At 41.4% G+C, this 72,089-nt stretch overlaps 1 protein-coding gene across 1 annotated transcript; it reads right to left on the bottom strand.

Annotated features, from left to right (window-relative positions):
- Nucleotides 1-20,781: 20,781 nt before the first annotated feature.
- Nucleotides 20,782-67,800, bottom strand: ATP6V0D2 (ATPase H+ transporting V0 subunit d2). The gene is made up of 8 exons (XM_082258853.1): nucleotides 67,549-67,800; nucleotides 54,563-54,734; nucleotides 46,193-46,371; nucleotides 43,241-43,320; nucleotides 40,631-40,708; nucleotides 32,996-33,172; nucleotides 30,196-30,273; nucleotides 20,782-20,997 (listed from the first exon to the last, which is right to left on the bottom strand). The coding sequence occupies exons 1-8, from the start codon at nucleotides 67,673-67,675 to the stop codon at nucleotides 20,836-20,838; spliced, it is 1,053 nt and encodes a 350-aa protein (XP_082114979.1). The 5' UTR covers nucleotides 67,676-67,800; the 3' UTR covers nucleotides 20,782-20,835.
- Between the last annotated feature and the right edge of the window lie 4,289 nt (nucleotides 67,801-72,089).

Here is a 72,089-nt window from a genome sequence, read left to right as displayed (position 1 = left end):
TGACCTGTTTCTCTTGCAGGTCCCTCGTCGGCTACCACGCATTGATTTTATATATTCTGACACAAACAGCGTTTGCGCTCAGCATATATGGATACCTTTGCTGATAGCAGCTGTGGTGATTTTCTGATTTCAGCACTGCAGTTAAAATCCTATTTTGGTATACGTGGATAGCGCCGTGTATACCCATCATTAAATTCAGTGGGTGGTTGTTTGGGCGGTTAATGATGAAAATCCAAAAACTGTTGTTGTCAGTCATTTTATATGTCCTTCTACTCCTTCCTACTATACTTTTTTTCAATGTCCTTTGTTTGTTTTTTCATTCTTTTGTGACCTGTTTCTCTTGCAGGTCCCTCGTCGGCTACCACGCATTGATTTTATATATTCTGACACAAACAGCGTTTGCGCTCAGCATATATGGATACCTTTGCTGATAGCAGCTGTGGTGATTTTCTGATTTCAGCACTGCAGTTAAAATCCTATTTTGGTATACGTGGATAGCGCCGTGTATACCCATCATTAAATTCAGTGGGTGGTTGTTTGGGCGGTTAATGATGAAAATCCAAAAACTGTTGTTGTCAGTCATTTTATATGTCCTTCTACTCCTTCCTACTATACTTTTTTTCAATGTCCTTTGTTTGTTTTTTCATTCTTTTGTGACCTGTTTCTCTTGCAGGTCCCTCGTCGGCTACCACGCATTGATTTTATATATTCTGACACAAACAGCGTTTGCGCTCAGCATATATGGATACCTTTGCTGATAGCAGCTGTGGTGATTTTCTGATTTCAGCACTGCAGTTAAAATCCTATTTTGGTATACGTGGATAGTGTCGTGTATACCCATCATTAAATTCAGTGGGTGGTTGTTTGGGCGGTTAATGATGAGTAATACTACGCATTATTCCTGTGCTGATTTCTGATAGGTTCTCTTTTTTTCCGTTCAGCCCACAGGCTGCATGAAAAAAAAAAAAACCTATATGCCAAACAAGGACCAGCAATGTACTGGTACGTTGCTGGACTTTGAGTGGTTATACCAGGATGATGCCTGCAGATTTAGGCATCATCTTGGTATCGTTTTTTACAGCCAGCGGTCGGCTTACATGTAAAAGCAATTCTAGCAGGTAATTGGCCGCTAGACTGCTTTTACATGCAGTGGGAGGGGCCTCCCCCCCCCCCCACCGCCGCCTTCCGCAGCCTTCCATGGTTTTTCTCTGGCTCTCCTGTCCCACCGGTTAACCCGAGAGTGCAGCCGGTGGTTCAATTATCTAACCATAGAGCTAATTGGAGATGAGAATGGCTCCAATCATCTCTATGGCCTAAGATGCCGGAGGCTACGAGCATTTTATGACTTCTGTTTCGCCAGAAATAAACAGGGCCATTGGGAAATTGGGAAAGTATTTTATCACACCAATTTTGGTGTGGTCAGATGCGTTAAGGTCAGTGGAGAGATCTAGAGTCTAAAAGACCCCAATTTTTTTTAAAAAGAGTACCTGTCACTACAGATTGCTATCATAGGGGATATTTAAATTCACTATGATAACAATAAAAATGATTTAAAAAACAAAAAAATTAAAGGAAAGGTGTCAAAATAACATAAAAAAGCAAAAGAAAAAAAAAAAAAAAAAAAAAAAAATTGAGCCCCCCCCCTTACCCCCGGTGCTTGCGCGCAATGGCGCACGCAAGCGGTGGTCTAGTGTCATATGTAAACCACAATTGCAGCATGCATGTGAGGTATCGCCGCGATCGCCAGATCGAGTGCAGTAATTCTTGCAGTAGACCTCCTCTGTAAGTCTAAAGTGGTAACCTGTAGAGACTTTTAAAGGTTTTCAAAAATGTACATACGTTTTTGTCGCTGCGCAGGCATGCGCAATTTTTAAAGCATGTCATGTTAGGTGTCTATGAACTCGGCATAAGATCATCTTTTAAATTTTACCAAAAAAATTGGAATTATATAGTGTATTTGTGCAATAAATTAAAAAAAAATGTATTTTTTTCGCAAAAATTGCGTTTGGAAAATCTGTGCGCAAATACCGTGTGACAAAAAAATTTGCAACATCCACCATTTTATTCTATAGGGCCTCTGCTTTAAAAAAATATATAATGTTTGGGGGTTCAAAGTAATTTTCTAGTAAAAAAAAAATATTTTTTCATGTAAACAAAAAGGCACAGAAAAGGCTTGGTTTTCAAGTGGTTAGAAGAGTGGGTGATGTGTGGATAAGATTGAGTATAAAATGCCGGAACTGTTCAAACACCCCCCTAATGACCCCTTTTTGAAAAGTAGACACCCAAAGCTTTTTTCTGAGAGGCATGGTGAGTCCATGGAGTATTTTATATTTTGCCACAAGTTTCGGGAAAATTATTATTTTTTTTTTTTTTGTTGTTTTTTTACAGAAAGTTGTCACTAAATGATATATTGCTCATGCATGCCATGGGAATATGTGAAATGACACCCCAAAATACATTCTTTTGCTTCTCCTGAGTACAGGGATACCACATGTGTGAGACTTTTTGGGAGCCTAGCTGTGTACGCGCCCCCGAAAACCAATCCACATCTTCAGGTTTTCTAATGGCGTAAATTGCTGATTTTACCCCTGACTACCTGTCACAGTTTCAGAGGCCCTGAAATTTCAAGATGGCACAAAACCCCCCCAAATGACCCCATTTTGCAAAGTAGACACTCCAAGCTACTGGCTGAGAAGTATGGTGAGTCCATGGAATAGTTTATATTTTGCCACAAGTTTCGAGGAAAAAAATTTTTTTTATTTTTTTTTATTTTTTTACACAAAGTTGTCAGTAAATGATATATTGCTCACACAGGCCATGGGTATATGTGAAATGACACCCCAAAATACATTCTGCTGCTTCTCCTGAGTACAATGATACCCCATGTGTGAGACTTTTTGCCAGTCTAGCCGCGTACAGGACCCGGAAAACCAATGCGCACCTTTAGGCTTTCTAAGGGCGTAAATTGTTGATCTCACTCCTTACTACCTATCACAGTTTTGAAGTCCATAAAAAGCCAAGATTGCACAAACCCCCCCCAAATGACCCCATTTTGCAAAGTAGACACTCCAATCTATTTGCTGAGAGGCATGGTGAGTATTTTGCAGCTCTAATTTTTTTTGGAAAATGAAGAAAAAACAGGAAAATGCATTTTTTTTCCTCTTTTTTCAATTTCCAAAACTTTGTGACAAAAAGTGAGATCTGCAAAACACTCAACATGCCTCTCTGCAAATAGCTCAGGGTGTCTACTTTCCGAAAAGGGGTCATTTGGGGGGGGGTTGTGCTGTCTTGGCATTTCATGGCCTCCAAAACTGTGATAGGTAGTCAGGAGTGAAATCAACAATTTACGCCCTTGGAAAGCCTGAAGGCGATGATTGGTTTTCGGGGTCCTGTACTCGGCTAGACTGCAAAAAAGTCTCACACATGGGGTATCCCTATACTCAGGAGAAGCAGCAGAATGTATTTTGGGGTGTCAGTTCACATATACCCATGGCATGTGTGAGCAATATATCATTTACTGACAACTTTGTGTAAAAAAAAAAAAAAAATATATATATATATATATTTCCCGGAACTTGTGGCAAAATATAAAATATTCCATGGACTCACCATGCCTCTCAGCAAATAGCTTGGGGTGTCTACTTTCCAAAATGGGGTCATTTGGGGGGGTTTTGTGCTATCTTGGAATTTTAGGGCCTCCGAAACTGTGATAGGTAGTCAGGAGTGAAATCAACAATTTACGCCCTTGGAAAGCCTGAAAGTGGGGACTGGTTTTCGGGGACCTGTACTCGGCTAGACTGCAAAAAAGTCTCACACATGGGGTATCCCTGTACTCAGGAGAAGCAGCAGAATGTATTTTGGGGTGTCATTTCACATATACCCATGGCATGTGTGAGCAATATTTCATTTACTGACAACTTTGTGAAAAAAAAAAAAAAAAATATATATATATATGTATTTCCCGGAACTTGTGGCAGAATATAAAATATTCCATGGACTCACCATGCCTCTCAGCAAATAGCTTGGGGTGTCTACTTTCCAAAATGGGGTCATTTGGGGGGGGTTTGTGCTATCTTGGAATTTTAGGGCCTCCGAAACTGTGACAGGTAGTGCAGAGGTGACATGCACAATTTACGCCATTAGAAAACCTGGGAGTGTTGATTGGTTTTCGCGGTCCTGTACACAGCTAGGCTCCCAAAAAGTCTCACACATGGGGCATCCCCATACTCAGGAGAAGTGGCAGAATGTATTTTGGGGTGTAATTCCACATATACCCATGTCATGTGTGAGAATTTTATCTTTTAGTGACAACGTTGTGTAAAAAAAAAAAATAAAAAAAAAAAATAGTAATATTCCCAAAACTTGTGGTAAAATATAAAATATTCCATGGACTCACCATGCCTCTTAGCAAACAGCTTGGGGTGTCTACTTTCCAAAATGGGGTCATTTGGGGGGGTTTTGTGGTATCTTGACATTTCAGGGCCTCCTAAACCGTTAGAGGTAGTGAGAAAATGCAATGAAAAATGTACGCCCTTTGAAATTCTGATGGTGGGGATTTGTTTTTGTGGTCCCGTACACAGCTAGGCTCCCAAAAAGTCCCACATATGTGGTATCCCTGTACTCAGGAGAAGCAGCAGAATATATTTTGGGGTGTAATTACACATATACCCATGGCATGTGTGAGCAATATATCATTTCAATGACAACTTTGTGTAAAAAAAAAAAAAAAAAAAATTTTTAGTCATTTTTCAAACACCTGTGACAAAAAAATGAAATATTCAATGAGCTCAACATGCCTCTCAGAACATTCCTTAGGATGTCTACTTTCCAAAAAGTGGTAGTTTGGGGGGGTTTTGTACTGCCCTGCCATTTTAGCACTTCATGAAATGAGATAGGCAGTCAAAAATTAAAGCTGCGTAAATTTCTGTATTTACACCATAGTTTGTAGACGCTATAACTTTTGCGCAAACCAATAAAAATACGCTCATTGAATTTTTTTTTGTCAAAGACATGTAGCTAAATATATTTTGGCCAAAAAAAAATACATAAATTGAGTATATTGGATATTTTTTAAAAGACAAAGTTGAAAATGTCATTTTTTTGCAAAATTTTCGCTCTTTTTTTATTAATATCGCAAAAAATAAAAAGCGCAGAGGTGATCAAATACCACCAAAAGAAAGCTCTGTTTGTGGGAAAAAAAGGACGTAAATTTCGTTTGGGTACCACATTGCATGACCGCACAATTGTCAGTTAAAGTCACGCAGTGCCGAGTCGTAAAATACCCCCTGGTCGGAATGGGGGTAAAATCTTCCGGGGCTTAAGTGGTTAAAAAGCCAGAAGGGGTTTGCTGTAGGTGGTACCGATGAGCAAATAATGATAACCAGGTGCGCCACTGAGGAAACAATGAGTGCTGACAATTAACCGACAGCTGAGCATTTCTACCGGCAGTAGAAATGATCTAACCCAGAAATTTAACCTCTTCACAATGGAACTCGCACTTCTCCAACTTACAATACAGGTTATTATCTCTCAACCTCTGTAGCACACGGGAGACATCTGGGTGGTGGCTCTCTAGAGATTTTGAATATATGAGAATATTGTCGAGATAAACTACCACACATAGCTGCAACATATCTCGGAAGACATTGTTGATGAATTCCTGAAAAACTGCAGGAGCGTTGCAGAGACCAAACGGCATTACGACATATTCGTAATGTCTGGTCCTGGTAATAAATTCAATTTTTCCATTCGCCCTCCTTGATCCTCATGAGATTGTATGCCCCTCTTAAATCAAGCTTAGTGAAAACCGTAGCTCCCTTGTGGCAGTCTAATAATTCTGTAATCAATCGAATCGGATAAACTTCCTTAATCGTGATGTGATTGAGATCCCTATAATCGATACAAGGTCTCAGTTTTCACAAAGAAGCCAGCATTGGCAGGAGACTAGGACTTGTAGATGAACCCTCGAGAAAGTGAATCAGCAACATAGTCCTCCGTGGCTTTATTCTCTGAGACAGACAAAGGGTAGACCCAGTCGTGAGGGTGCTTGGCACCAGGTTGAAGGTCAATTGCGCAATCATACGACCGGTGTGGAGGCAAACTACCTGCTTGACCTTTGTCAAAGACATCGCTAAATTTGCAGTACTCTTCTGGCAAGGAGGAGAGAGAACAGGTGCACAAGACCTTTACTACTTTCTGAAAACATGTCTTACTGCATTGTGACGACCAGGAAAGAACCTCAGCACAATGCCAATCAAAAGAGGGGATGTGCCTCTGTAACCAAGGATAACCAATGACCACTGGGTAATGAGGTGAGGAAATTACTTGAAATTGGATTATCTCATGGTGCAGAGCCCCTACAACCATGGTCAGTGGAGTCGTCTCATTAGTCACATGGGCAGGCTGTATAGGTCTCCCATTAATACCCTCAATGGCAAGTGGAGTGGCTTAGATACAAAGGCACTATCTATGAACAGGCCTGCAGCCCCAGAATCGATAAGAGCCTGTGTATCGATGGACAACTCAGACCAAGAAAGGGTAGCAGGAACTAGAGGCTTATCCTTCAGGATAACTGGGGATGCAAAAACGCCACCTAAGGTCTGTACCCTACAGGACCTCAGGTGCATTGTCACCCCGGACGGGTAGGACAAGACTTCAAATAGTGACCTGCCTGGCCACAGTAAAAGCACAAACTCTCCCTCCTCCTAAAGGCCCTCTCTTCCCTCTTTAAGGGAACAGTTTTGTATACTGGGAATACTGTGCTAGCATTTATACCTGGGTTAGGAGGAACCTAATATTGAGCATTCCAATGCCAGATTTGAGCTCTAGCAGGCTGATCAGCAGAGGAAGACCTCTTATAGTATAGGTATAAGGGGTCAGTCACAGGTCTGCTTGATGATTACCAAGTGTATATGTTATTTGGCAACTGTTTTGCATATTTGTTGAAGTGTGTATTGCTATTTTCCATTCTTTGATTGTTGAAATATTCTGCATTGTTACAATAAATATCCACCCTTCAGCCCTGGTGTTTTGGAGACCGCGGTGCTGCTTCGAGAGTTGTAGGCACTGGAAACAGTGGACCCGAGAAAATATTGTCTCCTTTAAGGGTAAGGAGAGAGGAGGAACTGTAGGTGTGCTATGGAATCAACTCTTCCTGGAGTTTTTGAATTGCATAATAAGTTTAAAGGCAATTTGCAAGTGAGAAAAAATTGTTTATGGAAATGAAAAATGCTAAGTAAGCATTAAAAAGGTTTTTTTTTTCTGTACTCTGTACTTTTATCTGCAATTCATTTTTGGTTAATGGGTTTCGTCGTCGGGTACAGGGATTGAGGTAAATTGTTCTGGGCTTTTTGCAAAGTGGTGCAACATACTGTATATTGGTGATATATCATTAAAGCGTAACTCCACTTTGTTGAGAAAAAACATTCCCCTCTGGGTGATCTATGTACATTGCAAGGATTTTAACAAACTTTGTTGCAGATTTCTACTTTTTGTTATTCTTTCTGAAGAAATACACGTTTGCTCCTCTGTTCTTCTGTGCTGAGTGGGTCTAATGGGAGTGGTTTCATAATTATCAACCAGCTGTGGCAGTTGCAGGGCACTAATGAGAAAATCTGCTGGGCCTGAATCCCTTTAGACGTGTTCCTATTGGGAGTATCTCACCAACAATTACATTTTTGTTGCAGGGGATGCCTGAAATCTGATTTGTATCTTAGGCAGATTTCTAGGAAAATTGATGAGCCAATCACACAAGCAGGAAATTATGTTTCTTGGGTGTGGCCATTATACATTCAGGGTACAGAACAGCTCCAAGTAGACGTATTGCATTGCATTTGCAGAAAATGACAAGATTGAAAAGGAAAGGTAATTTTTAATAACATTCAATTACAATATGATTGGTGTCACAATTGTATACGCTATATTGTTTTCTCTTTATTTGCCATTTTTTTTTCCCAACGAAAGTGGAGTTACCCTTTAAAGAATAATTTCAAATAATGATGATCTTCAGATTGTGGTTTTGTTCTATGTTCCTTTTGCTCAGAAGACCATATATAGATTATTCTGGTTGTTAAAGAGAGGAACCCTCTGTACAGAATGTGACTTTGAAATGTTTTTTGGCAGGAGGATCAATTTTATAAGATGACTCTGTCTATACATAAATTAACTGAGGCAGGTACTTATCAAAAGGTAACAATACTGACTGAATAGGAAATGTCCTCGGCTGGCAGACATTGGCAGGTATTTTCATTTTCAGAATTCTGCTGAAGGCCCTCTTCTTTAGAAATGTGTCATTAAACTATTATTCTTCAAGGATAAAAAAAAAAATGATGGAATTGTTCAATGACAATATGTTATTGCTTGAATGTACAATGAGGGCCATCCTGTATATCACATCTCCTATTTTAAAAGCTAGTGCTTGGAAAAATTAAAGCAGACCTATACTCATTTATCCAGATGCTGGGCTACAGCAACATGGAGAAAGAGGCAATGCCCTCTGTTGCTCTACCACTTTCTGTAATGCTGATATTATGCTGCATTTTTTCCTCCAACCAGTGGGGGAAAGCCATAGACAAGCCAGTCCGTAGACTTTTATTTAAAGCGCTGTAAATCATGGAAGTTGTAGGCCGGCATGGGGCCAGTATATTTTTTACACTACAGTTCCCAAGAGGCACTGAGGAGCAGGGGGAGGGGCAATAAAGTTTTCAATGGATTGCTCAGGAAAATTTTGCTCCCTTAAAGGAACAGACTTGGTGAGTGCATATCTGAAGCCACAGTCAGATATTTGTGAGGTCTGTCCAGGAGAGAGTGAGTGGGAGTCCCAGGAGGAGAGAGAGAGATGCCCTTGCTTCCCAACACAGACCACAGTAATCATGCTGCACCATTGCCACAGAGGGACCAGAGTGTCCTCTCACCCACTGCTTCCCACAGCTGGACTTCTGAGACACCTCAGAGAGCTGGGCCCCATTCTACAGCAATCACCTAGCTGCATTGCGGGGACTGGGTAGAGGGCTCCCTGCCCAATATATGCATTGTTAGCAGGAATTGAGCTATTAGAGACAGTAAACTAAGCATACCACATCACACCTGTGCATTACCTATTCTGTACTTCAACATTCCTTCCTTGGATACTACATCTGCGCCATCCCTGTTGCATCTCTACCACCCTAGACTGCATGCTGGTTTACTAGGACTGCCAACAAGTGCACCAACACTTCTTAAAGGGCACCAAGGATAGCCGGCAGAAGAACAATTTAACCACTTGACCTCTGGAAGATTTTACCCCCTTCATGACCAGGCCATTTTTAGCTATTTAGCAATGTGCTACTTTTTTTCCACACAACCAGAGGTTTATTTTAGTGGTATTTTATAACCACTGGGTTTATTTTTTTGCTATATAACCTATAAAAAAAAAAAATTCTGAAAAAGAAACAAGCTGATGTTTTTCTCACAGACAGTCCAATAAAATTGAATTTCTTCATAAGACTGGGTTCACACTGATGCAAATTGGATGCAGGTTTCCCCTGCATGACAGCAGAGTGTGACCAGCTCTCAATGGAGCCAGTTCACTTCATTGCAGAAGGGTCCTGTGTGTCCTCTGGTCTGTTTCAGCTGCAAATTCAGCCAAAAATTCGGACCTGATTGGCACCTGAAACAGTGAACAGACACGCACCGGGCCCCTGCTGTGAGCTGTGTCCACAGCTGTATGAACCCAGCCTTAATTTAGGCCAAAATGTATTCTGCTAAATGTCTTTGGTAAAAAAAAAATCCAAAAAGTGTATATTAATTGGTTTGTGTGAAATTTATAACGTCCACAAACTATAGTAAATATACTTAAAAAATTGATCAGTCCTGATGTACTAACAGCCTATTTCTTGAGGGAGGCCCTTATTATTTCAGGAAAGTACAAATACCCCCTACATGACCCCTTTTGGAAAGTAGAAAGTCTGAGATATTTAGTAAGAGGCATGAAGTTGTAGTTTTGAAGTTGTAATTTTTTTGTCACAATTTTTCTTCCTCTTCCAAGATGGCTGCCTTGACACCAGAGACACAAAGCAGAACAAGAAATGGTAAGTCAGTAATGGGAAAAGTCCAGGGAGAGCACAGGAAATGCTGATGACTAGTCCTTTTTTAGGCACATTTTCTAGAATTTTAGCAATGTATACTGGGCTTCACTGCCTCTCCTTCAGACCTGGGAAAGCCATGTTGGTGTTGGCAGCAGAGGGGAGGGAGAACAGCAAGCATTAGCTTGCTGATTGGCCATCTGATAAAAACAATGGAAGTGACTGGTTCTCTTTAATTTGACATCCGTTATCTATTAGCTTACTGGCCACAGTGGGGGATGACAGTGCTGAACCTGGAAGTGACTAAATAATTGTCACTTCCAGGTTTAGTGCTGTCATTTCCACCCCTGCTGTGGCCAATAAGATGCTTATAGATTCCTGATGTCCAGTTAAAGAGAACCTGTCACTTCCATTGTGATATTACATGTGGGCTTGTCAGCCTCCTTTGTGGTAGGAAAAACATTGAGTTAAAAAAAGTTTACAAAAATAAAATTGCATAAAATCAACAGAAAACCCCCTCATTTTCTTAAAAGCCCACCACCCTCATGTAAACATACATGTTGGATGAGCCTACGTTTGACAATGATGATTGCGCTACAAATATTAGGTATTGCTAGTATATACTCAGCTTAAGGCAATACATAATATGGTCTCTGTTGAAGATCAACCAGTGTGAGCTTTGATCCTTGCCTTCAGCAGAGACCACAGGACCAAATACCTAGGCTTTCACTCAGTCATGTACAGTAAGTAGCACTACACAAATGCAGATTTCGATTTGTTTTAGTGACATAGACCTTTGCTATGTTTTGCGTTTGAACCTTTGTGTTTGAGCAGGGCTGCATTCAAATTCAATAGACAGCGTTTGACAACCATACTCGTCTACTCAAGCCTTTACAGTTATCACAATACTGCTGTGATTTCTGAGAATGTATAATCAATTTACCAAATGTACAAATGCTACATAAAGACAAAATACATTCTCTTTTGTAGATCTAGATTGCTAGCTTCCAGCCTTGGGGAGAGGAAGTGGGTGAGCGTTATCTTTGACCCTGAATGTTACTTTTCACTTTTGGTATGATTACTGGAGTGGAATCTTGTGCTCTTTATAATATTATTTTGTGATTTTTATTTCCTTCCCCTTCCTATGCCAAAAAAATGTAAACATAGTTGTACATTTATAACCTCAGAATCCTCCTTCTTCCCCCAAAAAGTGCAGCCAAGGTGGACTAACTAACATTTTCATGATACGCAAATTTTCAGGTTCTGTCAAATATCAGCAGTTAATCTCCATCTCTAAGCCTGCATTCACACATGCGAAGCGCGTGAACATGTGCACAACAGCACAATTTTGCATGTGTTCACGAAAAGCACAAAAAAACGGTCACGTATGTGGTGCCAAAATAGTATAAAGTATGTAGCGCCAGAGGATATAATCAATAAAATGTGAATTTCAAATGTCAAAGAATATATATGAAAATCAATAGATTGATTATATATATATATATATATATATATATATATATATATATATATATATATATATAAATATATAAACATATATCACAATCAAAGTGCAAGTGCTCTTAAATAATGTGATAATAAAATTAATCCAGGCGATAGCAAATTAATATCCGTGATTAGTAAAATATAACTGCCATTCTTTGGTAATAGCACCCAAATGTGGCAGGTAGGATGTGCGGTTTTGCGTGAGACAAACACGCGGCAAAATGCACAGTTAAAGAATGCACAAAGCTCAAAAATATACATTACTTGAGCTTATCTGCCAGGTTTTCACCTGTAGGACAGCCCATTGAGATGAATGGACAGCCCTATACGTGAAGCACGCGTATGCGCTCTCTACGGTAGTGTAAACGCAGGCCAACTACTCACCTTGGCGGCTGATGTGATCAGTGAGCAATAGTATATGGCTTGCACAGAAAAGGCAATGGTGTCTGATGTAAAGACTGTAATTTAAAGTTGTAATCCAGGAATTATCTGTATTACATACTTGCATTGGTCCAACTTGGCACAATATAGGTATGCACTACTACAGCAGAAGCTGTGATCTTCTGGGTCCTGCTCGGGGTTTATGCAAGCAGCTTCCCCTTTGCATACAGAACATGGGAAGTTGTCCACACAATGCTTCCCCAGCAGCTCATCAGGAATGGGAATAGAATTTCTAAAAAAAAAAAAAAAGAATTTCTTTCAAAAATCATAATTTTAGGAACATTTGTTTGATTTTATAGTTAGGTCAAATTGATGTTCATTTTTGACAGCAATGAGAGAGTCAATACAAGTAGACACAGATCCAGACTGGATGCTTTCACTGGATAGTGGATATGCATAAATATTTGTGCTACTCTAGTGGGGTTACACTTTACTTTTTTAATCTTTGTTAAAGTTTTCTTTTTTTAATAAAATAAGAACCAATACCCCTAGAGATATAACACTGCAGCACAACGAACATTTGTACAAATATTCCTATGGACATTTTCTGTACATTTGATGACTTATTTGAAGGTACTTCAACATCTCTTTTGCTTTTACCATTCAATTTTGGAATGAATGTAATTTCTCAAACAAAAACTGTTAGAAATCATTTTGCTTGAGAAAAATTTTCTGTCCTGTTCCTTCAAATTTTCTTGTCACTTCTGCAAATAACCAAAAAGACCAACATACTGCAAAGGCTGTTTGAAATGGAATTGTTTTCAAATGGCGCCATCTAGTAACAAACAAAGAAAATTACATTTAGAAATACCAAGTCAGTTTATCATGTTTATTATTTTATCATTTAGGTTAAGTTTAACACATTGATATGGAATAATTTGCACATGAAAATTTGTTGTCAAGTATGTTTAACTCCTTCACGCCTAAGGGTAAAACAAATGTTAAATCATTTTTTTTTTAAATTTAGCAGTATATTTCTTGTTACTACCATAACCTACTACCAAATAAAAACCCAAAATAAATACTCCTGCTCTTGATAATCGCAAGCGATACCACATATGTGTATGTTATTTGTACCCGTAGTACAGCCCAGAAGCAACAGTGCGCATTTTGCTTTTTTTTTTTTTGCCCTACCTAAAACACACTGACACTGATGCTAATTTAAAAAGAAAAAATCCTGCCCAAAATATACTAACCCTGACCTTTGACCTAAACACTAACCTTGGCACTAATCAAGATCAAACCTTAATCTAGGTATTTTTTTTTTATTTTATTTATTTATTACGCACACTTTTTTTCCCCTCCCTTCCAATAAAGAGAAAGATTTTTCCTCTCCATTCACAAGGAGAGAAACACAGGGGGGGGGGGGGCTTCACAGTGACTGATCACTGTGGTAGCCAATGAGAATCTACCACTGTGAGCAGGTGACCAGAAATTGGGAGTTCCCAGCACAAAGAAAGAAATGAATATATGCGGCCCCACGGAGAAAAGCCCAGTGCAGTGGGGCTGCATATATGGGGTACGTCGGCAGGAAGGGGTTAAACCACATATTATAACTTCCTTATAATAGATTATAGCCAGTTGTAATTGTGATCTGTATTAGTTTTGTGACCTGGTCATAAAGTCCTGTACCTCTCAGTGACATACCATAGAATGGTCACATGACTTAAAGAGTAACTCCACTTTTGTTTAAAAAAAAAAAAAAAAAAAAAAACCCTCTAGGTGATCAGTGGTGTATGTTACAAGGATTTTAACAATCTTTGTTGCATATTCCTAATGGTTTCTGTTCTGAAGAAAAAGCTGTTTCTTCCACTTTATCTCTTTGGATACGGATTGCGAATAGGAGTGACTAATTCATTTTAATCAGCGCTTTCAGGGGGTCTGATGAAAAAAGTTGCAGTAACTTCTTTTTAAATGATTAACCCTTAGGGAGTATCTCACCAAAATTACATTTCTGTTGCACAGGCCTGATTTGTATCTGAGTTTAGAATTTTTCCTTTAAACAGCAAATTACATTTCTGGAGGTATTCTGTCCACCAATTCTACAGAAGGCATCTAAGTTGCCATAATGCATTGGATTATACAGAAAATGACAGTTTGAAAAGGAAAGGTAATGTTTAACAATAAATTACAATATGACTTGTGTAGCTATTGTATGTCCTACATTATTTCTGTTTTATTTTGCCTACAAAAGTGGGCACCCAATTAATTACCCTTCAAGCTTTCTTCAGGAACAGCCTTGTACACTTGTTATGGGCATTAAATAAATCATTGTTGTTGTAAATTACAGAATACTATGTGACATTACTTGTTGTATGGATTGTTCGATTGATAATTCACATAAATATAATTAATGTACTACAGCTGCAGTTTCCAAAGCAAGCAAAGTCCTTTCTTGTATTAACAGAGGCATGGACTCCAGAGAGAGAGATATCATTTTGCCCCTGTACAAATCATTAGTAAGACCTCATCTGGAATATGCAGTTCAGTTTTGGGCACCAGTTCTTAAAAAGAATATCGGGGAACTGGAGAAAGTGCAGAGAAGGGCAACCAAACTGATAAGAGGCATGGATGAGGAAAGATTAGAGGAACTGAATTTATTCTCTCTTGAGAAGAGGAGATTAAAGGGGGATATGATCAACATGTATAAATACAAAAGGGGTCCATATAGTGAACTTGGTGTTGAGATATTCACTTTAAGGTCATCACAGAGGACAAGGGGGCACTCTTTATGTCTAGAGGAAAACAGATTTCATCTCCAAATACGGAAAGGTTTCTTCACCGTAAGAGCTGTGAAAATGTGGAATAGACTCCCTCCAGAGGTGGTTCTGGCTAGCTCACTAGATTGCTTTAAAAAAGGCCTGGATTCTTTCCTAGGTGTAAATAATATAAGTGGGTACTAATATTTATAGGTAAAGTTGATCCAGGGAATATCTGATTGCCTCTCAGGGGGATCAGGAAATAATTTTTTCCCCCCTGCTGAAGCAAATTGGATCATGCTTTGCTGGGGTTTTTCGCCTTCCTCTGGATCAACTGTGGGTATAGGATTGTGTATATGGGATTGTATGGTTGGGTTTTCAATACTGTTTTTTTTTTGTTTTTTATTGGTTGAGCCAGATGGACCAATCCTTGACACATGGGACCAGCTTGGCTCAAACTAACTAAAACTAACAAACTAACTAAAGTGATAGCAAAGCTGGAGTTAGGCTAAGTTTGCTGACTCCCGATGTACTAAAATGGTGCACAGTACATCTTATTTGTAGTGCGGCAAATCCTAATCTTCATTTTTGTATTTCATGTATTAACATACTTTCACTGACAGTTCTTGAATCTCTTGTAGACTTTTTATAACTACTGAAAAACTCTTTTCCACCTACAATCCTAGCCCCCCCCTGCAAAGTGAAACTGACTTACCTCATTTACTAAGCTCTGAAGCAACTACACTTGCAGAATGCAACTTCACTTTGCAAAGTGCACAGTCTATTTGCCTTCAGTAAATGAAACCCATTGTCTTTTGCTTGGTGATCTTTTCATCTGTTTTAAATCATGGAAAATGCCTCCTTCTGCTGAAGCAGGAAATGTCAATGGTGGATTAGGTAGAACTTAAAGCAGAGTTCCACCCAAAAGTGGAACTTCCGCTCATCTGCTTCCTCCGACCCTCCGCTGCCACATTTGGCACCTTTCAGGGGGGAGGGGGTAACAGGTACCTGTTTTTGATGGGTAACCTTCCCCATTTCCGGGAGACAGCACCATGGCGCCATCCCTCAGAAGTTCGGCCCCCTCCTCCTTCCCCCACCGCCGGGCCAATTAGAATGAGCAGCGCGCTTTGTGCATGCACATTAGGGAACTGGCTGTGAAGCCGAAAAGACGCTTCACTGCCAGTTTCACTTAGAATGAATCTCAGCAGCAGCAACCGGCAGCTGATCTGAAAATCTGCTGGGGTGCCGACATCGCAGGCTCCCTGGACAGGTAAGTGTCTATATATTAAAAGTAAGCAGCTACAGTATTTGTAGCTGCTGACTTTACATTTTTTTTTCCCCAGCTGAAAGACCGCTTTAAAACCATAGCAGGATGTTTAGCTATCATCTCCCATCCTAGCTGTAATACCCAGGAGAAGCCAAATCATAGATCCTATGAAGTCTATCTATTAAAATGCAGGGTCATTCAGGTAGGTGTGTGTATGTGGCAGTAGTGCTGGTGGAGAGGTTATGGGGAGATTTTAATAAACAGGGGGGTTGGATTTAATGCAAGCGGTTTCCCGATGTATGGCAATCTTGCCGTTTGACTTACACCTTATGATTTTTCACAGTTAGGTCTCTTGTACATGATACTTCTGTTTAAGCATCTACTTTCTCAGATGTTTTTTTTTAGTGTGTATTTACGCCCATTTTCACGTATATGCGTGAAAACGTATTCTCGTGTTCTTGTTCTGCACAATATGTAAATGGACATTTGCACACATTTGCGCGCATGAGGCGTAAATTACTGACCAAAAAAAAAGATTTTTCTATTTTTTTCTTTTGCTGTTTACGCGCCGGTGTGCATAGGCACATTACACCTAATGGGCTGTATTTTAGCTCAGTAAAAAAAAAAAAAAAAGCTGTACTGAGCTTTTTCAAGTTGCAGTGGGCAAGAGGCCTTAATCAGTATCTCGTTGCCTTGCTCCATTCAACCTCATTTACACGAGTTTACCTATCCTTACACCCATGTGGTGGGCTGTCTTTGCTCACATGGGGTGCACAGGTGTTCTGTGTAGCTGCGTGCAGGTAGTCTCTTTCATGTCTATAGGAATGCATTTTTTGGCAAAAGGTCTTTAAAGTGGAGTTCCACCCAAAAGTGGAACTTTCCCTTTACGGGCTCCTGATCCCCTGACATGCCACATTTGGCATGTAATTTTTTTTTGGGGGGGGGGGGGGGAGCGGATACCTAGATTTGACAGGTACCTGCTCCCACCACATTTCATGGAAAGCGTACATTTTGTCACCCTTATGAACTAGAAATGTGTCTAAGTAGGGGGACCTGATACATCTCCTTTGGCGGTGCCCAAAGTTGCACCTCTTTTGACTGGTATAGTAAACACCATTAACAATACTTTTCAAATAACCATATCTCCTGACCCTAAACCTTGTTTATTGGGTACACTGGATGAGTTTATCCAGGACATATATGTCAGAGAGGTGGTGAACAGAGCACTGTTCTAAGCTCGAAAGCTGATCTTGCAACATTGGATCTCTCAAACCTCTCCGACTTTAGAGATGTGGTTAGCCAACATAGGATCAACTTTGAGATATGAGCGCTTGATATATCACCATAGAGGCAAACCGACCCGGTTCAATAAGATCTGGGGAAGCTGGCTAGCTACCCCTAGCTTGGCTCTATTGGACCTAATTCCTAATAGGCTATTAACTTAAAGTGGGAACTCAACCGCTCTGATTGTCTCCTTGGAGTGAGTTTAATTTAAAGTACTGGGGAAGAGATATGATGAGAATGTCTTCTTAAACCATACCTAGGGAAGCATACACTGTGAAATAAAAGGACTAATGACATCTCAGGTTCAATCGGTTTTTTAAACCTGCTTTTTCTTTGTAGAACATTATTCTACTTTGTAGCCTGCAAAAGTTATGTATAATGTAATACCCCGGAATGTACCTTGTTTATTGTACTTGTTGTTAATTAACTTTATTGAGACTTGAAAAACAAATGTGTCTAAATATAGTAATTTTTAATAAAAAAAAAAAATTATATATATTTTTTTTACAGTAATGAACAGCTGCCTGACATGTAGCACCTTAAAAACTCCTATCCTTTTTTTTCTCTCTCTTTTCTTCTTTATTTTTCTTTTCATTAGTTTCTTTTTTTTCTACTTTTTTCCTTTTTTTATTGTATTTGTATAATTATTTTCTATATTTTGTTCTGGTCTTTGATACATCTCAACATGTATAGCTTTTTTGGTTTATGGAATATATAACCTATTGGTTATTGCCTATCCCTATGTCTCTTTTCCGATTTTCTTATATTTGACGTACACCATCTCAGTGGTAATTTTGTAGACAAAAATACAGTACTTTCATCAAAGTTTTCATCAGCTGCATGTTTTCAGTGATGAAAATTAAAAAAAAAAAAAAAACCTAAAATTCTGTTTTAATTAAGATGACTCAAACTAAAATGGCATTTTAGTCAAAAGACTATGAGCTTAATTCACTATAAGAAAGGAGTAGGACAGTTCACTTCCCAAAAAAATACTCCCAGCTAGAGTAACTAACACCTCAATTACAGTAGGGGAAGCTGCAAGTGTAAAAACCTCAACCAGATGCTATACTGAATTAGGATTTATAACTCTATGACTAAAACTAAATTAAAATTTGACATAAAAATTAACACTGGTCAAAAAGCAACATTCTTGTTTGTTTACAAAACTTGGTTTTATTTGTAAAGATGTTACTTGTTACTTGTTTTCATTATTAACAGAGAACTGTTTTTATATTCAGATAATATGTGCAATGGCATTACAGCCAATAGAGTTTACAGTTTTTTTTTTTCATTTCTACAGTTGCACTTCTTGCAAGTTGCAATATTTTTCTTTGTTAATGATACTGAAGATTTTAGTCGACTAAAATATGATTAGAGTTAAAACAATTCAGATGGGCAAAATACGACTGAAACTAAAATGGTATGTTAGTCAAAAGGTTTTCACTAATACTAAATCAAAATTTGGCATCAATATTATAGTGATTGCAAAGGCTTTTTTTTTTTTTTTTTTTCTTCTATTAAAATAACAAACATGTCATACTTACCTCCTCTGTGCAGTGATTTTCTACAGAGCACACCAGATCCTCCTCTTCTCGGGTCCTTGGCTGGAGCTCCTGGCCTCCCCTTCCTGTCGAGTGCCCCCACAGCAAGCAGCTTGCTATGGGGGCAGCCGAGCCGCAGCTCCCTGTGTCCATTCAGACAAAGAGCTACCATTTGGCCCCACCCCTCTCTCTCCTGATTGGCTGGGTTTGATTGACAGCAGTGGGAGCCAATGGCGCTGTGTCTCAGCCAATCAGGAGAGAGAGTACCAGATGGCTGAGGCACTCCTGGACACTGCTGGATAGAGATGGGCTCAGGTAAGTATTAGAAGTGTGGGGGGCTGCTTCAAACAAAAGGCTCTTTATCTAGATGCGTAGAATGCATTAAGATAAGAAACCTTCTGCCTTTACAACCACTTTAACACTGGCCTATCACAGCCTGAACAATTCTTTTTTTTTTGTTTTTTTGTAAACCTTGCAAAATAACCTGTTATTTTTATTATTTGGTATACTTTTGATATTTGTACTGGTACTATTGTTTAGTAAAATTATATGTAGCACCCTCCTAGGTAGGTGCTAGGAAAAAGCATTTATATGGCCCTGTCTGCTTATCAGGGGGGCCTGATCATTCAGCTAGGCCAGTGATGGCGAACCTTGGCACTCCAGATGTTTTAGAACTACATTTCCCATGATGCTCAACTACACTGCAGAGTGAATGAGCATCATGGGAAATGTAGTTCCAAAACATCTGGGGTGCCAAGGTTTGCCATCACTGAGCTAGGCTGTCATGTGTTTCCAAGGGTGTCTGTTGAGTCTGGGGAGTCTCCCCACTGTGTCCAATGAGGGCTCTTATTGGACAGTGGAGGAAACCTGGCCAATAGCACACCAGGGCTTGTATCTATCCCAGAGGGCAGAACCTGCTGCAATGCATTCTGGGTTGGGGTATAAGCCTGAGGGGAGCATGTGACGCAGTGTCTTTGGTGGGAAGCAGAGTCCCAGGAGGAGGGTGATGGCTGTCAGCGCTAGAGAAGGTGTCCTGGGCAGTCGGCCTAGAGGAGAAAGGTTGAGCTGGGCTGCAGAGAGGGATCCAGAGTGCTGTGGACTGAGCGGAGCTGCTGGGCAGAAGTTTCAGGGAAAAATAGTGTCGTGAGTACTTGGAACCACCCAGGGGTCTGCCTAGGAGAGGGGACCACTCCAGAAAGTCAAAGGGATCCGGGAGCCAGCTAACCAGTAGAGAAGGCTTAGAGAAAGGGTGTGCCAGTGTCTAAGCCCTGAAGATGAGATTGAGAAAGAGGGTGCCGGTGCGGGCCCTGAAGTGTTCAGCAGTGCAGCAGAGTATACATGTAGTTACCTCAGCAAGGAGTGCTTAAGGGAGCTAAAGAGGACTTCTTCTTTCAGGAAAGCAGTCAGAAGTCAGTTCAGCGTTAACAGGCAGCAGGCCAGCATTAACCAGTGTTAACCGGCATTGACCGGCATCCTGCCAGCGTCAAGTCAGCGGCAAATAGCGTTTTTCAAGTGTCTCCGCCAAGTTGTACATAGTTGAGCTAAAGGAGTATCCCACTCATCCCTTCTCCTATCCAAGTTACAAAATAAACACAAAAAAAACCAAAGATACTGGACTGGTCATTGTCTCAGTGCTCACACTTGGGGAAACATGGACAAAGGGACTTTTGTTGCACCCGGTGACCTAGGGGGACCCAAATCCAGAAAAATGGCTGGGAATTGTGCTACATATATAATAGGGCAAGATGAGTTATCTCCCTCTCGCCGATCTGATGTCTCCTTATTTAACTTTTATTATTTTGTTATTGCTCTTGTAAATTTTTTATATAATCTAATAAAAAAATATTGTTATAGAAATGCAATGGCTGCATAGATACAGCTACTGGTTCCAATTTGACAGCTGTGCGGGTGCATGTTTGCTTTTGGGTATAAGCACCCAAGTTCAAATCTATATATTCAAGGAATTCAATCACGGCACACTGCAAAACAAGGCAGTGTTTAATAAATAATAGGCGATAATCTGAGTGGTAATGTTTCTACAGAATGGGGATATAATTGTTAATCTTGGTTCTGTGCCTCTGAGAAATGCACTCCGCAATCCAGACAACATTCCGACATTCCTGCTCCTTCAGCTTCACATAAGCGTAGAAGACACCAAAGTGGAACTGGTTGTTGAACGCCAGCACATTCATTTTAACCTTCAAAACAAGCAAAAGAAAAAAAAAACATTTATATGGGCTGTAAATTATGTACAAGCACTTTAAATTGTTCCTTTAAAACACTCCTAAACTGTAAACTGAAATAATGAAACACTACACACAGTATCTCTGTCCAGTGCTGCTTTACACTATCAAGCTTTCAAGTTTACTTTATGACTAGTCAATAAAGTATACTTGAAATCAATAAAAATTCCGGTGCTGAAACCAAAACCGAAAATTCAGGATGCACTTAGCCGAAATCGAAACTGAAAGAAACGTTTTAAAAAAATATATATATATATTTTTATAAAAGACTGTACTATATTCGTCTTTTATATTAATATCATGAATTTAAAGAGGTTGTAAACCCCCCAAAAATTTTTTTTTTCTTTTTGCAACCTGAAAGAGAAACACATAATGAGCTAGTATGCATCGCATACTAGCTCATTATGAAATACTTACCTTAGAACGAGCCCCCGCCGTGCCGTCCGCTTACCTGTATAGGTATCTGATTGGCCGGAGCCGTGGTGACTTCACTCCCGCGCACGCGCGTGGGAGCTGACGGTCACGGCACGGGGCTCTGAAGGAACGGCACAAGTGGGCGTTCCTTCAAAGTGCATGCGCCAGTGACGTCACTGGCTGCATGTAAGGTAAATATCTCCTAAACGGTACATGTTTAGGAGATATTTACAGTACCTATAGGTAAGCCTTATCATAGGCTTACCTATAGGTACAACTTACAGAGGAGGGTTTACTTCCTCTTTAATTTAATATGAATTCCTTGTTGGCCATTATCGGCACCTTTTTAAAGTGGTGTTAAAAATCATGCTTGCTGCATTTTTTGGTGCATATTTGTCAGCATCTCCCCATTGAAAATGCAGCAAGAACGCATAAAAAATGCACCGTGATGTGTTTTTCATGAATTTTTTGAGCCACATGACCTATGAAAAACATAGCATAAGCAGGTAAAATCGTGGTAAAAATCACAGGCGTTATCGGCAGCCATTATTGGCACCTTTTATGCTTTCGGCACAATGCTGAAAACCCTATTTTTGGCTGATAATTTTCGGCAGCCAAAATTTCCGTGAATCAAAAAAAGGAGTGGCGAGGGGTAACCTAAAGCAACCAATCAGATCCACCTTTCTTTAATTTAGAGCATTTGATGCACTTAAAAATGATTGGCTACTACTGATCATTTCAAGTTGGGCATTGCCTTATTGAAGCTGAATACACAAATGAAACACATATATACAGTATAGAATTTAGTTTACCTGACAAAGCATTTACATTTCTGTCCATTCAGCCTTGTGATTTACACAGCTCTGCCACACAACATAACTCTGCTGCCTGTAATAAACACAGGTCTTGTCCCTCCTCAAACCTGTGACTGGATGTGAAATGAGAAGCAGCAGACTGATAAGCTCATCTCTCTGTTACCCTGCTCTCCCGCTATCAGCATGTTCTATGTTAGTATATTCGCAATGCAGCATGGGTGACCGGTTCTTTGTATTTTTTCTCCCCTCTCTAAGTCTGAGGTCTACTGTACAAGAGATTGCTAGGTTACACTGTTTCAATAAAAAATACATGTAATATTAATATTACTATTGTATTAACCGCTTCCCGACCACCCGCTACCTTTTTACTGCGGCAGGGTGGCTCTCCTGCGCAAACCGACGTAGACCTTCGTCGGCTGCGTGCGGGAAGCTAGGGGGCGCCCCCACTTGGCAGCGGGGAAGCTGATGCACAGGTCAGGTGGCTCCGATTGCCGCCTGACACCCGCGATCGCTCCCTGCTGAGAGAGAAGAACGGTCAGCTGTTGTAAACACAGCCGACCGTTCTTCTACCTGAAATGATCACAGAGTGCCTATGATCCTTCTATATAGGATCACATGTCTCTATGGTCATTTCAGAAGCCACGCCCCCCCCACAGTTAGAATCACTCCCCTAGGCTCACATTTAACCCCTTCCCTGCCAATGACATTATTACAGTAACAGTGCATATTTTTAGCACTGATTACTGTAGTAATGTCACTGCTACCCCCAAAAGTGTCAAAAATGTCAGTTAGGGGTCCAATCTGTCAGCTGCAATGTCACAGTCCCGCAAAAAAACACAGATCGCCTCCATTACTAGTAAAAAAAAAAAATGGCATAAATCTTTCCCGTAGTTAGTAGACGCAATAACTTTTGCACAAACCAATCAAAATACGCTAATTGCAATTTTTTTTTACCAAAAATATGTAGCAGAAAACAAATTGGCCTATAATTTAAGAAAATTCAGATTTTTAAATTTTTTTTTTGAGAATGTTATATAGCAGAATGTGAAAAATATTGTCTTTTAATTTCAAAATTTTTTTGTTTATAGCGCAAAAAATAAAAATCGCACAGGTGATCAAACACCACCAAAAGAAAGCTCTATTTGTGGGAAAAAAAAGGACATCAATTTTATTTGTGTACAGCGTTGCACGACCGTGTAATTGTTCATTAAAGTAACGCAGTGCCGAATCGCAAAATAGGGCCTGGTCATTAAGGGGGCAAATCCTTCCGGTCTTAAAGTGGTTAATAAACAACAGAGTTAAATTCATTTGTGTTTTGTTTTTTTTAATCTGCCTGTGCTTCAACTTTAAATAAAGGCAACAGTCTTTGGAAAATAATGAAATAAATTGGAGCAAATTCCTGTCTTTGCATGTACTTCTACATCATTTTGTATTATGTGATTGAAATCTGTTGCAATTTTTCAGCAATTTGAAATCTTTGTAGGAAATTACACTTTCAGGGAGTAGACCAGCCACAGAAATGCTTTGAATCAGAAAATACCGTACTTATCCCTTCATTGACTAGACTGGGCTGTGCTATTAGTAAAATATTTCAGTGATGTTAGGTGTTTTTTACCTTTGATGTTGATTTTCAAACAGCAGTAAAACTTGTGTACAACCAGCCTGCCAATATATGGATTGCAATTCAGCTGCTCCCTACTGGACCAGCTGAATTTCAATCCATGTATGGTCAGCTTTATTTAGGAAACAATGATTAAAGAAGGGGACAGAACATGACCTCATTAGTATACTGTTCCTCCTTCATCATCCAATCAGCAGCCTTAGTGAAGGCAGGTGACACCATTATAGTTTTAAACAGGGCTTAAATAGGTACAGGAGCTCAACCACGACCCCCCAGAATCCTCCTCCCCCCACACACGCACCCTCCAAGCTGTATCAAATAGTGGGTGTGGCCAAATTTCACTAACAGAGGGGCATTTAATACCAGGAGTGCATTATGTACAGAGTGTAGAGTTTGGGGGTGTGCTGCATACAGAGTGCAGAGTTCAGATGAACTACACACAGAGTGCAGAGTTTAGCCTTCTTCCACATTAGGAATGCTTACTTCTGCATTCCTAATCCACATCTAACTTTCACCCCTCTTTAGCTCTGACCTTTGCATGAAACCCCCCTCCACTGCCCCCCATCTTCTCCTCACCTCCTTAACCACTTGCCGACCGCCGCAAGTACATATACTGCGGCGATAAGCCCCTCACAAGCAAAGTGACGTCACTAGCCTGTGAGGCTCTGGGGAGCAAGCGCGCGCCGCCGGAGGCGCGCTCCCGCGTGGTCACGGAGCCCCCCGCGCGAAAAAAATCGCAGATCGCCGCCATTACACGTTAAAAAAAAACAACAAAAATTACAAAAATCTTTCCCTTTGTTAGTAAACGCGATAACTTTTGCGCAAACCAATCAAAATACGCTTTTTGCGTTTTTTTTACCAAACATATGTAGCATAAAACAAATTGGCCGAAAATGTTAAAAAATTTAGATTTTTACATTTTTTTGGGGGGAATTTCATATAAAAAAATGTGAAAAATATTGTTATTTTTGCAAAATTGTTGCTCTTTTTTTGTTTATAGCGCATGATCAAAAAATCGCACAGGTGATCAAATACCACCAAAAGAAAGCTCTGTTTGTGGGAAAAAAAGGACGTCAAATTCATTTAGCTACAGCGTCGCACGACCGCGCAATTGTCCGTTAAAGTCACGCAGTGCCGAATCGCAAAATACCCCCTGGTCAGGAAGGGGGTAAAATCTTCCGGGGCTTAAGTGGTTAAAGGTTTCACCATCTTCTACATGTCCAACGTTTGTTGCTGTATTAAGCTGAAGCACTCAGTCTCTTGTACCTCCTCCCACACTGCAGCTGGCTCCGCCTCTTTCACTTTTAGGGAGATCATCCAGTGGGGGTGTTGGTATCTGGCACTGCACCCCAGGAACCTGCATCTCTCTTGTCCCCATCCTGCACTCAGCTGTTGGGAGACAAGCTGTCATTTGTAAACATAGAAGCCGAACTTTTGTGTTTACAAGTGATAGTGGTGACCAGGGAGCTGAGGGCCTGAGCCAAAGGTGGTGGAACTGAGTTCCACCAAGTTCCAGCTGAAAAAAAGCCCTGGTTTTATGTAGAGCAGGGCAGGAGTATGTGAACCACAAATTGGCTAAACCAAATCACAAATACTTCTGAAGGTAAAACATTCCAAATAAATGTATTTCATCTTTGTATTTAGCTGTTTATTTTTTACCCACAGTGTTTATGAAAAAATGGACTTTCACAGTATCATATACTCTCATTTTTATAATGAACCAAGAATATGGTGCCAGGAAAGTCCATTTTTCATATACTGTGGGTAAATATTTTATACTTGCACATATGGTAAACTAGACATCTGAAAAAAAAAACACTTACAAGTATTACTGTTTATCATTTAGTGTACTTTCCAGTCAAATATGAACATTGAACATTTAACGTCACTAAGCAGTAACCATCTACATGCTCACTGGTTTTTATTTTTATCCTAGAATTCATCCTTTCAGCTGGTTGTCCAGCTTAATAAAGAGGAACTTTACTCCTCCCTACTTTTTTCCCCTCCACCCCCTTTACCTGCATACTGGGCTGGATTTAAAAAAACATACCCAAGGCTGGCTTGGAGTTTATATGGATATCAATGCTGATTATGACCCCCTATAATTAAGGGGTCATATCCTTCTGGTAAGGAGTATCTTAATAGAGCACTGGGTGAAGGTGTTGAGGTGAAGGTTTCCCATCACTCCTATCAAGTCCACGCTTTTTACATTGCTGCGATTAATTATTAATCACTTTGATTCAAGCACTTCAAGGACTTTATTTATTTATTTATTTAGTTAAATGTTATAAGCTGGCCTTTTGCTTTTATCCATTGTTGTAGTTGTAGCTATAAATGGTTTTAGCAATTTTAGATTTTATATCAGCTTTTATATATTTATGCACATAAGCACTTTTTTGTGAATATTATTGTTGAGCGCAATATCCATTCCCATTTCACAAAAAAAACATACTCACCTGCCTAGCAGATCCAGCGTTGTTCTGTAGCAATCCACTGTCCAGCTGTCTGTGCCTGTGTCCCAAGCCGCCATCTTAGTCCTCTTCAGCCAGTTGCCTCTTCCAGGTTCGGGTAGCCTGTTCCCTGATGAGGTGGATGCTCCACCCCTGGGTGCAGCCTTCTGGGATGTGTGATGGGGGTCTCCAAGGGGGCTGCTGGGGCAGGGCATCTCATTCTGGCCTAGGCTAGAGTGGCAGTTGGGAGAAGGCCCACCAGAAGAAAATAAAAACAAAAAACAGAAAAGCCCACCAAAAAAAAATGGTGCAATATTGTTGCAGATGGGGAGGCACAGTGGCAAATAAATTTTTGTAGTAAAGGTATGCTTTAAACATAAGTTCTTGCAATCCTTATCTTCTTAATGCCCCTTTCGCTGAACTTCAGTTCAGTCTCACCCACACATACACTGAAGCTTGGGGCACAAGAGTCTGACAACCCACCTGAAGTCTGAATAGCCTATTGAACATCAGCTGTATGGATCCCCCTATATTTATGGGGACTGGATGGAGCTCGATGCTCCACACTATTTTTACTTTTTTGGCTAGATTTCTGCTCCCAGTCCCTGGCTACAACACTGCTGGTGAGGTACAATATGATAACAGTACAAGTCAGAGAAACTTTAAAGTGGTTATAAACCTGAAAAAAAAAAATATACAAAGTGGATGTAAACCCTCTCCTATGCCCAGTGAAGTGTATAGCCTCAGATGATACCCAGAGATTAAACAAATCCCCCTACATAAGTTTTATTTGTATATCTGTTGTCTTCAGTTTTCTAGACTCTTTGGAAAGTGCAGTTCGTGTAAGAATTTTTTCTTCCTGTTCCAGCAGTGGGTATGGAGTCTGGGCATACACTGTGTGTGAGCTAATTGGAGGAAAGGCACATCCCCCTCCACATAGGCAGAGGAAGAAACATGCAGGGCTGTGCTGTGAATAGACCAGCTCTCTGCTAATCTATGTCTATGCACCCACCCCAACACAAATTTCCAGCTGCTTTTAGCTCCTGTGTCAAAGAACTTGTCAGAGGGCTTTGGAGAGAGATACGTAAACACTACAGATATATGTGCATAGGTCAGATTTCATGAATAGGATTTACATCCACTTTAGGGCCTTCTAACTGGTACAGTGAAGGATCCCTAGTCGTCTGTGCCCAGTCTTGCCACGAACAGTTAATCTAGCATTGAGAAATGCTCTCCGCTTACTTTCTGGGTTAAAAGCCGACACATGAGAGCAGGGGGAGTGTGTCCAGATTCCAGCACCAGATTGCTCCCCTGCCCCCTCAAGCTCTCCCAGGATTGGCTGCTCCTTGCTGGTAGTCCTAAGGGAGCATTTTCAGAAAAAAAAGAAAAAAAAAAAAAAAGAAAAGAAAAGTATACTGCTTTGCTAGACATAGACTTGTACTGGCATCAAATTCCTCACCATTTTATATTTTGCCAAGCCCTATTTTCTGATTTCTATGGATCAGCTGTCACAAGTTACTGGCGCCAGGAATTCTCTGCTTGCCAGGAGGAGTGTAGAGATGGCAGGGGAGTCCTGTGAGGTCAAAACTCCGCCTCCTGAGCTTCAGCATTGAGACTCGCCCACCCATATCCAATATTGACAGGGCTTCATGCACCATTGTTGGCTCCATGTTTCAGAGAGCTGCTTCCCCAAGCTTCCGGTGCATGTGCCTTGTGCCCTTTACAGGTATTGTTCAGAAAGAATAGCGCAAGTGCAAGGAGGGGGAGCAGGGTAGTGGCTTGTTGCTGGAGCTATTCTTTTTTATTAACGTAATGAGATGAATGCATTTCCGGCGGGGTATGAGTACTTCCACCGGTGGTGGCGCGGCTTTCGCCTGCGTCACTTCCGGTGGAGTTCCGTACTTTAGGGGGAGGGCGGCCGGCGTTCAGACGCGGCTGTCTCTCTCCCCCTCTGGATGCACGTCCGTGTGGGGGGGATTTCTTCTCCACCGAGGCTCACCCTGTCCCGGGAATTACTCCACCCAACTGGACTTAATGGATTTAATCAGCGGGGTATTAACACAAGTTTATCGGGTAAGTGGGGAAGTGTTCTTTCCTCCTCCTCCTTGGTCCCTCATATAGTGGGTCTGCATTTTATTTTTGTCATCACAATTTTTGATATTGTTTGATGTGTTTTGGATCAAATATATCTACCTATATTTATTTTCTGATATTTCTTGCTAATTACTTGCCCCTTGGAGGGTGGGGGACATATGCTGTCGCGGCAGATGCCTATATACAGCCCCCCAGCTGCTCTCTTTATCTTAATTATGATCTTAATTATGATTTTACATTAAATTGCTTTCAAGGCTCTTAAATCCCCCCTGTTTTACTTTATTTACTCCCCAGATGGTATCCCCTTAGGACGCTTTGGGGGTGTACGGTGGTGGGAGAGGTTACCTCCTTGAATGTGCCCTGAGGGTGCGGGACTCGGCACCTTTCCCTGTCTCTTAAGTGTGAGGATTCAGGGGTGGATACCCTGTTGTCCTCGCTCGGTTGTATCCCTCCTGCAGGTGGCCCTGTATGTGGTATCTAACACAGCCAGTATTTCTAGTCTCCTGTCCAAGCACCTGCAGCACAAGCACTCTGGTGAGCATCAAATAATTTCTCTGTCAAATATATGCTTAGATGGATATTTATGTATATATCTTTCTGTATTATATGTAATTTATTTTTCTTTTTCTCTGTGATAGTTAACCAAGGATTGTCAAACGGTCTTTGAAAAAGCGCCATTCATGCGAAACGCGTTAGACCTATCCCTCTTGGTTATTAACAGTGTCAATTGTGCTGCTTAATGCAAAATATGAATGTCAGTCTATGGAGTTGGCTCCATTTTTATTTTTCTGTATGTTTGTAATTATATTAATAAAGTTTATATTTTTTTTATATTACTATGTCTGTCAATTTGCTGTAAATACAGCGGTCTTGGTGCTTCAAACTAGCTGGTTGTGACAGCCTCCTTACCATCCCTTTCTTTCTCGGAGGTACAGTGGGGGCCCTGCCCCTAGGGGTAGCATCCTACTGTCCCTGTCTATATATTTTAAGGGCTTCATGCACCATTGTTGGCTCCATGTTTCAGAGAGCTGCTTCCCCAAGCTTCCGGTGCATGTGCCTTGTGCCCTTTACAGGTATTGTTCAGAAAGAACAGCGCAAGTGCAAGGAGGGGGAGCAGGGTAGTGGCTTGTTGCTGGAGCTATTCTTTTTTATTAACGTAATGAGATGAATGCAGAGCCAGGAATGTGCACACAAAGGTGGTTCCATTAGGGCTGAAGCCACCAGAGCCACCCAGGAATGGCAAGCTGGAGAGGGGGTCTTTCCAGAGGAGGTGTCAATAGTACAAAAGACATGAAAACATGTTATGTACTATGGTCTGCAGCACTATAAGCATTTTTTATGAGGGTTCGTTAACACTTTTAAGGAGAGTGGATCCCCCCGGCCAATACTAATTTGACTCAGTAAGAGATTTATTTCTCATGTGGATTCCTGCCTCCTGATTCTAATTGTAAAGAAGAAAAAATCCATGAGAAAAAAGCCAAGCCAAGAAAGCCAAAGTAAAAAAAAAGCCAAATAGCTCTCTACCCAATGCACACAACACAGCTTTTGCTTTACTATTGTAGATGCAGCAAAAGGGATAGCACTCACTTAGAGATAGGTGTTATGAGGGTTGTCCTGTTGGGAAACCATTGCGCCACAATATGGTTAGTTGTATAGTATGTACACTACCCCAGATGAGATAATATACATGGCAAAGAATGGGTACTTAGTTCAGCTACACAGATTCAGTCATTTCTCAATTAGTGGAGGAATCTCTTACTTCATACTCAAAAAACTTGTCTTCCAATGTCTTCTCTGCGTTTCCAGTTCCAATCCCTTCAAACAGAGCTCTATACTCCTGAAAGGGAAAAACAGTGTTCTGTTATACATCGGTCATGGGCTGCCAGTTGAAGAACATTTTGCTAACTGATATTAGAAGAAGACTGCTCACTGGCTATATGTTCATTCATATTAAAACCATAATATAGTAGCCCATACATGGCCACTATCATGTAGCAATGCAACATATAGCAATCAGCCTGTGCAGAATATAAATGAGTTCTGCAAGTTTCAGTCCTTATTGTAACATCCAGATATATTTTGTCATGTTACAAATGATACAACTGAATACTGTTTGTATTAAAGAGAAAATGAAATATTTCTTAAGATAAGATGGGAAGAAAGACAACACTGGATGTTTACAGCTTACAATTCTAGTAAAGAGGCACATTTTTGTAAATAGTCTGCTTGCCTATTGTCCCCATTATTAGGATACATACACTACCTGCCTGTTCAGACAGATCAGATATTTTTATTTTTTTATGTTTTTCTTAAAGTAGAACTTCACCTGAAAAGGAACGTTCCACCGATCCTCCTGCTCTGCCTGCATTGGAAGTTTTTTTTTATTTCTGATAGGTACCCTCTCCCACTTCCAATCTGTTACCCTATACCCCCCACCCCCGGCATCCTTCTAGGACACACAAGAATGCAGTATTCAGGACCATTGGGAATGCACAGTGTGTCTCACAACTGCACAATGGAACGCCAGCTGTGAAACACCAGAAAGTCACAGCCAGCTTCCCACAAGAAAGATTGGTGTGCCACAGGCCTGAAGACCAGCAAAGAACTGGCCTGTGTGATGACAGAGCTGGATCTCTGGACTAGTAATGCCTCGTACACACGCACCGATTGTTGGCCGACCAATCGGCCGTCTTTTGTCCAGTGTTGTTGTGTTGGTTGAAATGTGCTCTAGACTGCACACAAATTTTGTCGGCCAACAACAACCAACTGCAGAAGTGATGTCATGTTCTGGTTTACTTTCCGTGTGTTTTTTCTTCTCTGAGCATGCCCAGTCTTGCTCATCACATTTTTTGTCTGCCGAAATCTGTACTGACTGAAGAACAATCAGCCGTTCTGGTGACGGCCAACAAAAATTTTATAGCATGCACACCAGATTTTGTTCGGCCGAAAAGTCGCATTCGGTTGTCGGAAGCATCATACTAACAAGCCGACAATCGGCCGATCGGACGTTGGCCGAAAATTCACGGCCAACAATCGTTGCGTTTGTACGAGGCTTAAGAGTCTGTATTTGTAGCTGCTGACTTTTAAATCTGTTTTAAATTGACCGAAGCTCTTCTTTAAGCACTGGTCCCTAAAATGTATGCTATAAAAACTGTGGGTTTTGTGTAAGTATTGGCACTACCTCAATAAGTAATCCACTTTTTGTGTTATTTACTGCTATTTCACTCACTAAAAGTTCAGACAAAATTTTATTTGGATTTCTGATGGATGCTGAGCACTACCTGACACTTTCCAAAATCTCTCATTGTACTGTACTGAATTCCTGAGTATGCACACCTATTGTGACCAATATAATGGGTTCATACTCTGCTAGAATAAAAAATGTGTATGATTTAAATGAAAAAGGAGGTGCTGAAGCACACAAAAGTAGGCCAGAACCCCCAAAACTCCCAGTGGGATAGGACAAGTGTCAGGAATTATGGCAGGGAATGTTCACTGCTGGAGAGTAAAAAGACATACTGTATAAGAAGCTGACTCATCCCACCAAGGTCCACTATAACTATAATATCTCTGCATGGACTAATTCTGTAAAATTTACCAATGTCTATGAAGTGTAAATGCCTAAAAATCATTTACTGTATATACAAGCAGGCAGGCCTTCATCCTAAAAAAATGTTCATACATTTTGCAATGGATCAAATGTTATCAAAAACTGCTATTATCAAGCCAACCAGGGCCGCTGATAGGGGGGGGGGGGGACCACCAGCCCTCTTGCAGGGGGCCCGAGCACACAGGGGGGCCCACAAAGAGAGGGGGATTAGTGATAGACAACAAATACAGAAATCTTCCTCCAGCACCTGAATCTGATCTGTCCCTCTCCCTGCTATCAGCTTTTATCTGCTTAGAAAGAGACAGTCGTCCCCTCCCTGTGTGGGCCCCCCTCCCAGCACTGGCTCTAATGTTATCTCTACTCAGGAGTTTATTTGTAACTTTGTTTCTCTGTCTCTGTCTCTTTGATCACTGAGCTCCAACTGCCCAGCCTGTATATTTTTCTCATCTCATCTTCATTTTTATTTAACATTGTTTTTTTTTTTTTTTTAGATTTAGCAGGAATTATGTGAGTTATGTTATATTTGTGTTTGCTAATAGTGATTTTGTTGTAATTTTAGCTAAATATATCTTTAACATTTTCTTGGGGGGGGGGGGGGCCCTGCCAGGAAGTCTGTATGGGGCCCTGCGATTTCTAGATGGTAGTTGGATGTTAGCATGTGTTCCAACCACTAAACAATCTGTCTTCTGCACAACAAGCATCCAGTATGCTATTTGTACAGGATAAAGGATGGATTTCAGTAAAGATTTCAGTAAAGCTGGATGAGACTTGGCCAAAAAATTCCTGGACTAAAAACAGAACCTTGTTCACAGTGTTGCTAAACGTTGACCCCTTTAAATATTTAAGCCAAGCAATGAAATAAAGGTGGTATATTCAGGTGGTTCATACTTTTTGCTCTAACAGTATATGATAAGATGTATACATCAGTGAAGGTGTACAGAGGACTTACAGCAAAATATTCAGCGATGCTTTTCACTTGCTCATAGTCTTCAGCGTTGGCGAGTAGTCCCAACCCCTCTGGGTACAGCTTCCCACATGTTGGGTACAAGGTCTTTCTGTCTTCCTTGTTAAGATCAGTGCCAAAAGAGTTTATAGTGATAATAAATGCCCGTCTGTCTGCTTCAAACTAGAATAGGAAACATGGAAATATATCTTTATGAAGAAAAAAAGATTTACCATGGCCAAAATACATCTGCCAGAACCCAAATGGTACAAACATGCTCCAGGTTTATGATGCAGACACCAAAGTTGCATTATTTGTACCGCTACTGAAACTGGAAACTTTGCCCAAAAACAATGCCCATCTTAAACATTGTGAAGCAGCACATTTACCTGAAATACCTGAAAATACATTTCAACCAATGCACAAACTCCAACAAAGAGCAGACACAGTTATTGAATGTTATCCTGTCTTGAATTCTGCTTCTATAGCATTCTTGAGATATAGAGGACTATAGTGTCTGTCAATATGAAGAAAGAATTCATTAGCCGGTCTAGTACAACAGAAAAGCTCAGTAAATTTCTAATGGTGTTTAGTGTAGACTGACGACATCTAGTGGTCAGAAGTTTCCTTTTTCTTTTGCCATTTCGTAAGCCATGCACTTGTGTTGTCTTGCACTTTTGGAAAAATATTTGTTGGCAGTTAAATTTTGAAACTCACATGCTAGTGATTATACAGTGCCATTATGAGAGAGACTGCTTGTTTTGTATTGCAAGAATGTCTTTGTGGCCTCAAATATTTCATACAGCAGAACTAGGAATTTGTTTAGGAGCAGCTGTACAAGAGTCCTCTAGAACTTAGGGGCTCATTTATACTAGATGAGGATCAATTGGGCGCTGGGACTCCTTCAATTGTCACATAGACCTGGACACTGCTTGCCTCTAGGGCAAGTGGGATGCAGAAATTATTCTTCATGATGCCCTAACTGTAACTTTTCTCTTGTTTTAAAATATTCTGGTTGTCTGGCTATCTCTGGCTTTGATGCTTTCTTAATCACCTGTAACAGGCAGTCAGAACTGACTTGCATATTCATTTGTGTTTGTATATATTGGAGGCACTGGATTATAGCCAGGCAACAACCATTTTCCAAAGACAAGCTCAGTAGTGGAAGCTTCCAAATTTTTTTTAGCATTGTTTTTTTTTTTCAGGAAACATATATTAGTGCACTTAAAGTAATACTGAACACAAACTGTTTAATTAACATTGTCCCTTCTATTTCTGTATGTGGATGATGACGCTGTGATTATTTTAATAAAAAAAAAAAACAAAAACATCTAAGTACCTTTTTTTTCTAATTGATATACAGTTGTCACATGACCCAGCTCTTTCCCAGGCTGTCTACAGGGAAACACAAGCAGGGGAAGCTTCTAGTCCTCTGCTGCTAATCACATGTTAAAAAAAAAAAAGAAAACAGCCTTTGGAATACAGAGTGAAAAAAAATATATCAAAAAACTGTTTTAATTGTCAAACAAATATATATTTGAATAGGTAATGGAAAACTCTGCGCTATGGGTAATACGGATATAGATATTTGTTAGACTGCAGCCTCCCTTAATAATAGTCAGAAGACTATAAGAAAAGTAAAAAGGGGTAGAGGGAATGGCGCTGTCTGATATCCTAAATAGAATGAGGGCCAATGGTGGATATGGATTTTTAGAAATGCTGTATAACCATTTTAAAGAGAAACAAATAGTGTAGAGAAAAGATAAATTTAAAATCCCAAATTTGGTGAAAAAAGAGGGGATTAAAAGGACTGCATAAAATATACTAATATATGCATAAAAGGTGAATCTTATGTGTAAAAAAAAAAATATATATAGGAGTATAAATGTGTAAAAGGTGTGAACCTGGGCCCAAAAAAGTATATATTATATTATGCACAAATAGCTAAACGCATGAATATGTGAACATCAAATTCATAAAAAACATACAACCATTAATAACGTACAAAGAAACCCACTAAGGGGTGAAAAGGTCACTAAAGTGGCAAGTGCATGTGATGTAAAATTATATACTATAAAAGATAAGGTGCAGTCAATACAAGGTGGTAAGTGCTGAAGTGCTGGTGGTATTAAATGTGAATATACACAGGTACAAATATGTGACGTAAAGCAAAAAAAGCAAAGTGTTTAAAAAATATACATATAAAAAATATGTAAAAATGGTAATATATAAAATAAAAATAAAAAAGAAAGTCCAATGGTGCACAAGTGCTAGGGTGATGAAGGTTCCCCCAAAAATATAGGTGGCACGCTTTAGAGCAACAGTAAACGATAGCCCCGTGGTTACTTCAGATCAGCAAGTGGTAAACGATATCCCCGTGGTAGGCAGTGAGGTGCTCGGTGACCCCTAAGGTATATAGCACACTCACCAGAGGTACCCACCCCACACAGGGGTAAAGAGTGGGTATAAGTGGCGTTCCAGTGGTAAATCCTAATCTTCTCTATCGGTCCTGGGATGGGACATCTATGGGGTATCTGGACAGCAGCAATCCTAGGCAGAGCTGGGATCAGATGGTATCCTGGTGACGGGGATAACTGCTCCCAGTGTCCACAAGGGAACGATATTGCAGATGTCCGGATGTTGAGAAAAGGCACAATAGTGTAATATTGCTAATAATAGGTATTTATTACACTTAAAAGTAGGTTACAGGTACTCACATTTACGAAGAAACAAACAAGCAATATAAAATGGCGCGTGGAACGCAATGCGGTGAGAACGCATTGCGTTCCACGCGCCATTTTATATTGCTCGTTTGCTCGTATTGACTGCACCTTATCTTTTATAGTATATAATTTTACATCACATGCACTTGTCACTTTAGTGACCTTTTCACCCCTTAGTGGGATTCTTTGTACGTTATTAATGATTGTATGTTTTTTATGAATTTGATGTTCACATATTCATGCGTTTAGCTATTTGTGCATAATATAATATATACTTTTTTGGGCCCAGGTTCACACCTTTTACACATTTATACTCCTATATATTTTTTTTTTTTTACACATAAGATTCACCTTTTATGCATATATTAGTATATTTTATGCAGTCCTTTTAATCCCCTCTTTTTTCACCAAATTTGGGATTTTAAATTTATCTTTTCTCTACACTATTTATTTCTCTTTAAAATGGTTATACAGCATTTCTAAAAATCCATATCCACCATTGGCCCTCATTCTATTTAGGATATCAGACAGCGCCATTCCCTCTACCCCCTTTTTAAATATATATTTGAAATTTATATTTGTGGAAATAACATGGTGTGCTCAGATTTCTGCCAGTCTCACTAGTTTATCCTCGTCTCATCAGACCACAGGACATGGTTCCAGTAATCCATGTCCTCAGTCTGTTTGTCTTCAGCAAACTGTTTGCGGGTTTTCTCGTGCATCATCTTTAGAATAGGCTTCCTTTTAGGTCGACAGCCGTGTAGACCAATTAGATGCAGTGTGCAGCATATCATCTGAGCACTGATAGGCTGACCCCCCCACCCCTTCAACCTCTGCAGCAATGCTGGCAGCACTCATACCTATATTTTCCAAAGACAACCTCTAGATATGACGCTGAGCACATGCACTCAACTTCTTTGGTCGACCATGATGAGGCCTATTTTGAGTGGAACCTGTCCTGTTAAACCGCTGTATGGTCTTGGCCACCATGCTGCAGCTCAGTTTCAGGGTCTTGGCAATCTTCTTATAACCTAGGCCATCTTTTATGTAGATCAACAATTCTTTTTTTCAGATCCTCAGAGAGTTCTTTGCCATGAGGTGCCATGTTGAACTTCCAATGACCAGTATAAGAGAGTGAGAGCGATAACACCAAATTTAACACACCTGCTCCCCATCCCCACCTGAGACCTTGTAACACTAACCAGTCACATGACACCGGAGAGTGAAAATGGCTAATTGGGCCCGATTTGGACATTTTCACTTAGGGGTGTACTCACTTTTGTTGCCAGCGATTTAGACATTAATGGCTGTATGTTGAGTTATTTTGAGGGGACAGCAAATTTACACTGTTATACAAGCTGTACACTCACTACTTTACATTGTAGCAAAGTGTAATTTCTTCAGTGTTGTCACATGAAAAGATATAATAAAATATTTACAAAAATGTGAGGGGTGTACTCACTTTTGTGAGATAATGTATATGAGATGTTCCAAAAGGAATATCTGGGGGTTGTCAGTACTTCTGTCATTGCTGTCCCTAGAACCATTGTACCCAGGTAAAAATACTAAATCAGGACCAGTGGGGATCTAGAAGTGTTTTAAGTGTTCCTCATTTGTATACATTTTTGTGTGCTTGATCAGCCCCTTGGTTTCATCATAGTTAATTTACTAATTAATATGTAAGACACACTGATATTGCAATGCCCTGGTCCCCAGTCTTCTGTTCCTTTATATGAAGGTCATAGTTACACCACAGCGTCTGATTTGGAAATGTTCTCTTAGTGCTATGTGTCCTGGGCTACTATCCAGATCATCTCTAACATAATCTAGTGTTATGATACTGACCCACCTAAAGAATCAACCACTAAGCTTAGAGCTCTATCTGGCATCCATGATATCCTTGGCACACATGAATAATGAACCTTTTCATACAGACATCACTTTTTCATTCCTAACTAGATTGCCTGTTGATAAATATGAAATGTAAATCTTGAATATTATAAAACAGCGTGATTCATAAAACAGAGCTCCCACAGTTCACCATTCTGCAGCCTACAGAAGAAGATGGATGCCACTTGAACTACTGTATGATTATGGGACTCCTCTAGTGGCCCCTGCTATGTCTGCATCAGTTCTCTTGCTGGATTTACCTACATGCATCCATAAAGACCAAGCCAAACATTGTATGTGTAACATTGTGGTGCTACTCCATACTCACATTTATTTTTGTTTTCGTATATAGTAGTAGCCCTAGGTTTTTCCAAAGAATTTGTAGTACATACAGATGCCTCGAATGCTGGACTGGGTGCAGTCTTGTCACAAGTGGTCAATAGGGAAGAGCACCCCGTAGTTTTTCTCAGTAGGACTCTGACGGCTGCAGAGAGAAACTACGCTGTGGTGGAGCGGGAGTGTCTCGCCAACAAGTGGGCAAAAGACTCTCTGCGCTATTTCCTGCTGGGTCGGAAGTTTTGCTTGGTGTCCGACCATGCCCGGTTGACCTGGATGCGACAAAACAAGCAGACCAATGCCAGGGTGACAAGGTGGTTCCTGTCTCTCCAGGAATTCAATTTTGTGGTAGAGCATCGGCCCAGGAGACAGCATCAGAATGCCAATGCGCTCACCCCAATGCATTGTATGGTGTCTGATGGTGCCTCCAACACCTCCGCATTGAGGCAGAGGGGGGGGGGGATATGTGGAGGTCACCAAGGTTGGGCCCTTGATGGGTGTTACCTAGCACCAATATTTGAGCTGTGGTATATTTAAGAGAAGTATGGGGTTCACAGGAAGGCAAGGGTTAAGCTGTCTCCCACAGAGACCAGCTCTTAAAGACAGGAAGTAGTGTCAGTGGGTGTGGGGAGTAGGAGCTGGACATACACCTGGGAGACTGAGCTGGTGAAAGGTGTGTTTGTGTGCTGCATGGTGGCTGGAGACAAGCTGCTACCTGGGACTGCTTACCTGGGGTAAACCCCCACCAAAAGCTGGTGTTGTATTATATTTACCATTTATGCTGAAGTTAAGCAGACTTTTAACCACTTAAGCCCCGGAAGATTTTACCCCCTTCCTGACCAGGGCCTATTTTGCGATTCGGCACTGCGTGACTTTAACGGACAATTGCGCAGTCGTGCGACGCTGTACCCAAAGAAATTTAAAGTCTTTTTTTTCCCACAATCAGAGCTTTCTTTTGGTGGTATTTGATCACCTGTGCGATTTTTTGATCATGCGCTATAAACAAAAAAAAAAAAGAGCGTCAATTTTGCAAAAATAACAATATTTTTCACATTTTTTTATATGAAATTCCCCCCCAAAAAATGTAAAAATCAAAATTTTTTAACATTTTCGGCCAATTTGTTTTTTGCTACATATGTTTGGTAAAAAAAAAAAAAAAAAAAAAAAAAAATCGCAAAAAGCGTATTTTGATTGGTTTGTGCAAAAGTTATCGCGTTTACTAACAAAGGGAAAGATTTTTGTCATTTTTGTTGTTTTTTTTAAAGCGTAATGGCGGCGATCTGCGATTTTTTTGCGGTACTGCGACATTGCGGCGGACAGATCGGACCCTTGACTGACATTTTTGACACTTTTGGGGTTACCAGTGACATTTCTACAGTAATCAGTGCTATACATATGCACTGTTACTGTAAAATTACACTGGCAGTGAAGGGGTTAACTTTTTTTTTGAGAGGGAGGGGTTATGTGTCCCTAGGGGCGGGATTCTAACTGTGATTGGCTGTGGCTTGAGGTGTATGAACAGTGATCAACGGTCCTACATAGTAGAACCGTATGATCACCATTCATACACAGGGGAGAATGACAGGCGGCTTGTTTACATTAGCCGCCTGTCTTTCTCCCTCTGCACTGACGATCGCCGAGGGTCCACCGGTCACACGCGCGGGGGGGGTCCGTGACCACACGGGAGTGGGAGCGCGCCTCCGGGGGCGCGCGCTCGCTCCCTAGACCCTTCCAGGCTAGTGACGTAGTACTACGTCGCTGTGCCTGTGAGGGGCTGACCACTGCAGTAAATAGTCGTGCGGGGTCGGCAAGTGGTTAAGTTATGCCTGTTTCTGGACTGTTTGCTGCTGGAAGCCTTATTTCTGTTATGGAAGAAAATAAACCACTTTTTGTTTAGGTTTGCTCGGCTTGTGCACATGATCCCTTGGAGCTATCACCCCAAATATTACAATACTTAGTTTAACTAATTTCAAGAAAATTATACAACAAATAGTAGGCCATAACATCAAGTAAAGGATTGAGCTTGCAGGCCTAATATATTTGGGTACATGCATTGCCTGACAGCCCGAAAACAATTTGCCTTGAACTGTTTTAAGAAGTAAGTTGACGTTAGGAAAGGTTAAGAAGAAAAAAATAAAAAGGGGTGGGGGGAAGGAGGGGTAGGTAAAGTAGACAGGAATTTAAAAACAATGGATTTCCCAGAATGCATATAGCTTTAGAAAAATGTGTGTGATTATAGATATTGCAGGTGGTGTTTGGAAAAGGGAATGTTTAAAGTCTCCACCACTATGCTCAACCATCAGTGATAACAGAAGCACAAAGTTACACAGAAAGAATACATAATCATCTATTGTAAACAATTAATAAATTACAATTAGCCCCCAGACAGATAACTTTCTGCAGATTCGAATGCCAACCAACATGCCTAAGACTGATATCATTTAGAATGTGCATCTCATGTACTATGTCTTCTATAAGGCAGTATTGGTCTACTGTTGGTCTACCATTCCCACATAGATAGTACAGAAAATAACTGCTTTTATGATACTGCTGTAGGTAATGGTGCACAAATGCCATAAGGTACATATAGACCTTACAAAATTCTATTCTGATTATTTTCATTCATGTGAAACAGATGTTAAAAATAGGGTAGTTTTTAGTTTTGCTGTATATTATACATTTATGTTTGTACCTCGAGAATAGGACACATAATTTCTTCGGTTGTCCCTCCGAGACGTTTGCAGAACTTGTAAAATGCTTCCAGATAAGACTGGCAGAGAAAACATATCCATTAGGTTCTATACATAGCATACACCTAAGCCTAACTTGCTTTGCGCAAATATTACTTTTATTTAATATAAAAAAATGATATACTGTGTATATATGTGTATGTATGTGCAGAGGCGTAACTAGAACCTTCAGGGCCCCGGTGCAAGAAACCATAAAGGGCCCCCCGGACCCCTGGCAGCACAGTAGGGGGGACCAGGGGAGCACACAGGGGCCCAGAGACAGCAGAACAAGAGTGAACTGGATAGGAGGAGTGGCGGGGGCAGCATACAGAGGAACCAATCTCCTCCATTTTCCTCCTGCAGCTACAAAAGGAAAAAGGAGGACAGTGATTTCTCTACAAGCTGCCCCACCGCTCCTCCTATTCAGGTATACAGGGGAGCTGCATGGGCCCCCTGGAGCATGGGGCCCGGTTGCAATTGCAACCCCTGCAACCCCTGTAGTTACGCCCCTGTGTATGTGTATACAGTCCCCCTTGAACTTTGCGACCTTTTGCCACATTTTAGGCTTCAAATATCAAGATATAAAACTGTAATTTTTTGTGAAGAATCAACAACAAGTGGGACACAATCATGAAGTGGAACGAAATTTATTGGATATTTCAAACTTTGTTAACAAATAAAAAACTGAAAAATTGAGCGTGCAAAATTATTCAGCCCCTTTACTTTCTGTGCAGCAAACTTTCTCCAGAAGTTCAGTGAGGATCTTTTGTTAAATAGATTTTATTTATAGCATAAAGTGCTATTTTCTCTGCTACTCCTATAGCTCCACAAGCCCACTCACTCATGACTGAAGAAAAAGGGAATAAAGACCTTTTTTCATATTCAATATCCTATAGAACATTCTATATCCTCTTACCCAGCTGCAAGCAGCCAGGGAAGGACAATAGAGCAGGTTATTAACCTTGACTCATGCCATTCCTGAAGAGTGTCACCTAAGACAAAATAGTCACCTTGTTTAAAGCAGGAACAAACCTGAGTATAGATGATAATGCATTATTTTGCGGTTGCAGTCTATATAATTTCTTCCTATAATGAAGTGCCAAAAGTGACAAATTATATATTTATTCTGCAAAAACAAGCCATATACTCCCACTTCTTAATGGCCCTTTAATTGAGGTTTCATAAAATAGCTTCTTAGTGTGATTTGTCTTCAGTTAGCTCCCAAATCTCTCCTTTTCCCTCTAACATACATTTGTTTGGAATGAGTAGTGCACTTCAGTTGCAATCATGTGCATCTATGCTCTATGCACACTACAAACCCAATAGTCCATAGACCATCCCGGGAGCAAACAAGAAAGGGTGGCTATGTTCCTACATACAGTGGGACCATAGAGAACCAAACTTAGCCAAACTCTAAAAGGAAGTGAATAGCAATAGAAATGACTTTTTTGAGTAAGGAATGCATACTTGAATGTTTTTTAACAAGAGTTTAGTGTCACTTTAAACTTAAAGCTGTCCCTTTTTTTAAGTGCATGGCTCTGTCTGGACCACATACCCCAACCCTTAGCTCCTTGTTTACTTTACTGCTGACATTTTTACATGCTAGAACAAAATAATACGCAATCAAAGTATTTATTAATTAAACTTGTGCTCTATTTTACAGTTGTAGTTAATTTTGTTTTGTTCTTTTGTTTGTTGCATTTTAACTATTTACAGAGGGCTTAGCTGTTAAAGGGCCATACACACTATAAGATTTTCTGAATACTTTTTCCTTCAGATTTACCTTTACTATGTAGTGCAAGGGCCTGCCAGATTGCATACAAATTGAAAGTGTTTAGGTTTGACCTCATATTATATGGTTTTGGTAAGTCTAAAGGAAAAAGTCTTCAGAAAATCTTATAGTGTGAATGGCCCATAAGTATTTATATTTTTTGCTATTTTTATTGTTTATTTATGGTAGTTAACACCTTTTCTGCAATTTATTTACTATTTGTGCATTATTTCTATTAAAGATTAAGTTTATTAGCCTTATATTTTGCTCCACTGGTTCCTCCTTTCTCCATCATCAACATGATAATACATTTTTTAATTGAAACCTTTTTTGCCTATTTTTTGGAAATAAGAGAGTTTTGATGAAACCTCCCGAGCTCAAAACTCAATCCAATCCAATACATTTATAGTTGTTTTTCAATCAACTTCCTGCAGGCTAAACAAAGAAAATCTGACCGATTACTCCATTCACACTATACAGCACGGTCAGACAAATCTCTCACTGCAACTGTTGTTTTTTCACAGCAGGCTCCACCGATTGTCATAATATCATCAGGAATCAGACAAATTTCTCTCCATGTTTGGCCAGTTTTAGTTTGTGGGTTTATTTAAAAAAAAAAAGCATACATACAACAGGTTATGGGTTTGATTTACTAAAAGCAAATTGTGACTAGTCTATTTGTCTTTAGTAAATCAACTCCAATATGTGAGCCTGGACCTATAGTGTTTACTGTATATCAGTTTTCCTGTTATTTGTTTGTTGTAATACATGGTCTTCTACTGTTATATGTGGCAGAACATACCTTGTAAAGCTTGTTGCGCATAATTTCAATGTTCATCTCATCCATGTCATTTTCAGATAAGCAGTCTTGGAAAAATTCAGCTACAATTACAAAACAAACGGGTATTACGTTTAAAATCCAAAAAGATTTACTACAGCTTTTTGGTTGTACCGATCACCAAGGTGCATATGAGCTTCAAACATGGCTTAGGTCTAACTTGTGTCACATTATACAACTTGGGTCACATTTAGCTCTTTGAATACTGAAGGTAATCATACACACATGGCTGAGTACAGTATTAAAATGCACCTTAGTGGACACACTGCACAAAGGGGTATTCTTGTGTCTAGTTAAATATGACAACCTAATAATACTTGTGTTCCAAGTGTTTTAGGAACAAATTAAGATATTTTATTGAGAACTTTTTCAAAGGGGCAACCTTATTTTTCTGATCTCATGATGAATGGGAGAATTTGAACTGTTAGGTCCCCATATATTGGAATATAATGCTCATCAACCACTTGATGACCGCCCACCGCAGGCCGCCGCTCCTGGGCAAACCGACGTAGTACTATGTCGCTCGCTCAGGAAACTCTAGGAGGTGAGCACGCGCCGGCGCACCCCCGCTCGTCAGCCGGGAGCCAATGCGTGTGACAGGCGGCTTCAATGGCCGCCGGCCACTCGCAATCTCCCCCCACTGACAGAGAAGGACAGACGGCTGATGTAAACACAGCCGTCCTGCTATAGGATCACATGTCTCTGTGATGATCTAACAAGCCCAACCCCCCCACAGTTAGAATCACTCCCCTAGGCTTACATTTAACCCCCTGATCACTAATAGTATTAACCCCTTCCCTGCCAATGGCATTATTACAGTAACAGTGCATATTTTTAGCACTGATTACTGTGGTAATGTCACTGGTACACCCAAAAGTGTCAAAAATGTCAGTTAGGGGTCCAATCTGTCCGCCGCAATGTCCAAGTCCCACAAAAAATCGCAGATCACCGCCATTACTAGTAAAAAAAAAAAAAAAAAACAATAAAAAAGACATAAATCTTTCCCGTAGTTAGTAGACGCAATAACTTTTGCGCAAACCAATCAAAATGCGCCTTATTGCGATTTTCTTTTACCAAAAATATGTAGCAGAAAACAAATTGGCCTAAAATGTTAAAAAATTTAGGTTTTTAGATTTTTTTGGGAATGTTATATAGCAGAATGTGAAAAATATTGTTTTTTTTTTTTTTATTTTGTTTATATCGCAAAAAATTAAATTGCACAGGTGATCAAATACCACCATAAGAAAGCTCTATTTGTGGGAAAAAAAGGACGTCAATTTTATTTGGGTACAGCGTTGCACGACCGCGCAATTGTCCGTTAAATTAACGCAATGCCGAATCGCAAAATAGGGCCTGGGTATTAAGCAGCAAAATCTTCCGGTCCTTAGATGGTTAAGTGCCCCCCCAAAAAAATGTATTGAGCTGAATAGTTGAATATGAATGAGGAATCAACAATGTCTGCTTTGTTCCAAGCTGAAATAAATGTTGGATCCAATGGATTCAGTATCACCATTGAAGGCTGTATTCTGCCGCCTCCAGGCAGGCCCTACTTCTTAGGAATGTTTCTAAATGTGGGCCATCACTGGATATTTAGAAAGTAAATGCACATAATAAACCGCCCGATCTCTGCCCTCTAGAGCAGTGATGGCAAACCTTGGCACCCCAGATGTTTTCCCATTTCCCATCATGCTCAACTATACTGCCGAGTGCATGAGCATCATGGGAAATATAGTTCCAAAACATCTGGGGTGCCAAGGTTCGCCATCACTGCTCTAGAGCATATTTTTTTGATTGCACACAGGAGAAGATCAAGAAATTAAGAGCTTTCTGTATTTCAGCACCCCATCATCATCATTGATAATAGCCAAATATATCAAGCTAAAGACAAAAATGCCCATCATGGCTTCTTCAAGAGAATGGGCCACAATCAAAGGTCACTGGAAGTAACACGGAGCATAACTAATAAACTGACCCTGGGTAGGCCAGGAAGTAAAAACCCAAGAGTAGACGTAACAATTACGTATCCTTTAAACAAAAGGCCCCTCTTGTATGTTTCAGCTAGTGTGGGTTTGCACTAGGGTTCACAGCTACCACGGACTTCTGAATTGCAAACTTTTGCCAGAAAAGTTTGCAGGATTGTCACCAGAAAAGAAAGAATCTTTAAAGCAATGTAAAGTCCCCGGTCAGCCGAGTCACAACAGCCAATAGTTTGAAGAGATTAATAACCCAGCCATAAAAATTCTTGAGTATCAGACTTGGGCTTGCCACTTAATGGATATGAACGAATAACTATTCAATATGTAATTGCATTATTTTATATTTACCCAACTAAAAAAAGAGATGCAAAATATCTTCAAACATGGTATTTATTACTCTACAAAAAACATTAATACAAAAATATATGAGAAGTACTGTTAAGCCTCATACACACGCAACAAATTTCCGCCGACCGGTCGTCCGTCTTTTGTCCAGAGTTGTGTTTTGTTGGTTGGAATGTGCCTAGACTGCACACAAATTTTCCCGCAGGACAAAATTCTACTTCAGAAGTGATGTCATGGGTTGGTTTGCTTTCTTTGTGTTCTTTCTTCTCTGAGCATGCCCAGTCTTGCTCATAAGATTTTTCCCTGTCGAAATCTGTACTGACTGCACGAAAATCGGACGTGTTTTGACGGTGGACAAAAATTTTATAGCCTGCACACCAGGATTTTTTCGGCCGAAAAGTCGGAGTCCATTGTCGGAAGCATCATACTAACAAGCCGAAAATCGGCAGATCGGTCGTCGGACGAAAATTCCCAGCCGAATTTCGACGCGTGTGTACGAGGCTTTACTCTCTTTTTTTTCTTATACACACACATGTTAAAAAATGTGAAAAAATGTGAAAGTCTATACATCTTTCATGATTGTAAACTTTCATACCCAGAGGAGTGTCCACTATTATAGCATTGAAGAGATCTGCAGGAGTTTGAGCAATGCTGACTGCTTCCATCTGCTCAAAGCTGCCCAGGGGATGGCACTTGGGAACTAGCTCAGAAATGGGTCTTTGGTGTAAGGTCCCTGTGATCAGCAAGATGATATTGTCAATCATGTAGCTGTACCTGTAAGAACAAAAGGGAAGAGATACATACAGTGAAGACAGCACACTAGAACTGAGTGATTACCGGTCTAGTGGGAATATCCTTTTTGCTTGCTAGGGGATATATACAGTATCTCACAAAAGTGAGTACACCCCTCACATTTTTGTAAATATTTTATTATATCTTTTCATGTGACAACACTGAGGAAATTACACTTTGCTACAATGTAAAGTAGTGAGTGTAAATTTGCTGTCCCCTCAAAATAACTCAACACACAGCCATTAATGTCTAAACTGCTGATAACAAAAGTGAGTACACCCCTAAGTGCAAATGTCCAAATTGGGCCCAATTAGCCATTTTCCCTCCCCAGTGTCATGTGACTCGTTGTTACAAGGTCTCAGGTGTGAATGGGGAGCAGGTGTGTTGAATTTGGTGTTATCGCTCTCACTCTCTTATACACTGGAAGTTCAACATGGCACCTCATTGCAAAGAACTCTCTGAGGATCTGAAAAAAAGAATTGTTGCTCTACATAAAGATGGCCTAGGCTATAAGAAGATTGCCAATGCATTTCTGCAGAGGTTGAAGGGGTGGGGGGTCATAAGACGCACACTGCATCAAATTGGTCTGCATGGCTGTCATCCCAGAAGGAAGCCTCTTCTAAAGATGATGTACAAGAAAGCCCGCAAACCGTTTTCTGAAGACAAGTAGAAAGTCCACAAACCGTTTGCTGAAGACAAGTAGACTAAGGGCATGGATTACAGGAACCATGTCCTGTGGTCTGATAAGACCAAGATAAACGTATTTGGATCAGATGGTGTCAAGCGTGTGTGGTGGCAACCAGGTGAAGACTCGGAGTGCAAAGACAAGTGTATCTTGCCTACAGTCAAGCATGGCGGTGAGAGTGTCATGATCTGGGGCTGCATGAGTGCTGCCCGCACTGGGGAGCTACAGTTCATTGAGGGAACTATGAATGCCAACATGTACTGTGACATACCGACGCAGAGCATGATCCCCCCCCCCTTCGGAGACTGGGCCGCAGGGCAGTATTCCAACATGAAAACAACCCCAAACAAATCTCCAAGACAACCACGGCCTTGCTAAAGAAGTTGAGGGTAAAGGTGATGGACTGGCCAAGCATTTCTCCAGACCTAAACCCTATTGAGCATCTGTGGGGCATCCTCAAACGGAAGATGGAAGGTCTCTAACATCCACCAGCTCCGTAATATCGTAATAGAGAAGTGAAAGAGGACTCCAGTGGCAACCTGGGAAGCTCTGGTGAACTCCATGCCCAAGAAGGTTAAAGTAGTGCTGGAAAAAATGGTGGCCACACAAAATAGTGACACTTTGGGCCAAATTTGGACATTTTCATTTAGAGGTGTACTCAATTTTGTTGCCAGCGGTTTGGACATTAATGACTGTGTGTTGAGTTATTTTGAGGGGACAGCAAATTTACACTGCTATACAAGCTGTATACTCACTACTTTACATTATAGCAAAGTGTAATTTCTTCAGTGTTGTCACATAAAAAGATATCATAAAATATTTAAAAAATGTGAGGGGTGTACACACTTTTGTGAGATACTATATATATATATATATATATATATATATATATATATATATATATATATATATATATACAGTATACAGGGCTTTTTTCAGTGGGAATGCAGGGGAATGCACATTGTTGCTAGCTGCTGGAGGGTCTTTTGATGCTGGCCTCTGAGAGAAGCCCCTTTGTTGTTGGAGGGGGTCTATTGTTCCTGGGGAAGATCTTTTGTTAATCGGGGGTATTAGGTTTTTTTGTTGCAGGGGGTCTATTGATGCTGGGGGATGTTTGTTGTTGGGGGGGGGGGGGGGGGACTATTGTTCTGGCTTCAGGGATCTATTTTATTGTTGTCATTAACAAGATCCATACAAATTACTTAGCACCACAAAATAAATGATCCTGTGTTTTCTAAGAGGAGTAGTACTAGGAGGTGGGCAGGGGGTGGAACCAAGGGAAGGTGCTTAAAGTTGGAAAGGGGACAGACACAAGAGGTGACTAATGGCACTTTTCCACTGCAAGTACCTGCTCGGCTCTACTCGGCCCTGCTTGGCCCTGCTTGGCCCGGTTTGCTTTTCCACTGCTGGTACCGCATGGTACGGTGTCGGAACGGTTCGGTACGGTACGGTATAGGTTTGCTTTTCCACTAAAGTAGTACTAAAATTAAGTGGGTGGGATAACAACGGGGTGGGTGGGATTCTCTGACCAATCAGTGGCTAGTAGTGACTGCATGTAAAGGATTGTGGGATATGGTACCAGTTTGGTACCTGTTGGAACCACAATCGAGTAGGTACTGTTTTTTCAGAGCCGTACCGTACCGTTCAGTTCCATGCAGTGGAAAAGCGCCACGGTACCGTACCGTACCGAACCGTTCCGACACTATACCATGCGGTACCAGCAGTGGAAAAGCACAAAAGCGTGCTGAACCATTCGGTTCCATGCAGTGGAAAAGCGCCATTAGAAGGGGGGTGTACCTGCACCTTTTCTCTGAGAAAAAAAGCCATATATATATACTGGAGAATATGGAAGCATTGTGACCTTTGTAAAAAATTACCTAATGTAAAGCTAATAGTATGACAGATGCATGTCATAAAATGCTTGTATTTTTCACAATACAATGGCAAGCCATTCTGGAAGATTAGGTCAGTCATATTACAGCTATCATTTTGTATTGCAAATTCCTAAATGAAAACAGTATTAAACCCAAAAGCAAACATTTACAGTATTATATTGCAGCTTACCATTTCTTAGTTGTGGTTGATGCATTTGTTTTCTTTTTTAGGCTTTCTTCCCTTTATTTTCACTTGGTGATCTGGACAGTAAGTCTGTTGTTTTATTCAGCAGAACAAGTTGTCAAGCAGATGTAGCACTTAGAGGGTTGAGACAAATCATTTATCACTGACAGGGGTGCTAACAATGATCAGCTTTTAAAAAAAAATGTAAAACCTTTATCCAAAAAGGGAAAAAAAATGTTGCTGTACCTGTTTAAAAGGTGTCTCTGTTACTCCTTCATCCAGAGTGTAGGCACATTAATACAGGAGATGTGTTACTAACTGGATCACCAGGTGAATAACAGAGGGCAAAAAGCTTAAAAAAAGAAAATAGTGCAACCACCATATGTAATGATTGGCAAGCTGCAATATATTACATTTTTGGCTTTTGGTTTAAAACCGCTTTAGAGTCACATGTATAAAAAAAAAGATCCTTATCCTTGTATTGTGTTCCTAGATTAATATATATTCTTCATATCATGTTATTATCTTGCAATAAATTCAGACACAGAGCAACAGTCTTGCCTACTACAGAGAAACAAAATAGCAGTTAGCTGAAGGATATATTAATCATCAGTGGAGCTGCTGCTGGAATCTTCCCAAACTTGGAATTGACGTTATACTTTTGCGATGTTTTTTTAACACTATCAGGCCCCATTTACATCTGCATGTCGCACTAATGTGCGTTTTTCTCACGCTTTTGGTGAATTTTTGGTGCGACAGCATAGGGCAGCGCATTCACTTTAACAGGCTGTCCTATGCACAACCAACATAGCAAAGTTCCTGCACCTTTTTTGGATGCAGAGTTAGGCACGTTTTTTTAAACTACGCATTTTGGTGCTTTAGGCTCCATTTACACCTGAGCGTTCTGGGGAATGCATGCAGAAATGCTTGTAGTGCTATTAATTACTAATGACACCATTTGTGGTGCCATTAATACCTAATGACACCCCAAACACGGCTAGTAAATGCATGTTTTGGTACACGACAAAGTGCAAGTGCAATACACGATTTGACGCATGTTTCTGTATGCGTTCCCGGAACTCTCAGGTGTGAATAGGGCTTGAGAGTAAAGGCCCGTACACACGCACCGATTGTTGGCCGTAAATTTTCGGCCAACGTCCGATCGGCCGATTATCGGCTTGTTAGTATGATGCTTCCGACAACCGACCGTGACTTTTCGGCCGAACAAAATCTGGTGTGCATGCTATAAAATTTTTGTTGGCCAACAACAGAACGGCCGATTTTCCGTCAGTCAGTACAGATTTCGGCCGACAAAAATGTGGTGATCAAGACTGGGCATGCTCAGTGAAGAAAAAACACACGAAAAGTAGACCAGCACATGACATCACTTCTGCAGTTGGTTGTTGTTGGCCGACAAAATTTGTGTGCAGTCTAGAGCACATTTCAACCAACACAACAACACTGGACAAAAGACGGCCGATCGGTCGGCCAACAATCGGTGCGTGTGTATGGGGCTTAAGAGTCAAAAGTGTGCTGTTAGGGGGCTTTACAATGGAAGAAATGCCACCATGACCATCAAAACTAAGCAGCCTGCAGGATGAGATATCTGTAAGTCATCCCCACCTGAAGAATGGGCGATCTTGAGACAGCTTTTTCTAAAACCTGTCATCTATTATGAATTAGGTAAATGTGATTTTTCATTCTTTTTTGTCTGTATTATTAGTTTCTTTGGGTCATTGCAAATGAACTGAAGATGTACAGTGCCAGGCAACTGTAGAAGATTTCTTCAAGATCTGATCATTAAATTAGGAGTCTAAGTGCTAAGCACTATAATGGTGGCAGTGATGAGATTCTTTATTTTACATCATGAGATCAAGCGCCAAGCACTACACGTCTATATGTTAAATTCTTGATGCTATTTTCTATTCTATACCTGGCCCTTGGGGCCAACAGATGATGATATTTCTAAGACAGCAGCAAATGCTTTATTATTTCAAATGGGGAACCAAGCTTACACAAAACACTTACTGTCTTTTACAACAGAAGTGCTGCTGTCTGCTGGGTGTTCAAAAACATCGCTTTAGAATTAAAGTGATTGTAAAGGCTCACAATTTTTTTTTTTATCCAATTGCCTCCCAAGCCAATTCTGACACTTTTCTCTCCTACATGTAAAAATAATCATTTATTTGTTAGAAAATTACCCAGGAACCCCCAAACTTTGGTACTTAAAAATCTCCATAGACTAAGCCTTAACATTTTTACAGGTCTAGTGCTAGAAATATTGCTCTCATTCTAACGTTCGTGGCGATACCTCACATGTGTGATTTGAACGTCGTTTACATATGCGAGCGCGACCTACATATGTGTTTGCTTCTGTGTGGGAGCATGGGGGAGCCGGGGGAGCCGGGGGCGCCTTACATTTTTTTTTTTTATTGTTTATTTTATTTTAATTATTTTATTTTTTTTACACTTTCATTTACATTTTTTAGTTTGTGATCACTTTTATTCCTATTACAAGGAATGTAAACACCCCTTTAACCACTTGCCGACCGCCGCACGACTATCTACGTGGGCGGTCAGCCCCTCACAGGCAAAGTGACGTAGGGCTACGTCACTAGCTTGTGAGGGTCTAGGGAGCGAGCGCGTGCCGCCGGAGACGCGCTCCCGCTCCCGCGTGGTCACGGACCCCCCCGCGCGTGTGACCGGCGGACCCGATCGCCGCCGGCCACTCTGCGATCGGCGGGGGAGAGGGAGAAAGTCAGGCAGCTTGTGTAAACAAGCTGCCTGTCATTCTCCTCTCTGTATGAGAGATGATCACATGGATGTACTATGTAGATCCGTTGATCACTCTGCATACAGTTGAAGCCACAGCCAATCACAGTTAGAATCACGCCCCTAGGGACACACACAGCCCCTCCCTCTCAAATAAAGTTAACCCCTACCAGTGTATTTTTACAGTAACAGTGCATATATATAGCACTGATTACTGTAGAAATGTCACTGGTAACCCCAAAAGTGTCAAAAATGTCAGTCAAGGGTCCGATCTGTCCGCCGCAATGTCGCAGTACCGCAAAAAAAATCGCAGATCGCCGCCATTACGCGTTAAAAAAAAAACAACAAAAATGACAAAAATCTTTCCCTTTGTTAGTAAACGCAATAACTTTTGCGCAAACCAATCAAAATACGCTTTTTGCGATTTTTTTTACCAAACATAGGTAGCATAAAACAAATTGGCCGAAAATATTAAAAAATTTTGATTTTTACATTTTTTTTGGGGGAATTTCATATAAAAAAAAAGGGAAAAATATTGCTATTTTTGCAAAATTTACGCTCTTTTTTTGTTTATAGCGCGTGATCAAAAAATCGCACAGGTGATCAAATACCGCCAAAAGAAAGCTCTGTTTGTGGGGAAAAAAAGGACGCCAAATTCGTTTCGGTACAGCGTCGCATGACCGAGCAATTGTCCGTTAAAGTCACGCAGTGCCGAATCGCAAAATACCCTCTGGTCGTTTAGCAGCCAAATCCTCCGGGGCTTAAGTGGTTAATAGGAATAGGGCATGACAAGTCCTCTTTATGGAGAGATGTGGGGTCTATAAGACCCCACATCTCTCCTCTAGGCTGGAAAGGCCAGTGAGAAGGAAGTGAGCCGAGAGAGCCTCTGCTCTCAGCGCCGGAACAAGATTGGGATCAAGTTAGTATTGAAGGGGGGGGGGGGTGGAGATTTCAGCTGTATGCAGAAGGTTTTTACCTTCAGGAATAGAATGTATAATGGTAAAAAAACTTCAATCTCTACAACCTCTCATAATATTTTGGCCTTTTTATCCCCAGCCCATTCACGTGATCATTACTTTGAAAAGGCCACTGTCGAAGGCAGAGCTATAATACAAGAACTAACAAAGGCCACTGTTGAAGGCAGTGCTTTATAAAAGAAACCTATGATTGATGATAAGCTACCAATCAATACCCAACAGGGAAAGGGGAGGTGGCTGCATCTTCCTAGAGATACTGGGAGTTTTCTGACTTATATCTGCATCCCCAACCCCCCTCTCCCTTTAGTTCTGAATCAATGTTGGGGGGGGGGGGGGCATGACAAAACCAAAGAAAAAGGTAACTTACATGTTATGTTGTAGCTTTGCCTATTCTTTGCAAAAAAGAGTTTATACCTGTCAGAGTCTATAGGTGTCTAATGCCCCATACACACGTGCAGATTATCTGCAGACTTTTGTCTGCAGACTTACTTTTTCTATGTAGTGCAAGGGCCTGCCGGATTCAGTGCTGTATTTTGGCCTAGGCCAACAAGGCCCAGGCCTAGGGCAGCACTTTGCAGGGGGGCAGCAAAAAAGCCACCCCCCTCCACCTGAGACTCTATTGGCCACTGGTTGCTGGAACCGCCTCTCTCACCCCCTCTCTCTCACCCCCCTTCTCTCACGCACCCACCTCTCTCTCCCCCTCTCTTAGTCTCTCACCCCTCTTCTCTCTCTCCCTCCCTCTCTCTCTCACCCCCTCTCCCTTTTTCTATCATCCTCCTCTCTCGCTCTCATCCCCCCTCTATCTCTCCCTCTCATCCCCCTCTCACTCTTTCTCTCTCATCCCCCCCTCACTCTCTCTCTCTCATCCCCCCCTCACTCTCTCTCTCTCATCCCCCCTCTCTCTCACCCCCCCTCTCTCTCATCCCCCCCCCTCTCTCTCTCTCTCTCTCACCCCCCTCTCTCTCTCTCTCTCTCTCTCTCATTCCCCCTCTCTTTCTCTCTCATCCCCCCTCTCTCTCTTTGATTCCCCCCCTCTCTTTCATTCCCCCTCTCTCTCTCCCTCCCTCACCCACCCCCCTCTCTCTCCCTCACCTACCCCTCTCTCTCTCTCTCTCACCCCCCCCCCCCCATGAGATCTCAGGGGTTCATGCTGGGACTTTTAGTCCTTCAGTTTTGGATGGAGTCACATCCGTTCAAAAATGAGTAGGGAAAATTCACATGGGGGGGCGCCCAATTTTAGTCTTGCCTAGGGCAGCACAAAACCAAAATACACCACTGGCCGGATTGCATACAAATTGAAAGTGTTTAGGTTTGACCTCATATTATATGGGTTTTGGTAAGTCTGCATACAAAAGTCTGCAGATAATCTGCACGTGTGTATGGGGCATAAGATGTTATAAGATGTAATGTGAAGCGGGGGTCTCCCTTACTTTTATTTATATTGTGAAGTAAACCTATTTTTACACCAAACATCTAATTATGTGCAGGCTATTCTAAAAATATAACTTCTTCTTCGCACAATTGAATGATAAGTAAAAAAAAAGTTCAGTTTACACTTTAGTAAACTCGGCTCACGTTCCCTTTACCCAATCTCATTGCACCTCACTTCTTCAGTAAACCAGTAAGCCTGCGCTCTTCCTATCTGCAGTAATAATGTTAAACTTGCTCCTTCAATTCTTACGTAATGAAGTCCAGGAAAGTGGCCAGTGGCTCGAAGGAATGGTTTCTGAAGTGGTGGAACTCTGCCATTAGCTTCTCTTTCAGCTTTCCATCAATAACGGGTACTGTGAGTTGACCTGTCTCGTTGGCCAGGAAGCTTCCATAGTCTGTGGACTGCAAATGTAATTTCAAGTCTAAAAATAAAAGGCATATAGATCGTTAGAGCAAAACAAAAAAGATTGTAGGGTAAAGCCTCGTACACACGCACCGATTGGTGGCCGACCGATCGGCCGTCTTTTGTCCAGTGTTGTTGTGTTGGTTGAAATGTGCTCTAGACTGCACACGAATTTTGTCGGCCAACAAAAACCAACTGCAGAAGTGATGTCATGTTCTGGTCTACTTTTTGTGTGTTTTTTCTTCTCTGAGCATGCCCAGTCTTGATCATCACATTTTTGTCGGCCGAAATCTGTACTGACTGAGGAACAATCGGCCGTTCTGCTGACGGCCAACAAAAATTTTATAGCATGCACACCAGATTTTGTTTGGCCGAAAAGTCGCAGTCGGTTGTCGGAAGCATCATACTAAGAAGCCGACAATCGGCCGATCGGACGTTGGCCGAAAATTTACGGCCAACAATCGGTGCGTGTGTACGAGGCTTTAGAAATGGTTCTAACATCAGTAAAAAACTTGTATGGCTCATTCACTCTTGCGCGGAGATTGGCGTTTTTGGCAGCTGTGAGTTCTGCAGTTAGAATACAATAGGGGGGATATCTCCATCCACTTCATTTGTGTGGATAAAATAATGTGTTCATTTTTTCCATTCAGCACACTGGCTGAACAAAGAAAAAAAGAATCTTACAATGTATGGCCAGCTTTAGACTGAAGGCTTAAAATCAGACAGGACACTGGCATGTTCAGAGGTTTAAAAATTCAGCAATAACAACCTATAGTATGTAATTGTTTAGTCCAGATTTCCTTTAAGCCGACATCACAAGCATTGCATTACTGTGGTTTTTCCAAGAGATAAATGGAAACCATGCTATAATTTCCAGGGAATGAATGTGTCATGAACGACGTCTTTTATGATTGCTAAACTTAGTAATCACATGACAGAGGCTGTGATTTATTGACTCATTTATTGTCTCCGGAAGGTTGAATCCACTGTTGAAATCATTTTTCCTGTTCTTCGGTTGACCTGTTGATGATTACCAGCGAAGAATATATAAATGAACCTGAAGACTGCTTGTTACTATAGATACACTGATTTTTCAAGCACCCAGCAGAACATCTGTCTGTGTCTGTCTATCAGGGAATGGGAAAGTTGGACTTTTTGAACATTTTACAGAATAAAATACTCCTTGCAAGAGACCCTGTCTCCAGACCATTCATTCCAAAACAAACTTCCCAATATGTGCATTTAACACATTTTATACATTTTATTTTACCTATAAAAGTCTCCCTTGTGAAGACATCCAAATGTGTCTCAAGTGATATTCTATAGCAGTGGTCTCCAAACCGTGGGCCTGGGGCCAGATGTAGCCCTTTGCTTGCTTTTATCCGGCCCTTGGGGAACTATTTTCATTCACCGATACCAACAATGGGGCATGATTCCCCCCACCAACACCAATAAAAGGGCAGAATTCCTCCCAATGACAACAACGATGGGGCACAGTTCTTCCCAATAACAACAAAGATGGGGCACAATTCCTTCCAACAATGGGACCCAGTGAAATCATTGATGGGGTGCAATTCCTAACAGTGACAGGGAGGAATTGTGTGTGTCTTCACACGTGCCAAAATGCATGCAGGGACTTCTTTTGCATGTTTCTGGCACATAGGGCAGCCCAATAAAATGAATGGGCTGTCTTGCATATTGGAAATTTACGTGTGCTCAGTTGCACCTGCATAGTGTGATCTGAGCCTAAGTATCAGGCTGCATTCACATGTCAGCGTATTGATCGCGGGCAGAATCGCCGCGAATCCGCCTGCGATCCGGAAATCATTGCAAATCGCGGGACGCCTGTGTGTTGCCCGTGATTTGCAATAGCACCCCAAACGCTGTGCGATGTTGCCACGATTTCCGCCTGCCGAATCGCGGTAAAATCGCGCAAAAAAAAAAGGGACGCATTACGCCCAAAAAAGTACAAGAGCTTCTTTGGAGCGTAATGCGTCCCGCGATTTTTTTTTGTGCGATGTTACCGCGATTCGGCAGGCGGAAATCGTGGCAACATCGCACAGCGTTTGGGGTGCTATTGCAAATCATGGGCAACGCACAGGCGTCCCGCGATTTGCAATGATTTCCGGATCGCGGGCGGAATCGCGGCGATTCTGCCCGCGATCAATATGCTGACATGTGAATGCAGCCTTAGTGCTGTGAAGCAGATTATGAACAGATAACTAAATATTTATATTATATATATATATATATATATATATATATATATATATACACACACACACACACACACACACTCACTCTAGATATATACATATATACATTATATTGTCAAAAGTATTGAGACACCTGTATTTACAGGAGCTTTAATGGCATCCCAGTCTTAGTCCGTAGGGTTCAATATTGAATTGGCCCACTCTTTGTAGCTATAACAGCTTCAACTCTTCTGGGAAGGCTGCCCACAAGGTTTAGGAGTGTGTCTATGGCAGTGATGGCGAACCTTGGCACCCCAGATGTTTTGAAACTACATTTCCTATGATGCTCAACTACACTGCAGAGTGCATGAGCATCATGGGAAATGTAGTTCCAAAACATCTGGGGTGCCAAGGTTCGCCATCACTGGTCTATGGGAATGTTTGACTATTCTTCCAAAAGCGCATTTGTGAGGTCAGGCACTGATGTTGGAGGAGAAGGCCTAGCTCGCAGTCTCTACTCTAATTCATCCCAAAGGTGTTCTATTGGGTTGAGGTCAGGATCATTCAAGTTCCTCCACCCCAAACATGCACATGCACGTCTTTATGGACCTTGTTTGTGCACTGGTGCGCAGTCATGTCAGAAGAGGAAGGGACCATCCCCAAAGTTTTCCCACAAAGTTTGGAGCATGAAATTGTCTAAAGTGTTTTGGTATGCTGACATCTTAAGAGTTCCCTTCACTGGAACTAAGGGGCCAAGCCCAACCCCTGAAAAACACAGCATAATCCCCCTCCACCAAATGATTTGGATCAGTGCACAAAGCAAAGTCCATAAAGAAATGGATGAGCGAGTTTGGGGTGGAAGAACTTGACTGGTCCTGACCTCAACCCAACAGAACACCTTTGGGATGAATTAGAGTAGAGACTGCGAGCCAGGCTTTCTCCTCCATTATCACTGCCTGACCTCACAAATGCGCAGAGATGTATAGTAACTAAGTAGAACTACTTCACTACTGTACTTAAGTACTGAAAGGCGGTATCTGTACTTTCCTAGAGTAGAATTTTTTTCTCCTACTTCCACTTTTACTTCACTACATTTTTTCAATGATTTCAATACTTCTACTCTGATATTTTTTTTTTGTGCTGCATAGTTACTCGTTACAATTATAAAAATTACCACTGCCAGAACAGTAGATGGCAAGTTTCATGAAGCTCAAAACATGTGTATTATCAGCGCATACGAAAATAAATGCTACTGTATGTATAAATAAAAGCTGCATTTGAAATAATAAAAAACAATATGATGTTCAAACTTTTGACTTCTTTCTTTAATAACTACATAACACAGTACTTGTACTTTTACTTTCAGTACTTGAGTAGTAATTTTTTTTTCAAAACTACTGGTACTTTTACTTTCAGTACTTGAGTAGCAACATTTTTAAAAAAACTACTTGCAATACTTAAGTACAAAAAATGTTGAATACTTTAGTACTTCTACTCAAGTCACTTTTTGATCGAGCACTTCCACTTCTACTCAAGTCACTTTTTGATCGAGCACTTCCACTTCTACTCAAGTCACTTTTTGATCGAGCACTTCCACTTCTACTCAAGTCACTTTTTGATCGAGCACTTCCACTTCTACTCAAGTCACTTTTTGATCGAGCACTTGTACTTTTACTCAAGTATGGGTTTCGAGTACTTCATACAACTCTGCGAAATGCGCTTCTGGAAGAATGGTCATTCCCATAGACACACAAATAAGCCTTGTGGACAGCCTTCCCAGAAGAGTTGAAGCTGTTATAGCTGCACAGGGTGAGCCAACTCAATATTGAACCCTATGGACTAAGACTGGGATGCCATTAAAGTTCATGTGCGTGTAAAGGCAGGCATTCCAATACTTTTGGTGATATAGTATATATATATATTTATATATACTGAATATTTCTGCTTCCTGAGATGCCGTTCTAAATAGATTAAGTTTATCTGTCATCTTCCATCTGATGCTTCTATGACAAACCTTAAACATAACTTTTAAACATAAACAGAGAATCGGACAAAGGGCTTATTTTTGAAGGTCAGTCAGATGAGAAGGCAAGTCAGGATTTCTTTAGATTCTACCGAGCCGTGCTGAACAGTACCAGAATGAACTGCCTGAGTGCAGAGAGATGTTTGTCCTCACACAGGACACGCCGACTGTTGCCAAAACACAGGAAAGGTCACAGTGCTGGAGATGCCTGGGAGTAGTGACAGAGCTGATGCACAACGTTCTGTGTCATGAAGCAGAAACATTCATTAGAAAATATAGACGACCCTCCATGGGCTATGACTGTGTGCTGCTGTATCACTGAGGGCCCATTCACACTTGTGTGTGTTGTGACAATGTATGCTAAAATGCAATCATTAGCGCATGGTGCCATGAGGCATTGCAACACACCTGGTCTATGTGCAGTACTTCGCTGCGCCATTCATAGTAAATGGCACTCTAGAGCATTGTACAGTAGAGCTCAATGCACCGCAGCGCACTACAACGCATATACCATGCATTATGGTAAGCTGTTTTTTTTTTTTTTTTTAACCACTTAAGCCCCGGAAGATTTTACCCCCTTCCTGACCAGGGTTTTTTTGCGATTTTTTACTGCGTGACTTTAACGGACAATTGCGACGCTGTACCTAAACAAATTTTACGTCCTTTTTTTCCCCACAAACAGAGCTTTCTTTTGGTGGTATTTGATCAACTGTGCGATTTTTTGATCATGCGCTATAAACAAAAATAGAGCGTCAATTTTGCAAAAATAACAATATTTTTCACATTTTTAATTAAAATCAAAATTTTTTAACATTTTCGGCCAATTTGTTTTATGCTACATTTGTTTGGTAAAAAAAAATCACAAAAAGCGTATTTTGATTGGTCTGCGATTTTTTTTGCGGTACTGCGACATTGCGGTGGACAAATCGTACCCTTGACTGACATTTTTGACACTTTTGGGGGTACCAGTGACATTACTGCAGTAATCAGTGCTATACATATGCACTGTTACTGTAAAAATGACACTGGCAGGGAAGGGGTTAACTGTATTGGAGAGGGAGGGGTTAAGTGTGTCCTAGGGGCGTGTTTCTAACTGTGATTGGACATGGCTACTAGTGTAAAAACAGAGATCAACGGTCCTACATAGTAGAACCGTCTGATCTCCATTTTTACACAGGGGAGAATGACAGGCGGCTTGTTTACATCAGCCGCCTGCCTTTCTCCCTTCCCGGCGAACGATCGCGAGTGACCGGCGGACCCAATGTCACACGCACTGACTTGTTAGGGAACGAGCCGGGGCGCCCGCTATTGGCTCACAAGCCAGTGACAGGCTAGTGACATACCGGTACGTCACTTTGCCTGGCCGGGGCTGACCGCCGCAGTATTTGTACTTGCGGCGGTCGGCAAGTGGTTAAATAAAGGGTCATGTACAGTTTTTCATTCATTTCAGTTTTTTTGGCGGCGCCCCTAAATGCAGCACACATTAATCATAACATGCATCAATGCAAGTGCATTAACACAGGGCTTGACAAATCCTAGGTGCAAGGTTGCCATGGCGACCAGAAATTGCATCCTGGGTTCACACCCAGTGCACGGAAATCGCAACGTCATTCCGGTTTCTGTGCGATTTCAGCACAGGTGCAGTTGTGGCCCTCTCTCTCTCTTTCTCTCCACAACTGCCTCCCATTGACTTCAATTAAAATTGAGTCCCATTGACTTCAATGAAAAATCGAGTCCCATTGACTTCAATGCAAAATTGCGTCCCATTGACTTCAATGCAAAATCGCGTCCTATTGACTTTAATCGAAAATCGTGTCCCATTGACTTCTATGCAAAAATGCCCCCTTTGATTTCAATGTAAAAACACCTTCAACTGACTTCAATGTAAAAACTCCTGTCAATAGCGATCCTATGTGAACACTTATCTCCGCATGGCACTCTATCACTTGCGACCACCACTACAAACATGCACAGGACCCTTTTCGTAATGGCACTCAAAGTGGATTGCATCTGAGTGAACCACCTTAATAGGAACACATAATATCTAGCCTGTCATGCAAATTTGTGAGTTTTGGAATTGTGGCAGAATCGCTGCGATTCTGCCTGTGATCGCAAAACACAAGTTCAAGTGCTATTTTTTCAATGGCACCTAAAACGTGGCATGGTTTTGCCGTGATTGTCGTGCGACAAATCGCATTGCATGAAGCTTGTCGCCCAAAAGGAGCTCCTCATATTAATTACAAACCTTCTGAGGCTAATATAATGTACATAAGGCACTAAGTGAGTTTAATTACCACCTTGGTCAGCCTCAGAACCTGTGTAATTAATATGTGTCCTGGTTCAACTAGTTGCTGCCCGCGCTATAGCTGAAAGATGGCTACAGCGCAGACCTTAATTGCTGGGAGGGCGTACATTGACGTCCTCCCATGCACGAGCGGCCTGCGCGCTCCCTCATGTGCACGCCCGGCGCGCTCTGTGATCAGCAAATCTATGAGACTCGCCTGATCACAGATCGATCCCGCCCCCTTACCACGTGATCAGCTGTCAGCCAATGACAGCTGATCATGTGAAGTAAACAGCAGCCGGTGATCAGCTGCTTTTTTATCCTCACACTATCAGTGTGAGGAGAAAAAAAAAAAAACGATCGCCGGCTACTGTCAGAGGGACATCGGTCCCGAAAAGGAGAGGGCAAGTTGTGCCCACCAGTGCCACCTACCAGTGCCCACAAGTGCCCACCAGTGTCACACACCAGTGCCCACCAGTTATGTGAACATCATTCTCGCCGAAAATTGAGGAAATAGGAATTGGTACCTGTTAAAAAAAAGGTACCGGCTCCCCGGAAAAAAATAAGTAACACTGCGCATGTGTGTGGGGCAGGAAGGGGGAGAAGGAAGGTGAGCGGTACTTGCACTTTTGAGTAAAAGCCTTTTTTAACCACTTGCCGACCCCCCACCACAGTTTTACTGCGGAAAGCTGGCTCGGCTGTGCGAATCGACGCGCTCAAACCCCCACTAGGCAGCAGGGATGCCGATCCACAGGACTGGCATCCGCAATTGCCACCTGGCAACCACAATCGCTCCCCGCTGAGAGAGAAGGACGGTCGGCTGTTGTAAACACAGCTGACCGTTGTTCTCTCTGAAATGATCACAGAACGCCTGTAATCCTTCTTTACAGGATCACAGGTCTCTATGATCATTTCACAAGTCCCTCCCCCACAGTTAGAAAACACTCCCTTAGGCTCACAGTTAACCCTTTGATCACCCCTAGGTTAACCCCTTCCCATGCCAGTGTCATTATTACAGTAACAGTACATATTTTTAGCACTGATTACTGTAGTAATGTCACTGGTCCCCCCAAAAGTGTCAAAAATGTCAGTTAGGTGTCCGATCTGTCCGCCGCAATGTTGCAGTCCCGCTAAAAATCGCAGATCGCCGCCATTACTAGTAAAAAGGTAAATAAATAAAAATGACATAAATCTTTCCCCTAGTTTGTAGACGCGATAACTTTTGTGCAAACCAATCAAAATAAGCCTATTGGGATTTTTTGGACCAAAATTTTATAGCAGAATACAAATTGGCCTAAAAGGATGAACAATTTTGATTTTTAATTTTTTTTTTTGGGAATGTTATATAGCAAACTGTGAAAATTATTGTTTTCTTTTCAGAATTTTCCCCCCTATTTTTTTTTTTATAGTGCAAAAAAAAAAAAAAAAAAAAATCGCACAGGCGATCAAATACCACCAAAAGAAATCTCTACTTGTGGGGAAAAATATTATTTGGGTACAGCGTCACACGACTGCGCAATTGTCAGTTAAAAAAAACGCAGTGCTGAATCGCAAAAACGGCCTGGTCATTAAGGGGTAAATCCTTCCGGTCCAGAAGTGGTTAAGAATGAATGGCACGGCGTTTCCATGCACTGCAGCAAAGTGTGCGATATTGCACACATTCCCTCACCACATCGCTGTGATTGGGGCCTCGGTGGATTTCTGAACATCAAATGCTACTTGCAGAAATAGTAGGAAGTGAACTCCGCGCTAAGGATATCCAAGGAATGTGCAAATGTAAATAGGCTGCAGCCTACCCTGAACTACAGTCAAAAGACTGTATAAATATAATAAATAAATATATAATTAATAGAAAATTGGGTATTGGCGCTGCCTGTATTAAAAGTGATGACATATGAATAAATAAATAAGTGCACTGTAAAATGTAATATAAAAAGTAGTGTACAATGAATCAGTGTAGCAAATGAATATACACAAAGGAAATATAAAATCAACGTATGAAAAATTGTAATATTAATAAATAAATAACCCCGTGATAACGTGCAATTTAAGTGACAAGGTGAATGTAAATATATATACACGCAAGTGATGAATCAATAAATAAATAAATAAATATAATGGTGAAGATGGCAGGGTAAAGTGACAGTGACACAAAGTGCTGGGATGTTGCACTATAAATAATGCTGCTTGTAGAAAACTCACAGATGGCGGCACAGTCGATGCGCTGCACAAATAATCGGCAAGAATAGAGCACATGTGTAATGAGCGAATCTGACTGTCCAATGAACGGAGACAAACAGAACGAAGGGCCTCATTAACCAGGATGTGAAGTGTAGAGGCCAGGTGATTGGATCGTGCACACAGCTGAAGTGAACATACACTCATTTAAAACATGTGTGTAAAGTGTGTTATGTGAGAAGTTTTCCAAAAATAAAATAACATTTTATTTATCACATTATTAGATCTCTGAAAATGATTCCTGTACTCATCAATAACAAACAATAGAGACAGGTACTGGTGACTTTGCTTAGTTTGAGATGATGTCACCAGGGAGCTTCAGGTAGTCTTCTCCTCTCCTCTCCTCTCCAATGATCAGACTGTACATTGTAACTTTGAAGCAAGTCGCAAGGTGAGAATCTGCATTAGTCCCCATTTACACTAGCGCGACTTGTCAGGCGACTTGGTTGTCTGACAAGTCGCGGTGGGTCGCCTGCCATTGATTAGCACAGGACCCGTTCTAATAGGAGAGACACAAGTCGCTCCGACTTTGAAAAAGGGTCCTGTACTACTTTGGGGCGACCTGGATGCGACTTGCATTGACTTCAATGATATGAAGTCCGTGCATGTCGCGCTGAGGTCGCGGTGCACAGCGTCGCCCCGGCAAGTCGTGTCATCTGTGAGCTAGATAATAAATGTTACACATTACTTAATACATGTGCACCTAACATGAAAAACATCTCTGATTCTTAAACTTACTGCACACGTTATGTGAAACTTTACTTTGAACATATCAGGCAAAGTAACAGGCTCACATTAAGGGCCACAAGTTGCCCAATGCAGTCCTAACCTAAGAATAAAGTATTTTAGGTCCTGTTCCATGGTTTTAGCTTCTGCTAGTGTGCTGCGTGCACGTTGTTGTTGTTGTATTGCACATCAGTGGTAAATAAGGCTAGCATCAAAAGTAAGGCTCCATTCACACCTGGGCGTTTTCAGCTCCAAAAACGCTCAAAAGAAACGCTTCCAAAACGCCCAACAAGTAAAACCCCATTCATTTAAATGCCCCCTGTTCACATCTGAGCGTTTTGCAAAACGCCTGTAGCTGAAAAAAGTACATGAGCTTCTTTTTGGGCTGATTACCAGCGTTTTTGATAGATGTCAATGAAAACGCCTGAAAAAATCGCGGTAAAAATCGCGGTAAAAATCGCGGTAAAAATCGCGGTAAAATCGCGGTAAAAACCGCTACGCTCAAGTGTGAATGCAGCCTAAGGGCTCTTTCACACGGGCGGTCCGATCAGATCCGCCTGTCAGTTTTTTAGGCGTATCTGATCGGATCCTCCATGCAGCTCTATGGGGCAGGGGGTGTCAGCGGAGGTCACCTCCGCTGACACCCGCTGCCATCCGCATCCGATCCTGTGCTGAAATCTGGACGGATGGAAACCCTATTTTTCCATCCGTTCAGTAATCGGAGCGGAGCGGATCTGATGAGAGCGGACAAGCGGTCCGCTCTCCTCCGATCCCCCATAGAGAGCAGCGGAGGCTGAGACACCTCCCTCTCCGCTCTGCAAGGGGAGACGGAGCTGTCATCCGCCCAGCTCAGCGGGGATCGCGGATCGATCCCCGCTGAGCAACACGGATCCGCCTGCGGAGGCGGACCGTGTGAAAGAAGCCTAAGTGTTTTGTTGGCGCTTTTGGAGCCCCACAAATGCCTGTCAATGTTATGTACATTGCAGTGGCCAGGGTTGTTCACATGATTGTGCGTAAATTGCGTTGCATTGCGTTGTCACGCAAAAATTGATCCGACGTGTCATTTGGCCGGCTTTACTGAACCCAAATGCTTCTATTAATGTCAATGTAATTGTGCGAGAGGTTTTCAGTGTTTTTTGATTTGTTTGTATACTTTGGATTAAAAATTTAATAACATATTTCTAAGAAAAAAAAAAAAAGCAGGTGATTCGTTGGCGATTTCGAAGCCCCGCGAATGCCTGTCAATGTTATGTGTATTGCAGTGGCCAGTGTTGCTCACATGATCGTGCGTACATTGCGTTGCATTGTCATGCAAAAATTGATCCGACGTGTCATTTGGCCGGCTTTACTGAACCCAAATGCTTCTATTGATGTCAATGTAAATGTGCTAGGGGTGCACCGAATGAAAATTTTGGTGCTGAAACCAAAACTGAAAATTCAGGATTCACTTGGCCCAAAACTGAAATTAAAAATGAAATATTTATATTTTTATATATAATTGTATTATATTTGACTTTTTAATTAATATCATGAATTTAAATGAAAATACATTTATTGTCAGCTATTATTGGCACCTGTAGTGCAAGAAAAGTTCAAGAAAAATGTATCCGTTTAACCACTTGCCGCCCGCCCGCCGCAGATATATTGCGGCAGGCTGGCTCGGCTGCGCCATTCACCATACAGCGGTTTGCCGGAGCGCTCCTGGGGGTGGGGCAAGGAGGGGGGAGAAGGAAGGTGAGGGGTACTTTTATTTTTGACTAAAAGCCTTTTTTTACTGCGGCAGGCTGGCTCAGGTGTGTGAATCGTCGTAGGGGTTTGCACGCTCTTGCCCCCACTAGGCAGTGGAGATGCCGATTCACGGGACTGGCAGGCGCGATTGCCGCCGGGCACCCACGATCGCTCCCCGCTGAGAGAGAACGACCGTCTGCTGTTGTAAATTCAGCAGACCGTTGTTCTCTCTGGAATGAACACAGAGCACCTGTGATCCTCCTATTTAAGATCACAGGTTTCTGTGTTGATTCCACAAGTCCCTCCTTCATACAATTAGAAAACACCCCCTAGGCTCACACTTAACCCTTTTGATCACCCCTGGGTTAACCCTTTCCCTGCCAGTATCATTAGTACAGAGACAGTGCATATTTTTAGCACTGATTACTGTAGTAATGTCACTGGTCCCCCCAAAAGTGTCAAAAATGTCAATTAGGGGCCCGATCTGTCCGCCGCAATGTCGCAGTCCCGCTAAAAATCGCAGATCGCCGCCATTACTAGTAAAAAAATAAATAAATAAATGAAAATAACATACATTTTTCCCCTAGTTTGTAGATGCGATAACTTTTGCGCAAACCAATCAAAATATGCTTATTGGGATTTTTTTTTTACCAAAAATATGTAGCAGAATACAAATTGGCCTAAAAGGATGAAAAAATTCGATTTTTTAATCTTTTTTTGGGGAATGTTATATAGCAGAATGTGAAAAATATTGTTGTTTTTTTTTCAGAATTGTCGCTCTTTTTTCTTTTTATAGCGCAAAAAAATAAAAATCGCACAGGTGATAAAATACTTCCAAAAGAAAGCTCTATTTGTGTGAGAAAAAGGACATCACTTTTTTTAAGGGTACAGCATCGCACGACCGTGCAATTGTCATTTAAAGTAACGCAGTGCGGAATCACAAAAAATGGCCTGGTCATTAGGGGGCAAAACCTTTTGGTCCAGAAGTGGTTAAATTCTATGTACTGGTCCATTGCACTTCCATTGTGGCAACACAAGATTCGCAGCATTTCCCCGCATCGCACTCTAAGCCAGTTTTTCTCAACTCCGGACCTCCGGCCAGGTTTGCAAGAAAACTGAAATACATTACAGGTGATATCATTTGCTGCTCAGTGATTGCAGTATTCTAGTCTGCATCTCCCCAAGGTAATACTTAAAATCTGGCCTGTTACTGGGCCCCGAGGACCGGAGTTGAGAAACACTGCTCTAAGCAATCGCACGGCGTCCATGCGTTCTGCTGCGGGTGTTAATGTTATCCTACACCCCAAATCAGATGGCAGAACGCAGTGCAATGGCCAGAAAGTGTGAACACCCATGTGATGTGATTCAGGCGCGGTGGAAAAAACACAACGCGTTTAGAAAGTGTTCCTAGCCGATATGATAATGCAAAAATACATACAATAGAAAAAAATCACATAGGAGTCTGGAAAACATTAAGGCAATGCAAATACCAATACGTAAAAAATGCGTCTTAGCGCAAAAAAGTATGTTCATTGGTGTTCCAGTTTCAGAACATGTGTAAATGAGGTCTAAGGGTGAATAAATACAGATCATTGCACTGATTATTCTGTAATAAGGACATAAAGAAAATATTCTTTACCTTCCAGGGTTTCACACTGCGACAAGTTGATGTAGTCGGCAGCTTTCAGGATTCCACCTTTAAATCCTCGGACTAATCCCTCCAGGTAGCCGCCGTCCACATTGAAGTAGAACTCGGAGGCCGGCATGTCTGTTGGGGTCCCTGACTCGTCCTATTCTGTACTATAACTGCTGTATGTCTGACACAGTCTGTCCTCTAACAGGCAATTATTTCCAGCAGGTCACAGGCTGGGGATTTTCTGGAGACTCTCTTCCTCTTTCATTGCTTTATAAACAGATTTCTTTTGTTTATTGTGGAAACATCAGCCTGAGAACTGCAGAAAACCTGCTGCGACCGCTGCCGAGGCCAGGAGATGTGCTGTATACATCGCTAATAATATCTGATATATAAGCTCTGTGATTAACCACTTCAACCCCGGAAGGTTTTACCCCCCCTAATGACCAGGCTATTTTTTGCGATACAGCACTGCATAGTTACATAGTTTGTCAGGTTAAAAAAGACACAAGTCCATCTGGCTCAACTAAAAAACACAAAAAAAAATCAGTAAAGAAAACCCAACCATACAATCCCATATACACAATCCTATACCCGCAGTTGATCCAGAGGAACGTGAAAAACCCCAGCAAAGCATGATCTGCTACAGCAGGGGAAAAAATTTCTTCCTGATCCCCGAGAGGCAATCAGATATTCCCTGGATCAACTTTACCTTATGTAAAGTTGATGTACAACCAGGAAAGAATCCAGGCCTTTTTTAAAGCAATCTACTGAGCTAGCCAGAACCACCTCTGGAGGGAGTCTATTCCACATTTCACAGCTCTTACGGTGAAGAAACCTTTCCATATTCTGTTGCTTTAACTGACAATTGATGGTATTTGATCACCTCTGCGGTTTTTATTTTTTGTGCTGCAAAGAAAAAAAAAGACTGACAAATTTGAAAAAAAAAAAAAAAAAACAATATTTTTTACTTTCTGCTATAAAATATTCCCAATAAAAATAAAAAAAAAAATCTAATTTCTTTCAGGCATGTCCAACCTGCGGCCCGAGGGGCCACATGCGGCCCGGAACCCCAGGCAATGCGGCCCACTGCCCCCTGACAATTTTTTTTTTGCTAGGGAGGAAGGAAGTTGTTTCGGGGGCACGGCCACAGTAGCTTCCAACTAACGGTAGGCAGAGGCTGCCTCAGAGGGGAGGCGAGCATGCGCAGTGTTTCTGACTCCTAACACCATGACCACTTCAAATCACTGAAGTGTTCATTGTGGTTGGAGTGTTCCTTTATTATCTCTCAGAAGAAGTAAACCTCTGTATACTGATTCCATTTCATTTGATCATCCTCTAGTTGTGTTAATTTAGCATGCGGGGTGCGGCGGTGCGGGAAGGGTGCGGCGGCATTTTATTACTTATATACCCTAACTATAGTATATATTTTATATGCGGCCCGAGAAAATTTCTCTACACTCAATGTGGCCCAGAGAAGCCAAAAGGTTGGACAACCATGGTTTAGGCCACATTGTATTCAGCTACATATTTTTGGTAAAAAAAATCCCAAAAAGGGTATATTAATTGGTCTTCACAAAAGCTATAGTGTCTACAAACTATGGGATTTATGGACTTTTTATTATTTTTATTGTTCGCATGTGAATAGTTAATTTGGAGTATCCTACTAAATCCCTTCTCCTCTAAGTTCTCCAAATAAAACAAAAAAAACACATCCCCTAGACTGGTTATTAGAGACCACGAGCGGAAGAGTGTGTGCACCTGGCTGTGTGAAAATACCATGTAACTAGCTGTGAATAATCAGTGGGAGACCTGGGCACAATTATTCAAGCTGCTCCTATGTAGTGCTACATATAGATGTTTCCTATAACATAGAAAATCTTCACTTCTGAGTTCAGGTCCACTTTAAGGGTCCTTTCACACGGGTGATCCGATCTGACCCGCCTATCAGTTTTTCAGGCAGACCGGATCGGATGCTCCATGCATCCCTATGGGGCAGCGGATGTCAGCGGAGACATCTTTGCTGACACACGCTGCTATCCGATTCCGATCCTGTCCGTGAAATCCACATATTTTCCATCTGTCTGGAGGATCGGATGGGTTTGAATGAAAACGGACAGGCGGTCCGTTCTCATCCGATCTCCCGATAGAGGACAGCGGGGAATCTGACAGCTCCGTCTCCACACACACAGCGGAGACGGAGCTGTCATCCACCTGCTCAGTGGGATGGACCGCGCCGTGTGAAAGGACCCTAAGGCTGGTATTTTTACCTTGGAACAGTGGTTTTACTGGTTTTGCTGAATGGTTCTGTTGTAAGTAAAGCAGGTATGTATTTTTTATTATTTCTGTAATTTCTAGACATGTGCAATTAGTTTCAGTAGGAATACAAATTCAAACAAATTTTTGGTTATATATTATTATAAATAGTAATTAATTTTGTTAAAATGCGTTTCCTTCATTTGTTTTCTAACGAATTTCAAATTTTCGAAACAATTCCAATTCGGAAGGGTCAAAAAATCAGCTGTCAGTGGGCTAGAAAATTCAACAAAAAAATACAGCGTGGAGTCCCCCCAATCCTTACCAAGCCCTTCGGGTCTGGCATTGATTTTAAGGGGAACCCCATGCTAAAATTGGGGTGCCCTCCAAAATCCAGCCACTGCATCCTTAACAACCGATGACTCATCAGCTGTCAGTGGGCTTCACCACTGACAGCTGAAATGTAAACAAAAGAATTCTGCCAAAAGAAAATTCTGAAAAAAACAGCAGTGAACACTGAACTTGTGCTAGAACTTCGACTTTAACTTGTTTGTTAACTCAGAAGATCCAGGACTGTAGAACACTTGACTCCTGACACTCAATGTAGCTCAAAAGTCCGGTGAACAGCTCCCTCCAGCCCTTCACTGACTGAGGTAGCTCCTTGTCACTGCTTGTGCTGCTGCAACTCTTAACTCTGTACACTTCACACTGTACACTGACTCTTCAGGGCCCAAACGCTGGCACCCCCTCTAATACTTCAGGGTCCTCTGACTAGGTACCCCCTCTAACACTTCAGGGGACCCCCTTTACAGCTAGCTGACTCCTGGATCCCTGGAACCTTCTCTGGAGTGATCCTCTCTGCAGCTCAATTCAGCCTTCTCTGGACTCAGGCAGCCACCCGGAACACCCGATCCTTCTGACAGGAGGAGAGACAGCCGTACTCTCCCTCTTGGGACTCTGCTTCCCGCCAAAGACGCTGCGTCATGTGTTCCCTCAAAACTTATACCCACTCCCAGAATCCTCTGCGGCAGAATCTGCCTTCTGGGGTAGATACAGGCCCGAGTGTCTCTCTGATTGGGTTTCCTCCACTGCCCAATGAGAACCCTCTCAGGGAGCCAGTGGGGAGACTCCCCTCTCATGCCGACACACCTGGGAGACATGACAACCAGCTGAAATCATGGCCCTGCTGTTAAGCAGCCAAGGCCCACTATACTTTTACCTAGCACCTACCTGTAGGGTGCTATATATATATATATATATATATATATATATATATATATATACAGTGCCTTGCAAAAGTATTCAGCCCCCTTGAACCTTTTGCCACATTTCAGGCTTCAAACATAAAAATATAAAATATAATTTTTTGTGAAGAATCAACAACAAGTGGGACACAATCATGAAGTGGAACGAAATTTATATTCATATTTCAAACTTTTTTAACAAATAAACTAAAAAATTGGGCGTGTAAAATTATTCAGCCCCCTTAAGTTAATACTTTGTAGCGCCACCTTTTGCTGCGATTACAGCTGTAAGTCGCTTGGGGTATGTCTCTATCAGTTTTGCACATCGAGAGACTGACATTTTTGCCCATTCCTCCTTGCAAAACAGCTCGAGCTCAGTGAAGTTGGATGGAGAGCGTTTGTGAACAGCAGTTTTCAGTTCTTTCCACAGATTCTCGATTGGATTCAGGTCTGGACTTTGACTTGGCCATTCTAACACCTGGATATGTTTATTTGTGAACCATTCCATTGTAGATTTTGCTTTATGTTTTGGATCATTGTCTTGTTGGAAGACAAATCTCCATCCCAGTCAGGTTTTCTTCCAGAATGGTCCTGTATTTGGCTCTATCCATCTTCCCATTAATTTTAACCATCTTCCCTGTCCCTGCTGAAGAAAAGCAGGCCAAAACCATGATGCTGCCACCACCACGTTTGACAGTGGGGATGGTGTATTCAGGGTGATGAGCTGTGTTGCTTTTACGCCAAACATAACGTTTTGCATTGTTGCCCAAAAGTTCGATTTTGGTTTCATCTGACCAGAGCACCTTCTTCCACATGTTTGGTGTCTCCCAGGTGGCTTGTGGCAAACTTTAAATGACACTTTTTATGGATATCTTTAAGAAATGGCTTTCTTCTTGCCACTCTTCCATAAAGGCCAGATTTGTGCAGTATACGACTTATTGTTGTCCTATGGACAGAGTCTCCCACCTCAGCTGTAGATCTCTGCAGTTCATCCAGAGTGATCATGGTCCTCTTGGCTGCATCTCTAATCAGTCTTCTCCTTGTATG

Source organism: Pelophylax lessonae, assembly GCF_965119305.1.
Source record: "Pelophylax lessonae genome assembly, chromosome: 5".
NCBI lineage: Eukaryota > Metazoa > Chordata > Amphibia > Anura > Ranidae > Pelophylax > Pelophylax lessonae.
Note: the sequence above shows the minus strand (reverse complement) of the source record. Positions and strands in the feature narration are given on the sequence as shown.

Bases quoted from the DNA above. Each gene is read 5' to 3' on its own strand.
- ATP6V0D2 (XM_082258853.1), bottom strand. From the start codon at position 67,675: ATGCCGGCCTCCGAGTTCTACTTCAATGTGGACGGCGGCTACCTGGAG. The intron at 46,372-54,562 runs GTAAGAATTGAA...TTGTTCTTACAG, and splicing joins ACTTTCCTGGACTTCATTAC to GTACAGCTACATGATTGACA. The intron at 30,274-32,995 runs GTAAGTCCTCTG...TTTCCCTTTCAG, and splicing joins GCATCGCTGAATATTTTGCT to GAGTATAGAGCTCTGTTTGA.